General features: G+C 44.5%; 2 protein-coding genes across 3 annotated transcripts in view; both read left to right on the top strand.

Annotated features, from left to right (window-relative positions):
• Positions 1-6385: 6385 nt before the first annotated feature.
• Rcn2 (reticulocalbin 2) lies at positions 6386-21830 on the top strand. Its single transcript, XM_051197516.1, has 7 exons — positions 6386-6646; positions 6998-7103; positions 9383-9579; positions 16890-17003; positions 19294-19390; positions 20371-20513; positions 21002-21830. Exons 1-7 carry the CDS (start codon positions 6398-6400, stop codon positions 21152-21154), a joined length of 1059 nt encoding a protein of 352 aa, XP_051053473.1. The 5' UTR covers positions 6386-6397; the 3' UTR covers positions 21155-21830.
• A 21995-nt stretch (positions 21831-43825) lies between these two features.
• Pstpip1 (proline-serine-threonine phosphatase interacting protein 1) overlaps positions 43826-71500 on the top strand; it is a 38999-nt gene continuing 11324 nt past the window's right edge. Inside the window, exons 1-3 of one of the 2 annotated variants that reach the window (XM_051197517.1) lie at positions 43826-44318; positions 68405-68505; positions 69015-69089. In XM_051197517.1, coding sequence (XP_051053474.1) covers positions 44283-44318; positions 68405-68505; positions 69015-69089 — 212 coding nt within the window. In that variant the 5' untranslated portion in view covers positions 43826-44282. The remainder of the gene's footprint in view (positions 44319-68404; positions 68506-69014; positions 69090-71500) is intronic. The other variant, XM_051197518.1, reaches the window with a different exon arrangement.

Genomic DNA, 71500 nt, shown 5'->3' on the forward strand with positions numbered 1-71500 from the left:
TACACATTCACCTGCCACATTGCACATGTGGTAATCAGAGCACAACTTAGGGAAATCTGTTCTTTCCTTCCACCATGTAGAATTTGGGGATAAAGTGTCCATCCTTAGGTTTGGCAGCAAGTGCCTCTTTACCTATTGAATCATCTCACCAGCCTGCTTTGTCTTCTTTAACTGGTTAGTGCCTTTATCTAAAGCTGGATAGGAGTGAAAAGTGTGAGCATATTTGTCTATTCACTTGTTGGGGAGCATCTAATATTTTACATTTAGGTAGTATTACTGAGTTCATAAATACACTGTTTTTCGCATGTTTAGGGAGCATTGAAAGATAATTACCAGATGTAACACATACCTATAGTCACAATACTTGGGAGGCTGAGGCATGGGATATTGGAGGTTTGAGGCCAGTCTGAACACAGTGAAAACACCTTATCTCAAAATAAAAGCAAAAAAAAAAACAAAAAAAAAAAACCAAAAAAACAAAACAAAAACAAAAACAAAAAAACCCAAAAACCAAAAAACAAAACAAAACCAAAACCAAAAACAAACAAAAAAACAGAATAAAACAAAACTGGAATCAAGGAAGAAAATCACTAGCAAATTACAATTTTATACCCAATGAAAATACACTTCAAAATGAAGTTGATATAGATGCATTTCGGGTAGGCAAAACTGGGGGAAATTACTACAGTGTTTCTGTTCTACAGGAAATTCTAAAGAGAGATGTTTGAACAGAAGAAATGATTACAGATAGAAAAACAGAGATGCAGCTAAAACATGAAGAGCAATGGAAAGGGCAGGAAAAGGCACTTGATGCCAAATCTGACAACTGAGCTGGATCTCCTGGAGCCACATGGTGAAGGACAAACAGACTCCTGCAAGTGGTCTTCCACACACATGCTGTAGCACACTCAGCGTGGCATGTGTGTCTCCCACCCACAAAAATAAGTGTGCCAGGCTGTGGTGGTGCATGCTTTTAATCCCAGCACTTAGGAGATAGAGGCAGAAAGATCTCTTTGAGTTTGAGTCCCATCTAGTCTACAGAGTGAGTTCCATGATAGCCAAAGCTACACAGAAAAACTCTGTCTCAAGAAAAAAATACAAATAAATAAAAAGCTTTTTGCATAGCACAGTCTGAGTGAGTCTGGGGAGCGGTGCAGTTGGGAGCAGTCAGAGGTTTGGTGGACCGCCCCCTCTGCCTGATCTTTGGTAGAGTTAAGAAGTCTCTAGGGGCTGGTCGCTTTGCTTCTCTGATCTTCAGCTTTAGCCCCAGTATCTGTCTCTGGGTTTTTGTTATTTGTATGACAAGATAGAGCCAGTTGAGACAGTATTTGTGTTAACAGAAAAGTGGAAGATGAGGGAAAACACTTTAGGCAAATGTGACTTACAGAGAAACTCCTGGGATGAAATGTGGAAACTTTCCAGGGTGGATAGGGCAGAGGCACATGAGCCCAGACTGCTAGCTGAGGAGCTATGTTGGCAGTTAATGACTGTTGGGGGGATGGGAGTTGTCTTCAGAAGTGGAAGGTAAATTGTATGGGTAAATTGCTCATGATCCTCCACACACGTATATTCAGGCAGCCCTAATTCAGCTCAGTGGGTTTTTTTTTTAAAAGGGAAAAAGACATGAAAGTAGAAGAAATATGTTAAGAAAAAGAGAAGATCCAAGGAGAGTGGGAAGGATATCAAGGGGGGGATTGAATATGATCAAAATACATAATCTGCATGCATGAAAATCACATAGAATGAATAAGAATTATCATTAAAAGAAAGGTGGACGTTTACTGGGGATTTTGGGAGTATTTCTAGGTCTCTCCGGTCCTTCTGGCCTATGTCCCCCTGCTTTCTTCAATTACAGCATTGATACCAGCATCTTCCCTTGTAATCTGATTTTGTATGAGGCATATCTGTCTGAAATAGCTTAAATGTCCCTTCCCTTCTCACATTCATGTCGAAACCTGATTCCCAAAGCAAGAGAGGGTTTTAGACTGTGGGACTTTTAGGAGGTATTGAGTCATGAGGTTCTGCCCTTGTGAATGCTATTGTGTACTTGTGAGGACACAGGACACCTGGCTCTCAGGGATAGAACAGCAAAGTGCCATCCTGGAGGCAGAGAACAGTCTTCCCTGTATACTAATTCTGCTGACATCTTAATCTTAGACTGCTTTTCCTCCAGAACTACAAGAAATAAATTTCTGTCCTTTATAAACATAAAAATGACTCATGTCTCAGGTATTTTGCTACAGGATTACTAATGGCACACACACACACGCACGCATGCATGTGTACATCGAAAACTCTGGTCACTTATAGATCAAGTGTTAGTAGTAATTACTTAAGAGAACAAAATCTCTTACTTAAGCAGCATTGTACTCTTCTTATTTGTTCTCTTTAGCCAAGTTTCACCCTCTTATTCATGATCTTAATTTTTCCTGCTACAGCTGTGGGAAGGGATTCCGGGGCTTACTAAGGCACAAGTCTTAGGGAGGAGCCTAGGGAGGGAGCTGAACAGCTTGAGTGTGAGTCTCACAATTAAGACAACCATATACTTTATCTTCTTCCATATACTATACCGTATGAGCTAGTTTTTGAGTGTGTAAGGGCCTGATTAATAGTATCAGGTCTTCTGGGATGTGTAGACACCCTACAAATACAGGATACACGTAGGAGAACATCCTCTGTCTAACATCTGACTACTTGAACTGACTTTAGGGCAGAGATGGACCTGTGAAAGTGACGGAGGGCCATAAATGTGAAGTGCCGGAAATACGGAAAGCTATTATTCCATTTGATTATTGAGACAGATAAAGGTTTGGGAAAACCTTTAGTGCAAATCAACCACTCTGAATTTCTTTGAAGCACTTCTAATGGGTTATTGTGATTTTCTGAGTATTTATACCCTTTGGATACTCCTCAGACATGAAACTACTTTCTGAATATCACATACACTTACCACTTAGGCATCTTCTGTCATCCTGTGTGACTCCCCATAACCCTGGAATTCTCACATCTCCTCTCCAAAGACTGGCAAAAGACTAAACACCAACAAAATCCTCCTAATTGCATGATCATTCAATCTAAGTTGTTTGCCCATTCACTACCCTACCCCTGTTCCTTTGTTCTTTGTGTATTCCATCTGTATAGAGTTGTAAACCCATTGAGTTTGTTGGCTTTTCTACTTAGGTTGTTTATTGTGCCAAACCTCTTTCATTCTGGATGAAAAGGCCTGTAAACATAAGTGTATGTGCCACACATGTCAGGTACGAGGTGCTGCTTTGTTTTAAAACCGCAGTTTCTTATAAAACACAGCTTATCAAACTCAAAAATTAAGAAACCCACAATTCCTTTTCCAAATCGCTTAGCTAACTCTAGAACCTGTAGTATTTATTTCTAAAATGATCCCAATAGAGCTGAACTCACTCATTCACAAAATCTTATGGAATTTCTCTTATTAGCAAAGCTTTTAGGAGAAATCAGTTTCTGACCTCAGCTTCCCATAGCTTTATGTAGTCATGCTGACAATCACAACTAACTTCTAAATGCCACAGCAGATAAGCATATTACACACAAAATAGAAAAAGGACCTAAGAGATCAACAATTTTGCACTTCAGGAAGTTGAGGGTCTCTTTTAGGAAACACATATAGGATCTGGAAGATAGAAATTTTCTAGAAGAAAAACAAGAGAAAAGGTTGAACCTCCTGTGGAGCAGATACTTCAGGAAGACTGGTAAATGTATTCTTCACAATGCATGGCACATGTATCAGATGGATTTTTAAGTGAAGTCATTTACTCAAGGTTATATAGTGGGCAAGCTAGAGAGTAAATGTTTGGGTTTGATTCCAAAGCTGTCTATGATATTTATTTATTTTTATTTTTGAAATTGTAATGTAATTGCATTTCTCCTTTCTCTTTCCTCTATCCAAACCCACTCATAACCCCTCCAAGCTCTTCCAGATTCATTGGCCTCTTTTGTCTCTGATGTCTATGGCATCATACTGCTTGCTAGCAAGGCAAGATACTTCAAATGTTGTATTATGCCATCTGTATAAAGTTCAAGAACAGGGATCATGTATCTATGTACATACTCCATCCCTTTCTACTCTTCTACCAAATGAGACGTCTCTGTGTTGTCCAGGCTGGTTTTGAACTTGAGGGTTCCTCAAGTGAATCTCCTTCCCCAGCCTCCAGTTAGCTGATACTACAGGCAAATGCCAGAGTCTCTGGATGTAGATACTTTGGGAAGAGGGAAACTCAGAGTACTGGGCAGATTTCACAAGTGTACATACACCTCAAAAAGAAATTATTGAATTACCAGGCATGATGACTCATGCTGAAAATCTGAGCACTTGAGAGACATAGACAGGAGAATTACCATGAGTTCAAAGTGCAGCTTGGCTAACTATCTTTAAAAAATTCATTAAGTTGTATCCTTAATATTTATGTAGTTTATAGAATATAAATATGTCCTAATAAAAATGTAAATAAGAGGAAATTGAAAATTGACTTCTGTGTTTTCATGTTCTTCCACAGGCTAATTACTTGAAAGTTATTTTTCTCTAAAGAGAACTAATTATACGCAAATGACAAAAGATTAGTTTGACTTCTCTTGAATGTACATTTTTACTATAGTCTGTTTCCAAACACTCCTCAAAAACATGGATTTATGGATATAAGAGGTGAAGAGTTGTCTGGGACACCTTCAGGAGTCTTTAAATGTCTTGGCCATCTGGATCCTTTTGAAACTCCAAATGAAAGCCAAGCTTCAAAATTTCCATCCACAAATGCACACGACCATAGAACTCTGCTTAGGCTGTGGGAATAAACACCCTCCTGAATCCTGTGCAGGGCCATTTAGTGCCCAAAGATCTCAAAATATGGTCTCCTGAATTAAGTTAACCTCTTTCCTACATAAGAAAGAAAACAGCTAAAAGAGACAGATTCCAGCACTTCCAATGTTCATTTGTACAGCCACTTCCCAGCCATGAGTTTAAAAGAACTCTAATACTTTGTATCTAATCATAAACTTTCAGAATTTACCTTTTACTTGAAAATAATCCACCCAAACGGAGTTCCTTTCATTAAATGGAATTATTTGTTTTTCAAAGACTACCTCAAAACCCAGAACTGAAATAAAACATAATATGGCCCGTAATGAACTTTTTATTCCTTTAATGAAGTTGACTCTGAAGTGTTGACTGTCTTTGCACTCTGATATTTAAAATGCTGTTCTACACTGATATTTATCTTTGCTCTGAAACTGGTCTCTGACTAAACATAACATTCCAGTCCGACCCAAGAGGCTTTTGTAATTCATGCCCACTCTGTTTTCAGTTTGGACCAGGATTCCTGCTCCCAATCCAGAGCCTGTGAGAAGCTGAAAGACAACCTCCTTGTCTTTCCCCCTCCCCCCCCCCCCAAAAAAAACCCTTTAAAAGACCTGAATCTTGACAGAACAACCAGTAAACAAAACAGCTCAAGTTACAACATCTCTGGGTTTATCATGCAAAGGCTGAGAAACTACAGCAGGCCTGAAGCAGGCATGAAAACAAATACAAAACAAAAACCAAACAAACAAAAACGGTGTGTGCATGCATTTATCCATAAAACCACTCGCTGAGCTATTTTTCTGTACAACTCTCCTTTGTTTTTATTCTTCCACCGAATACTTCACAGTATGTACCCGTTACTACTGTTCTAAAGGCATTACATGTCTGAATTCGCTCTTCACAACTACTTAAAACTCTCTTGAAAAAAAAAAAAAACGGAAAAAAAAATGATGCCTGTTTTATACAAATACCAACAGGTTCTTAAAGACCCAAATAATTTAACCAGGTCATATGAATTGAACGTCAGATGCAAACATCTGGCTGCAATTCTTAGTACTGTACTTCCTGCTGTGGCTAAATTAAATAAGACACACTGAAGCCTGGGAAATGGATACTGCTGGTCTGTTCCTCGAGCAAAGATTTTTCGAGATAAAATGTTGTATTGTTTTTCACCAAAATCTACAGGCTCTCTCACAGAAGCCAGGAGGGACGCGTGGAGTGGCCAGGGAGTTTCCCGCCAGGAACAAGACCGAAAGGAAACGGCAAAGTGCTAGTGAGCTGGGGTTTCATTCGCAAGGGTATGGCGGAAAAGGAGAAGGGGCCCGCGAGGGTCTCTGGGCCGCCCTGGCAGCTAGCTTGCCTGCTGGCTCTAGTAGGAGGCTCTGACCAAGGACCCGCCTCCAGGCCAGCATGGCCCAATCAGCGACAGGCACGGCGCTCCGGGCACGCCCCCGCCCTTGCAGCCGTATAAGATTGGGCCTGGTGGGCCTCCGCAACGCAGTAGTCGCCAGTCTTCGGGCAGGGAGTGTGGGAGCCGGGCCTCCGCCGCTGCCACCCTCCCCCCGCCCCCGCATGCAGCGCCGCCCCTCCGTGGCCGCCCGGGAAGCAAGGCTGCCAAGCCCGGGCTCCGCCTGCCTTCTTCCTCGCGGTTTTCCGCGTCCTCCCCGGATCGGCGCGATGCGGCTGGGCCCAAGGCCCGCGGCGCTGGGGCTGCTGCTGCTGTACGCCGCGGTGGCCGGCGCCAGCAAGGCGGAGGAGCTGCATTACCCGCAGGGCGAGCACCGGGCGGACTACGACCGCGAGGCGCTGCTGGGCGTCCAGGTGAGGATGCCAGGCAAGGTTCCGCACCGCCACGGGCTTTGTCCTGTGTGACAAAGCGGAGCGACCAGGCGAGGCCTTGGCTGGGGCGGCCTGACAATGGGGGCCGGGCGGGGCTCCACTTGCACTCTAGGAGACCCTGAGGCCTGTAAATCTGGTAGAACTGTTGCAGCTCCAGGGATAGATCCTTTCTATTCCTGGAACTAAGGATAGGATCTCTTCAGGTGGTAGAAGGACGTGTTGCGAAAAGCGTGGGTCGTCCTGAAACCTCTGGGGCAAACGAGGCATGTGGTAGCCCTCATTCCCTCCACCATTATACCCCATTGATTGAAGTGCTTGATTCTCCCCCAAAAGGAAGACGTCGATGAATATGTTAAACTTGGTCACGAAGAGCAGCAAAGACGCCTGCAGTCGATCATAAAGAAAATTGACTCGGACTCGGATGGTTTTCTCACTGAAAGTAAGGACTGTCTAGCACCACCAACAATGGAGAATGCCCTTTGTAGGAGATTAATGTACATTTAAAAAAACAGTGTTGTCTGTTGAATGTAGATTGCTGGTGTTCCAACAAAGTACTGTGATATGGGAAAAAGGTCTTATATCTGGAAGTTAGGCTACCGGGTAGAATCAGTACTTTCTCCAATGGTGTGTAAACATCACTGATCATAATAGGATAAGTTTGCAAGTCATACCTTGACACCCTCATTCTTACATCCCTTTCTCATAGTATGATTCATTTTAGAGCCGTTTGCCCAAACCCCTTAAGGCATTACACGGTATGGTGCTCCTTTGATATGTAGGATTTTAAGAATCTGCTTTTATTAGTTTATTATAACTAAGCAAATAGAAAGCATCCTATTGCGTGTGAATTATATTTATTGCAACATAAAAAACAGTTGGTGCTGATGGGGTCTTAGAACCATCCACCTCGCTTCACAGAGATGAGGAAAACCTTATTTTCAATTTCAAGTAAGTGGCAAATCCAGGAGTAGAATTAAACTATTTTAGCCTTAATTCAGTTTTTAATGTCCTCAGTTCAAAACAAACAACAAAAGAGTGCTCTTAGGTAGATTGTTACACAGAAATGGAACATACAGACTTTTAAAAGAATGTTCTAAATAAATTTCTGACAATACCCACATCATTTGATTCAAGTGAGTCCTGTCAGTATTCCATATTGATCCTTTGAAGGTTCAGAAATTTGTTATTGTGTCAGCAAGCTGTCTGCGGTGTCTGTCATTTAAATGCTGTTCAGCGTCCAGATAATGACATTACTAGAGAGGGAATTAATAGTGTGTGTTGTCGGTAAAGTAGTCACATTGGTACCCTCAGGTTTGTCCCTATTAAACAATGATGAAACCTCAAAGCTAATAGAAGGATGGGTCTGTCTTTGATTACACTAGAGCAGACAAATGGAGTTGATCTGGAAGCACTGTAGTACCCACTGTGATCTAGACGTGATTAAACAGTCTGAGTCTTCATTCTACAGGTGAGAAAACAAGAACTTGAAAGTCAGCTCCTTCTTAGGTCCAAGCTGAAATGTGAGCCTGCAGTGCTGTCCCTGTTACATTCTATTTTCTACTGTGCTACACTAAATTCTTTAAAGCAGAAGAAAGACTATGGTGCTTAAGGAAGCACACAAGCCACTGGAGGACCTTAAGAGAAGAGCTTTGTTGGTTTGATGGCCAGGGTTGGGAGTCTCTGAAGCTGGGTCCAAAGGCTCAGGAGCAAGCTTGAACCAAGGACTTGAGTCTGGATTGGGCAACAGGGAGAGAGAGAGAGACCCATATCTTTAAAAACATAGGAGTTCTTAAGTGGTAACAAAACACCACAGTCAAAGCTCTGAAGCCAAAAGTGGGTTAGAGTCTAGACTCTTAGCTATGAAACCTTGGGCCTTTCTGAAACTCAGTTTCATTAACTGAAATAATGGTGATTATAAGTTTGTTTGTTTTGTTTGGGTGGTAGAAATCATTTTTGCATGTCTATGTACCTGAGACCTTACAGACCTTAGCAGAGAGGCACCAGTCTTTATACCTAGTGGTATCTACTCATGCTCCACTTGCAAATATTTGTCGTATTCACCTCACCTATCTCCTGTGAAGTGTAGTAATTGCCTCTGTGAAGAAATTTTTAAGAGTTTATCTGAAGATGGGCATTTGGAATTTAAGAACTTGTTCCCCATTCCTTCAGGTTCTAAGATAATTCAGGGAGTTATGCAAGAAAGGCAGGAAATATTATTGCTACTTTGTAAAATTTTCTTCTTCTACACGACTATGACATTTAAAGGAACCATAACCATAATAGCATTTCTCTGCCTTTATGCGGAACTTTAATACCCAACACTTTGAAAGCATAGACATTATCTCTGTGTAGTGCCTGGTCCATGTAGTGAGTTCTAGGCCAATCTGGCTACATAGCAAGACCTTGTCCTCAAAAAAGAAAGCATACAGTAAGTATATACATTCATACATAATTTTGGTTAAGCTTATAAGTTAAAGGAAAGCTTAAACCTTTCATAAATACTTTTTTTCTAATACATAATAGGTAAATAGCCATTCAAATACCTGTGCTTAAGAGACATGGAAACTCAGCATCCTGGGAATCTGCATGGCTCTCCCCACCTCCTTATTTTATCAGTACTATTAGGCCAGACACTGCAAGTTACTTCTTAAAGTTAAGAAACCTTCACTCAAATCGGAATTCTTGTGAACATTGTTGTGTTGTGGAAAATTCTCATAGGTGAACTCAGTCAATGGATTCAAATGTCTTTTAAGCATTACGCTATGCAAGAAGCCAAACAGCAGTTTGTGGAATATGATAAGAACAGTGACGGTACTGTGACCTGGGATGAATACAACATCCAGATGTATGACCGTGTGATTGACTTCGATGAGAACACTGCTCTGGATGATACTGAAGAGGAGTCTTTTAGACAGGTGGGTCTAAGCTGGCCCCTTTGGTCACAGCCTGTCTCTGTCCTCTTGTTTGAGTGAGTGGGACCTGGGGTCCCAAACTTTGCCTTGTTCTTTGGGCAGCCACCAGTTCCACTTAAGTGGTTACTTGGATGGTTTCCTTTTAGCCAGACCTATGACTCTTAACTCTGGGCCTAAATTATCCCTGCATCTGTTTCTCTCTTCACTAATTTGTCCTCATTTCCAGAGCTGTTCCTTGAGTGCATTTTGATGATTCTAAGATGTATCACAGTATTTTATTTTAAAATAATTTAACAATCAGCTTTATATCATATTTACATATTTTATAGCATATCCCCATCCTTTAAAATGTAACTGAAAGCATGGGAAAACTATGTAAACACATATGAGGTGAATGGCTGGCTCTGACAGATCAGTGGTAGAAAGCTGTTTAGATGCGATGGTGGGAAGTCCCAGCACTTCCAGGTGGCCCAACACTGAGTACAGTGACTTCTCCCTTGGAGTAGTAGGATCTCTGGGTGCAGTTGAGATGCTGCAGGAGTAGTCTGACCTAAGTTCCTACAACTGGCTACAGGCTGCTAGTGGAGCAACACATCCCCTGTCTTCCATTTTTACGAAATAAAAATGTAATTGTAGCAAAATACAACATTTTCCATTATCTTGTTTATTTTTGTTGTGTGTGTTCCTATTTGGGCACCTGTGGAGGTCAAAGGCTGACACTTTTGGGTGTCAGTCTTCACCTTGCACTTGTTCACGGCTACGAATTCCAGGATAGCTGGCTCTTGAGCTCCTTAAGTTGCAATGTCTCCGCCTCCATAGTGCTGTAGAAGTGCAGGGATTACACACCATTGTGTCTGCTTTACATGGGTTCTGGGCATCTGAACCCAGGTCCTCACACTTTGATGCCAAGCCCTTTACCCACTGAGCCACCTCCCCTTATATTTCCCATTTTTACATTTTTTGAAAAAATGTATTAATGATTGAACTCAGGGCTTTGTACATACTAGACAAGCACTCTACTATGAGCTATATCTCATGCCCATTTCAACATTTTAAAGAGTTTTCAGTAGTGTTGATTATATTCATCTTGTTGTTCAACCAGTTGGCAAATTCTTTTCATGTAACAAAACTGAATTCTGTACCAAGTGTACTCATTAAAAAGTAATCTCGTTTCTGCTCCCACCATCTACAATAAATTTGCCTATCCTGGGTACTTCATGCAAGAAGAGTCATGTTTATCTTTTAGGACCGCCTTATTTCACTTAGCATAATGTCCTCAAAGTGTATCCATGTTTTAGCATGGGCCAAAATTTTCTACCTAGAAAGGATATATTCTAAAAAGTCCAAGTATCTGTCAGGCAGTAGTAGCACACAACTTTAATTCCAGCACTCGAGAGACAGAGGCAGTCAGATCACTGGGTTTTAAAGCCAGAGCTACACAGGGAAACAGAAACAAAACAGAAAAGGCCAAATATTCTAGTGTGTGTGTGTGTGTGTGTGTGTGTGTGTGTGTGTGTGTGTGTGCGCGCGCCATATTTTGTCTTCTTGAATTTTATTTTTTTGATTCTTTAGAATTTTCGTTCGTTTTGATCACAGTCACCTGATTACGTCCACCTATCATTACCTCTCTCCAACTACCTCCAGTGCCCAGCTCATCTGATCTCTTCCCAACTTCATGTCCTCTTTTTTTTTTTTTTTTTTTTTTTTTTTCCACTTGAATCCTGTAATGAGTGTGGTGTACAAATCTCCCGCTTAGATCTTGCTTTTGATTATCTTGGGTATATTCCCAAAAATAAGATTGTTGGATACCTCTGCTTTTAGTTTTTTGAAGGTTCTGCACTGCACTGTAATTTTCCAAAGTGCTACATTATGTATAATAACTCAGTTCTAAAGATCCAGTATTCTTGCAGTCTATTGAGTGTTGAGTTTTAATTTTTTTGTTTTTGTTTTTTGAGCCAGGGTTTCTCTTTATATCTGGCTGTCCTAGAGCTCACTCTGTAGACCAGGCTGGCCTCCAACTCACAGAGATCCACCTGCCTCTGCCTCCCGAGTGCTGGGATTAAAGGTGTGTAGTGTGCCACCACAGCTGGCTGAGTTTTAGTTTTTTTTCGAAGCAAATAAACAGCTTAAGCAGAAATGAAAATAACTATTTTATTGAGATTTTTTCAAGACTTCAAAGAAGTCTGTTAAACCAAAATTGTATCAATACAAATGACTATATGCTTGAGAAATTAATATTCCAAAAGCATTTTTAAAAGATTTCTATTTATATAGAAAAGAATAAAAAATAAAAACAAATACTTTGTCATAAATGATATGTCCCAAAACAAGTTAGGGTGCTTAGAAATCACTTGTGCCTTTCTGCTTTATTTGCAAATGTACCCTAATGGTCATCAGTTATCATTACACATAGTTTTTATTTTAGAATTGCACTGGCCACATGAACTATCTAGGTTACCACTAACTCCAGCTGCTAATGATTATTCTCTGTTTGTTTGTTTTGTTTGTTTTTAAACAGTGTCTTACTGGCCCAGAACTCTCCATGTACACCACTCTTCCTCTAACTCACAGAGGTCCACCTGCCTCTGTCTCTGAGTGCCTAGACTAAAGGAGTACACTACCACTCCTGGCCTGATAATTACTCTTAAGCTGTCTATATGTCACCAGTGTGCAAGTTAAGGGTTCCAGCCTCCAAGTGTGCCTCACATCCAGCTCTACCACTTAACAGTTGCTAAACCGCCCTTACCTCAATTTCCTCATCTCTAAAAATGGGATAATCCCCATTGAGGATAATAACAAATGGGGAAATAATATATAGTAGCAGATCATTTCCAGTTGAAAGAATATTGTAAAAGAATCAGTACTTGGGAGTTGGAATCAAGATTTCAAGTTTGAGGCAGGATGTGTTTTGGGCCAGTGAGATGGCTCAGTGGGTAATGGTGCTTGCTACCAAGACTTAGGACCTGAGTTTCATCTCCAAGACCCACATGGTGGATGAAGAGAACTGACTGTTACAAATTGTTCTCTGGCCTCTACATATGTGCTGTAATACCACCACCACCTCCCAACAAAAATAAATAATGTTAAAAAGTGTAATGAAGAGTTAAGAGATGGCTTAGTTGTTAAGAAGTGTTGCTCTTCCAGAGTACCCAGGTTCAATTCCTAGCACCCACATGGTGATTCACAGCCCTCTGTAACTGCAGTCACAGGGATCTGATGCCCTCTTCTGGCCTCTGGTTATCAGGCATGCATGTGGTATACAGATATACATGCAAACAAAACACCCATACACATAATGGTTGTTTTTATGTTTTTTTTTTTTTTTATTTAATGTAAAAAAAAAAAAGACCTGTTTCATAAACAGAAGAAACATGAACAATTCACAGAGGTTTATATAATAAAAGTGTTTAGGCATTTGTTAACTACATCAGCTTTAATTAGTTAGAATTTAATTTGTAGGAGGAAGATACACTTTATTTCCCATTTCCTTGTTTGAATCTTTATTTCCAGCAGCTTAAAGGGAGTGTAGGTCAGTCTTTTTATCAGTGAATACAATATTTTAAAACCACTAGTTAGGTTGTAATTTCCTGTCTGTTTCCTATTTTCATTCCTTCCCAACTTTTTACCACTCCAAAGAATTGCTGTTCCACTAAAAACGTATGTATCCATGTGCATAAGTACCTACATACATGAACACATACAGAAAGTATATGTGTTTCTATATTCTTGGGAAGGAATTTTATATAAGACATGGTGATGTCTTCATTTTGAAGAGGTATATTGCTCATTTATAGAAAATACAAATAATCCTTTTAAAAGTGTCTTGTTCAGATGCTGCACTCCCATCAAGTACTCATTACATGTTACTATAAAACTATCTTTTCAGAATGAATTAAGGGGCTGGAGAGATGGCTCAGAAGTTAAGAGCATTTACTGTTTTTTCAGAGAACCTGAGTTGAGGGCCAGCATCTATATAGCTTTGTAACTCTACTTCCAGGTGATTGACTGAGTGAGTGACCTCTTCTGGCCTTTGAGGGCTCCAATACACATAAACTCACACACATAAAAATAAGTATGTGTTAATAAATACTGGTTTTAAAGAATGAGTTGGATGGATCCTTGTATCCTAATGGAAATGATATAACCTCAAAAATGATCACTTACCAATAGTAATCCTATTGGCTATTATTTCACCAAGAATATGATTTGATAATTATAACCTCCCAAAAATTGATGTGAAATATAAAGATAAAGCCAGAGAGAAGGGTGCATTATTCAAAATATAAAGAATCTGGGCATGATGGCTCATGACTTTAATTCCAGCACTCATGAGGTAGAGGCATTGTGAGTTCCAGGCCAGCCAAGGCAACACAAATGAGACCCTGCATCAAAAAATAAACTATAAAAGATGAAGCCTGAGTCAGTTTAAAAGTTACAAACTAAAAATTAGACAAGAGTAAAGTGGTCATAAAAAGCAAATATCTCAACAAAATAAAATGTCTATATTAAAATCTAGTAGAAAATTAAAATCAGTTTGTACTTGAATCTTATTTTTGGTAAGTTTCCATATAAATATAGATAACAAAGTAATTACTTTTTCACATTGTGAAATATCTGAAGTTTTTCTGAATAGGGTGAGGAATACAAGTTAAGCAGGGTAATTAAGTTTGGGGAGCTGCCTGGCAAAAGGTATTCTAGATTCTACAGACAACTGCTAAATACATCCTCCCACATTTATTTAAGATATGATCATTTTATATATATATAAGCTAATTGTGTAGACCTCAACCTTATTCTAGAATCATAGAGTATATGTTCCCTCGTGTGAAATATATTTGTTTACCAAAAGATTGCAGTTTTGTTCTTCACAAATTTCTGCATAAAATAAATTATCAATATGATTTTCTTTTTATCACTATATTTTGTCTTTTAGTATAGTGGTTCTCAACCTTTTTTTAAATGCTGCAACCCTTTAACTGTATTAGTTCCTCATGTTGTGGTGATTCCCCAATCATAAAATTATTTCATTGCTACTTCATAGCTGTAAATTTGCTACTGTTATGAATTGTGGTGTAAATATCTGATATGCAGTATATCTGATTTATGACTCCTGTGAAAGGGTCAGTTGTTTGACCAAAGGGGTCACAACCTACAGGTTGAGAACCACTTTTCTAGTAGACTCTAAGATATTTATAAAAAGAAAATAGGAATGTTTAATTTTATGAAGCTTTCATTATTTTTTTATTTACAATTCAAAAATATATATTGACTTCTTTAATATGAGGCCTTTTTAAGAGACTTAATTTTTAAAAAAAATATGCATGTGAGTATTTTGCTTACATGTATGTCTGTGTACATTGTACATGTTTGATGCCCTTAGAGGCCAGAAGAGGGCATTGAATCTTCTGGAACTGGAGTTACATAAGGTTGTTAGCTATTCTGTGATCTTCTTCTAGAAAAACAGAAGAGCAGCCAGTGCTTTTAATCACTGAGCCATCTCTCCAACCTCAGAAGACAATCTTGCTGTGTAGCCCAGGCTGTCCTCAATCTTGTGATCCTCCTGCTTCTACCTCTCAAATGCCGGGACTACAAGTATACCCAGCAGTCAGCACTGTTAATTGCAATCAAATGGCTGTGAAATATGACATACCCCCAAACGCTTTTCCTTTTCTGCTCCTTCCTTTTTCCTCTCTCCCTATCTCCTTCAGCTTGTTGAAAGAGAGCCTTTCTTTCCATAGGCAAATTTGGCCAGAGTTTGCTCACTGTGCTAAAACATGGACTTTTTTTTTTCTCCAGATCGAAGGGTTTTTTCATAAGGAAATCAAAACAGTTGGTATTTTGAACAGTGATTTATTTAAAAAGACTTAGTTGACTCTACACAGAACCTCAAATTCTTGTTTTTCTTCTTCTCCCCAAGTTAAAGCTGAATGTTAAATGTAAATTACTTGACCTAAAATATTTAGTTTGGAAACATAAATACAGCTATTTAGAGACCTTTTTGTTTTTTACTGTTTTAATTGAGAAAATGTGGCTGGCTTGTAGAGTCTAGATGTTTAAAAACCAAATTCTTTAGGGGAAATGTGAGCCATCTACTGGGTGTCAGTGAAACACCTACTATTTAAGGAAATAATTTCTGATTAAGCAATTCTGAAAAAAAAAAGTTAACAGTGGTAAAACATATAAATTAAAAATTGTTGAAAACATTTGTAATTATGTTTTAAAAGATAGAGTTGACTACATCCAAGTTTTTAGAATAGAAGGCTATTCCCAACAGTCTTAAAAATAGAAAGGTGTAATGTTAGGAATATCATACTGATGATTTCAAACCTGATGGTTACAGAATTATCCTAGAGCATTATATCAAAAACATTGTTGTTCCTAATTGCTGAATCATTTCTGTACTTGAACATACTTTAAAAAGGAAAGCAGAAAGTGTTTAACCTTCAGAATGAGGCTCTATTAAACCTTTGACGATTTATTTCTGGATATATATAAGTTACAGAATGTAAGGCCTACTAAGAACAGCTTCCACATGTGTTGAAGCAACAGAAGGGCTCTTTCAAAATAAGGGACCATGTTTCTGAAACACATTTTTGTTTGTTTGTTTGTTTGTTTGTTTGAGTGGTTTTGTTTCTTGGTTTTTTGAAATGGTCTTTTTATGTAGCCAAAGCTAGTCTGGATCTCATAGGCTGGCCTTGAATTTAGAGGTTGGCCTGCCTCAGTCTCTAAGGAAAACTCATTTAGCGGAACAGAAACAATTTTAAAAGGCTCTACCAAGATATAATTGTTTGTCTTATGTTTGTTGTTTTGGAAGTATTCCAAAATTACTGGGCTGAATTAATGAGATCTAAATACCTGTGGCTTTTATTAAATCATGTAATCTCAATTACTCTGTCAACAATCTAATAATTTACTGTTTGGGGTTTGTATTTTATTTGTTTGTTTTGAGATAGGGTCTGGCTGTTTAGCACAGGCCAGCTTCAGAGTCCTGATCCTCCTGCTTCAGTGTCTGAAGTGCTGAAATTCCAGATGCATGCCACCGCCCATGGCTAACTCTTACTTATTCAGTACACTTCAGGGTTACTATTTGAGTTAACACAATAGCAACTGTCATGGTGTGTCTGACTCTGTGTTGCCATATATGGATGTTTCCGACTAGCTCCACCTACTTTCAGAAGATTATTATGAGGATAAATGAGATAATGTATGAAAATATACTTTAAATCTCACATTGTGTGCATTTTTCAAGGTGACTTTCAAAGCTGATATGGTACGAGATCCTTAAATTTGTCCTTTAATGTTTTTCCTCAAAGCTTCATTTAAAGGATAAGAAGCGATTTGAAAAAGCTAACCAGGATTCTGGTCCTGGTCTGATTCTTGAAGAATTTATTGCATTTGAGCACCCTGAAGAAGTTGATTATATGACGGTAAGGAACAAGTCTAACAGCATCATTGAGTGACTAAAACCTATTTACTAGCTTATTAAAAATGAAACAAACAGAATTTAGAGATGAGCAGATTCGATTGTCCAGATGTTCTCCTCACAAATTTGAAGTAGTAAGAGGGGTGTCATAATAAGTCCTCTCCTTCCCTGAGTACCTAAAAGAAGCGCTGGTCTGGGGGTATTGTTCAGTAGCCCGCACAAGGCTGCAGTCCCCAACACCACAGACAAGTGATGGGTCAGCTCTTTAACACTGAATCATTGAATTCTGGTGTAATTGTTCTAACATTGGTTGAGCCCCTGTTCTTGAGAAGCCTTACTTCTATCATGCTAATAAGGAAAACTTTAATGACAATACATGGGTACTGAGGTCTGTTGTGTGGGATAAGCCTCCAGCTTTGTGGCTGTATTTCTTGGGTGTTTTATGGAGTGGGATGTAGCTTTTTGTTGTGTGGGTAATGACTAGAATCTGTAGTCTTGAATAACAAGCAGGCACATTTTTCTCCATAGCTCAGTGGCAAGGCTGTGCCATTAGTACCACTTGTCATTGTGAAGTTTCTCATTTCTTACTTGGCACAAAGGACATGACCTAGTTTAAGACCACTGCTAGGTGGGATTTAAATGCCAAAGCTAAGCTGGGCCAAGCTAATTGAGTTCTAGAAAAGCAGGCAGATGATACTGGACCTTGACTTTTTAGAGAGCAAGGAACAGTTGGCTGAAGATGGGGAGAGCTGGTGAAAGAAATTGAATAATAGGCATTATGTAATAGGAGCCTGGCAAGAGGACAGAATAAATTTCATCAACAGTTTGAAGACCTTGTAACAGCAATGTCAAGAATGTTGATTTACAGAGTAAATGTTAAGAGACAGGACGTTGAATTTTTTAGCTTATGTAAAAGTGACAAAAGGGATTACTTTGACACAGGGGTGTAGCAGGTAAAGGATCCAAGGTCAGAAAGAGGGGTTGGAATGCCAGAACTGAGAAGTGAGCTAAGGGGAAGAAACACCCCATATATGAAACAGAAGCTCATTTGTTTGCTAAGAGTTTGAAATGAGTGAGGAACATTTAGAATAGTGAATGAATGTAGGTTTAGAAGTAGTAAGGGAGTTTGGAAGTCAAGAGCTGTAGTTGGTCTTTTTTGTCAGACTTTGTTTGGATGGTCAGTCCCAAATAATGATGCAGAGACTTATTATTAATTATGAAAGCTTGGCCTTAGCTTAGACTTGTTTCCAATAGCTATTATAACTTAAATTAAACTGCTTATATTAATCTACATTCTACCACATGGCTTATTACCTCCCCTCCATATAGTAAATCCAACTCCCACCGAGTCTTTGTGGCTTAATCCGCCATGTCTCATATTTTTTGGAGTTCTTCTCTTTCTCTCTGGAAGTCCTGCCTATCTTTTCCTGCCTAGGTATTGGCCATTCAGCTCTTTATTAAGCTAAACAGAAGGCACCTTAGGCAGAGACACAGCACAGTGTAAAAAAGATTATTCCACAGCAGTTTCCATCCTAGAAAAAGAGCAACATCTATATGCTGAGGAGTATAAGGTCATGTTCTTTGAGAGCCCTTACTGGATTGCAAAACTAATGGAGGGAGAAAGGGAGTAGTCAGAGGTGGCATTCTTTTTCTTTCATACACTTTTAGTAAAAACATATTACTTTCCCCCTTCCCTGTTTTCCCAGCTCCCCTCCCTCTCACCCTTTCCATGCTCCCCAATGACACTCAGATTTATGGCTCCTTTTCCTTGATTGTTGTCAAACATATATGTGTATATATATATACACAAGTATATAAGTACGACCTGCAGAGTCCATTTTCACTATTTGTGTGTGTGTGGTTTCAGGGCTGACCACTTTTTATTGGAGAGCCATTTAAGGCATTCATCCCTGGAAAAGGCTACTTCTCCATCTCACAGCAGCCATTAGTGTCCTGTAATTCTTTGTCTAACAGCACACCCCATGAGACTTTCAGAGATGGCTTCTTGAGAGACAAGAGACAGAAGCAGGAGCCTGTGTTTGGTGCTGAGGTTGTCTATATGAAAGTGAAATAGAATTCTTCAGAACACAGGAGAATAAAGATGTAAAATTTAAAATCACTCAGTACTTGGGGGTTTATTCTTACTTCAAGTTCCAGAATTTATAAACATTTTCCTGTAAATATAAACAACCAGAATTATTGTTAATATAGGAGTTCTGCAACAGAATTGGTTAAGATGGTGGGATTGAAATGTGTGTGACAGTTACTCTTTTCTTTGAATGAACATGTAATAGGAGTTCGTCATTCAAGAGGCTTTAGAAGAACATGACAAGAATGGTGATGGGTTTGTTAGTTTGGAAGAATTTCTTGGCGATTACAGGCGAGATCCAAGTAAGTTGCCCGATGGTAAGGCAGAAAGTCTGGGGGTGGAATTAAGGGAAGAGCCAGGCTTTTTGAGGCTCTGTATGACAAGAGGAGTCACACAGGCACTCACAGTTTACCTGACATGCTACTTTGCTCATTTTTATTTTCATATGTTTTCAAACCTTTCCTTCCTTTTCTAGCAAATATAATGCCATTGTCAATTCAAAGGAGGCAGGAAGGTTCTTTTTTAAACAAATTCCTATGCCACTGCATGGAGATCTTGAGAAGGAACATAAAATACTGCAAATAGGGGAGGCTAGGTGAAGTATGTTTGACCTTAAAGGGAATTTCCTTTTTTTAAGTTGTTGTCCTTTACCAGAATTGTTACTTACAAGCTTTAACAAAAAAAGAGAGAGAGAGAGAGGTTTTAAAGTTATTTTCCTGGTTTGTTATTGCAAATGGAAATGGGGCATTCCTATATATGAACATGTAAAACAGTCAGTCAGTATATCAAAGCATTGCCCTGGGCTGGGCTGTTTTCAAGGTGCTGACTCGCATACAGGGGAACCCTGCCTTCTAGCCTTAGTATTACATAAGCCAGGTGTGGTGGCGCAAGTTCAAAGTCATCTTCAACTACATAGGGATTTGAGACTAGTTTGTCTAGATGCTGTCTCAAAACAATTTTTTAATTAAAAATAAATATTAACTACTTAAAAATTAGAAAAACTAGAAATCAGGGTAAGTAGCAACACAATAAAAGACCTAATTTATTAAATTTGCAACAATTTTAAGACTGAGTTCTTTCAGCTTATGTCTCACTTTTGGAAATCTTTACATATTTATCCTTATTTCAGAATTTTTCTGTTTAGTAGTTCTGTTTCATTGGGTTTCTTTTTGTAGTAAACTTTAAATCATTTCCTTTATTCTAGAGATGTACCATACTTCTTACTGATTTCATGTGATACTCTTATATATTTGTGTTTTTGTTTTTGCTTTTTTTTATTAAGCTGCAAATGAAGATCCAGAATGGATACTTGTTGAGAAGGACAGATTTGTGAATGATTATGACAAGGATAATGATGGCCGACTCGATCCCCAAGAACTGTTGTCATGGGTAGTGCCCAATAATCAGGGCATTGCACAAGAGGAAGTAAGTAGTATTACAAGATTTCTGTTTTCCCCTTCCCTAATACACATTTTACTGTATTTACTGATAGGAAAGGAAGTTGGAAATCTCTATCCAAAGAAAAAAGAATTGGAATTACTTAAGATGAATATATTGTTGTGTTTCTAATTAAATGATGAAACGCTTTCTACCATCAGGGAGATGAGGAAGTAAGATTGTATTGTGTGCTAATCTTAGGACACAGTCAGTAGGATGACAACTTGTGTCAGACCTGTGGAGGCTCAAGTGGATTATACCCTATACTAACCCCACACTGAGCCTGTGTGGTGGTGCAGAACCTAGGATAAATTAAATAATAGGATGATAAGAGAAGCAGTAGACAGGCTCAGTGGAGACTTTGACATTAACGAGTTCTTGCTGTACTTAAGTAGTACTGACAAATCATACTACAATGTGAACGTTTCATTTAAAAGACTTACTCTGGACACCTTTTGATTTGGTTTATTTTAAAGGCTCTTCATCTAATTGATGAGATGGATTTGAATGGTGACAAAAAGCTTTCTGAAGAAGAGATTCTGGAAAACCAAGACTTGTTTCTTACCAGTGAGGCCACAGATTACGGCAGACAGCTCCATGATGCCTATTTCTATCATGATGAGCTCTAACTCCTGCATGTGCCTGGGTGCAGGATGGGTCCTTTTGTAGTTTGCTACCAGCTTTACTTTTATGATAAAATATTGATGTTGTATTTTACACTCTTAAGTCTTACCATATCAAATCTTAATGCAGATGATAAATTTTGACCTAAAAGAAAAACAAAACAAAAATTTGATATTTATTTCAAGATTGATGGAAGGAGTCAAACATAACTATTGTGCCATATGACCACACAGTCTTTCCTGAGTGCTCCATCTGTGTAGTGCTGTGTTGTGGAATGATTGAGTTCTGTTTCCATACTTGAAAAAATGGAGGACTTTAGACATGTCTAAACAATAGTATTTAAGTAGCATGCGATGAAGTGATCAGTTTTTGTTCTGTACTAAGTAGATTTACTTTTGAAATTGACAAAGGACAGTGTTTTTAGGTTTAGTGTTATATTTTAAAACCTTTAAAGGAACCTTCGGAAGGACTTACCCTCACATAGATGTTGAGAAGTTCTACTTAATTTTAAAATGGTTTCTATAAAGGGTTTTGTTGTATGAAATAGAACTTTATATTTTTGCATATGTATAGATAGTAATTATATTTAATGTATAACTATAGCATTATGGTGAGTGGAAAATGACATTGTCCAGACTCTTCATCTTTGACTGATTAAAAATAAACTGTCCTATCTTTTTATACGTTTGGGGTTTTTTTTTTTGTTTTGTTTTTTTTGTTTTTTTAATTTTTCCAGATAAACCTTAAATTTAGCACAGGTTTCATTGTATTATACATTATTCATTCCTTTATTTAGGTAGTGAATGTCCTCAAAACTGTTAATTATTCTTGGTGCATATTCTTACTTTGCCTTTTTTAAAATAAATGAATTATGTTATAATTGAATGTGCACCTGAGACATTTTCAGTTGCTCTTATGTTGAGTGTGACTTTGCATTTTGGTTCTAAAACTAATGTTTTTGTTTTGTTAAAATGTTAGAAATCAAGTCCAGGGCCTATGGTATTCTAGACAGATGTTTTGCTACTGAGCTCAAAATTATGGAGGCTGAGAGCCATCCTTCCTGACTCCTTATCACACCCAGACTGGATTTTTGGTTTGTTTTGTTTTTTGTTTTTCGAGACATGGTTTCTTTTTGTAGCTTTGGAGCCTGTCCTAGAACTCACCCAGACAATTGTTTTAATCACATTCAGGAATTAACATATCTTTGTTAGAGTGGAGAAAGGTAGGTGAGGAATTAACTTTTGGACTTGTGACTTACAGAGCCTTTATTTTTGGGTGAAAAGTCAGTTGAGAAAATTAGTCATTTTCAGGCTACCATTGTCTCGTAGAACACCCAGTGTAGGTAACCAAGCTCCTCTGAGTATTTGAGAAGACCCCCCCAGCTCTCCTCTGACAGAGTTGACTACCTACTACTGCCCTGCCTTTGCTGACATTGGATGTAGATGCAAACTGGAAACTCTTAACCTTGTAGCTGAGGTGCATGCTTTTTATTTTACCTTACAACATGGCTAGCTATGGCCATTTAAGAATTGAATTATTGTCATCATTGACCTGCCACTTCTCAGCCTCACTGATGTTTAAAATAGCTGCTTTGATTTTTCAGCATGTAAACTCTATTTCCTAGTAGATCTCCTAAATCCCCTGTCATAAAGATACAAATTTCATTTCAGTCCTTAGCAGAAATGCTTTCACTGAGTCAGGAAGTTAATATTGTCCATTCAGTATGGATAGAAGTAGCCTCTTACTAAGTGGGCGGGGACTGGCTCCAACCAGTTGGATGTAATGGTAGTTGCCACTCCCTGGCTAGGTTAGATGCGCATGTTTGCCCAGTAGCCATACAGAGATCAAGTGGATCCACGGAAGAAATAAAGGGTTATTATGAAAGATTGGAGAACTACAGAAAGATTCAGCCCATCCTAAGTGGAGATTTAGCATTGAGGAAGTGACTTCTGTAGGCATTTATGCAAAAAGCATCTTCCACTAAAACAAAATAGATTTTTTTTTTTTTCATTTTACTTTTCTGTTTTTAAAGTTCAACCAGGCTGGCCTCAAACTTGTGATCCCCATGCACTTGCTCTCACTGTCTGCGTCCTGTCCTACAGTGGAGTAGTCGTGACAATCCACACTAACATACTATCACCCAAACTCCCTGCTGTACAGTCTGATTCGTTCTTAGTGTTGTATTAAGTATGTCGTGTAACACAATTGTATAGTATCTCAGGAATGTTTTCATTGTCCTTAAAGTTGGCGCTGAGGTGGGGTGTCCCTTCACTAAGGAGGCTGGGGATGTAGTTCAGTTAGTAGAGTGCTTGCCTAGTATACGTAAAACACAGGATGCAGTCTCTAGCACTACATAAAGTTGGGGAGGTAGAGGATCAGAAATTCATTGTTTTGTTTGTTTTTGTTTATTGAGGAGGTGCATTCCTTTAATCCCAGCATTCCAGTGACAGAGGCAGTTGAATCTTTGAGTTCAAGGCTAGCCTGGTCTGCAGAGAAAATGCCAGGGCTACACAGAGAAAAATGAAAGTAGAGTGGAAAAATGTCATATGGCAAAAAGAAATAGCATAAAAACTGAATTAGACGTCATTGCAGCTGTCCATGATGAAGTGGAACACAGTGGAACTGGAGGTTCTGCTGTCTTCACTGTTGCATCTTCAGGTCCCAGTGATGAGCACATAATAAATAGACAATTATTGGTGTACTAAGGAATGTTACAAAGTGATTTTTGCCCTGGAACTCACAGAGCTCATTCTGCCTCTGCCTCCCAAGTGCTGGGATTAAAGGCATGAGCCACCACCATCTAGCTTCACAGTGACTGTTTTTAAAGGCTTGGTCTCTTGATTCCATGTGGTTTCTGGTTCCATGTATGTGAAATGTGTAGAAGCAGAAAGTAGATTGGTATTTGCCAAGGGATAGGAAAAGTGTGAGAAAGGTTGATGAATATCTGCTTTTCTGTTGGGGTTGATGAAAATAAAATTATATGGTGGTCATGGTACATGACTCTGAATATACCAGCATTTAAAGAATAGGGTTAAGAATCCAGGTCAAACTACTTCACGGATAGCCTTGCATAGAAAGTAATTATTCTTTGTCCTACATGATGTCACAGCACCCCAGTGGACATTCATATAAATAAAAGACCTACCTATGAACACCCAAGCCTAGAGTCAGATTCTTTAAATGAATTCTTTTTATATAGCTCTGCTGTATGCCCCATTTTCAGAATTTGCCTGCTTTGTAAATCAAAGGAAAGTGATATTTTTATTCAGCCTTTCCCAGTATTCTTCAGAAAACCAGGCCACAGGGAGCAGTGCTGCCATCTTCTGGTATAATATTGTAAGTTATACTGAAAGAATGACCCTCCAGTCCTCATGGACTTCTGGGTAACAAATGCTACACCATTCACAGAGGCAGGCAGGTTTAAAGACACCAATAGGGATTGGTGATGCTTCCTGCAACAAGCATTGCTACACCTTCATCTGTGTTTGATGATGAAGTCCTGTCACATGAGCTGTTACCAAGCGGGTAGATCAATTCTATAGGTGTCTCAGCAAAGCAGGCCAACAATGCCCTGATCACTTTACTCCTGCATCTCCTCATGGACTGCCCTGGAACAACTGGAAACTAAGAACTTGGGACGCTGGTTGGCATCACTGTAAACCTCTGAGTTAAGAGTACATGGGACAGAAGAGTGTGTACTAGGTTTTTTGTTTGTTTTCTTTTGTTGGTTGTTTGGCTTTTGTTTGTTTTGAGACAGGGTTTCTCTGTGTAACACCTCTGGCTTTCCTGGAACTTGCTTTAGGCCAGGCTGGCTTCGAACCACAGAGATCACCCACCTCTGCCTTCCAAGTGCTGAGGTCAAAAGCATGTACCACCACCTGTCCAGAGTATATATTAGTCTTTTTAAACTGTATATTTAATCATAATTTTCTCCTTCCCTCTCTCTAAACCCTCCCTCCCACTGGCTTGTCCTTTTTCAAATTCATGGCCTCTTTTTCTTTAATTGCTCTGTGTGTGTGTGTGTGTGTGTGTGTGTGTGTGTGTGTGTGTGTTCTGAAATACAATATTACTTATGTACATGTTTTTTGGCTGACTGTTTGAAATTAGATAACCAGTTAGTGAGCTCTTCCCTGGGGAAAACTTTCAGTTATCTGCCCTGCTTTTCACATCCCGTACTTGTCTATAGGTCTTTGTCTAGTGTTGAGCTTTATTCCTCCCCCATTAGCATGTCTACTAATGGTGTCCTTGTTCATCATGTTTAGACAGTCATGTTGTTAAGGCTTCATGGTCATAGCTTCTGACATTTCTAGAACACACAATCTCACAGCAAACTTCCAGAGAAGTGATGTAATTACAATTTCAAAAATAAAAAACAAAAAACCTATGTCCTAAATAATGATCTAAAGTTGTATCCAAAAAAAGTGGTGCTGAATGTGGGGACACATACCTGTAGTCCCAGAACTCAGAGGCTGAGGTAGGAGGACTGCCTGGTCTAGGTCCTGGGTCCAGGTCCAGGTGCTTGGGACCCACATAATAGGAGAGAACCAGCTCCCAAAAGTTTCCCTCTGACCTCACACAGGATATGATTTGAGTGTATCACATGTACACACACACATACAGTATAAACATTTTAAATTCTAAATGTCATGCATGTTAAGGAATCTGGACATATTACTTCAAGGAACCTAGTGGGGAAACATCACTATTGGGGATACTGATCATTTCATAAATGTTCCAGCTATACAAAGTTGCCTGTAGAATGTTAACACAAGAATGCAATCCCTCTAATGGTGACTATATATATATATATTAAATTTTATGTTTAATATTAATGCTTATATTAAATGTAATGAAAGCTTCAGGAGAATGAGATTGCATCATAAAAGGTGAGTCCAGCCATAACAGACTGGATGAGTAATTCTATAGATGTGAAATAATTGGCTGTGCTAGCGTCTCCATCTAACCCTGGCTCCTGGCAGGCTGAGGTGTGTGTGTTCCCACGATTGTTAGGGTCAGAGGCTAAGCCTGTCAGTTTTACCTGAGCCACCATCCTCCGTAGGGCAGTTAGACAAGTAAGAGTGAAAGGGGGAAGAAAAAAAAGACTCAGTGTGGCCAAGTGGGAAGAGAAACAAAGAGGTCCGGGGACTCCCAAGTCCACCTTGAGGATCTGCAGTGAGGTTGGATTTAAGCAGAAGGCAGGAGGTGTATGTAAGTAAGCATCCCTGGGCAAGGTGTGGATCACTAACCCCAGGTCCTGTCATATCTGCTTATCTCCTTCGAGGGTTGGAATCTCTTTCTAAGAGACAAGTTCCTCTCACTAGCACCAGGCTTCAGCCTTTTCCTTTTCTCAGCATCAGATTCCTAGGAAATTCCTATTTCTTGGGGCCAATTATCTCAACAGTCTGATAACCAAAGGAAAGGTCACAAGCATCTCTTCAGAATGTCTTCATTCCTGCCAGGATCACTACAAAACAGCAAGTTTTTGGTTATTTATCAACTCCACGCTGGGCTACAGAGGGTGGTCCTATTTTCAAATGGGAAAAAGCAACTTTTTAGGAGCTGGAGAGGTGGCTTGGTGGATAAAGTGCTTGTCACAGCTTAAAGACTTGAGTTCAGATCCCCAGCACCTGTATAAACGCGGGCTGTGGTGGATGTAAACCCAGCACTAGGGAACAGATGGGTAGATCCTGGGCACTTGCTGGGCAATGAATCCCAGTCACTGGATATGCCCCAGCAATGCATCCAACTGGAACAGCAAACTCCAGGTTGAATGAGAGACCTCAAAAAATAAGGTGAGCAATAACTTTTGGCTTTGATATAGACATACCTGCATGCACATGTACACACACACACACACACACACACACACACCATGTAAAATGAAGAAGAGTTGTGAACAAGCTTAGTTTTGCTCTGACTCAAGGAGCCTCTCCCATGGCCCTCTTTGCTATACTACGTCATCCCTTTGCTCTTTTCTTACACAAAGGTCCCTATGGGATAGGGTTGATTGGGGACTCAGTGTCTCTCAGATGTGCGGTAGAAGCTGAACCTTGTGTTCAGTTGCTTGTTGGCTTCTTTCCAGTTTGGGGGGTTTAATGAGTGATTCTCAAACTTGGGGCATATAAAAGCAATGGAAAATTTGCAAACCGCTGGTCCATCCATCACCATTCCTACAGATTCTAATTCAATTGATCTCTAACGGCCTACCCGGACCTAACATGCAGCCAGGGTGGGAAAGCCTTGCTAAAGATTTCTCAGCCCTGTCACTGTTGACATTTTGAACTTTATAAATTTTTGTTGGGAGCAAGGGGGATGTGCTATCATGTGCACTGTTAGACTGCCTAGCCACATAACTGTCCATGGGTGTCAGTAGTCTTCAGCTGTGTGTCAGACAAAAAAGTCACTAGATGTTCAAATGGAGCAAACAGCACACTGTTTTTGTTGAGGACTGAGCCCAGGGTCTTGAGCATGCTAAGCCTTCGTGGTGGTTACTAGATATGCCCCAGCCCTGTGCCTTGTTTAAAACTCTTCTGAGTTCTATTGCTCTGGAAAGCCAACGATTTTGTTTTCCACATTTGCTCTCAGAGGAAGCTCTTGGACTGCCTGAAGAAAGCACTAAGGTCCTGTCAACCCCTGCCCCCTTCCCTCCCTCTCCTGAGCCTGTTTTCTTAGCAGAGGCTGTGGAAGGAATCTTTAAATTTCCAGCTCTGACATTTTGTCTTTACCTGCTGTTGTCAGCCACTGGCTGGAATAGGACTGATTTTTTTTGTTGTTGTTGGGTTTTTTTTTTTTTTTTTTTTTTTTTTTTTTGTCTTGATACATTTATTGAAAAAATCTATTTCCAAGTTAATTAAGAAAAAGTTCATTAAAGCGCTTTATGGCTGTAACTAATCTCTCTCCACCCCAGTGAGTTTCCTGGGCACTCTTCCCCATGCCCTAGCCTCCCAGAGGACAGACTAAAAGGAAGGTATGACATTGTTTTCATTCTAAGTTACATAACCACTCTCAGTGTAGAATATGATTTAAACAGACAGGAAGAAACAGCTTTTTTTTTTTTTTTTTTTTTTATGAAAGGACTAAAAAATGATGGATTTAGCTGTTTAACTGAAAAAGAGAAAGAGCAGGAGGAGTTCTAAAATGTAGCTTTTAAAAAGTATAATTCTAGCACTAAATGAACTTAAATGAATTGTTTTATCTCTGGGGTATGATTTTAGTGAGTCTGGTAATCAAAAAATTAAAAAAATAAAAACCTTTCCCCTCCCTGCCTTTGTTTCCTCCTTTGCTTCCTGCCCTTGCTTTATTGGACTCTTAGGAATGAAGCATCGGCACAGGCCATGGCCTGCTCTGTGAATTGAGTGTCCTGGAGAGGGCATCAGAGGAAGCTTTGCATCACTCCCTGTAATGGACTCAAGAGAGTCACTGAGGCAGCCTCAGTGAACCAAACGTGCAGTCCTTGTGCTATGGTCTAGATACACATTCCAGAGAGGCTCCTGTTGAAGGACTGGTTCCTCAACTCCCCGGTGTAATGCAAGCTGCCAGGGCCTTTTTAGGGAAGGCCTAGTGAATATTTTCTAGTCCTGTGGGCTTGTTTTTGAAGGGCATGTTGGGAGCTGGGTATCTTCTTTCACTGTTTCCAGGCTCAGTGATCGAGTGATGTCCTCTATCACATGCTCCTGCTGTGATGTACTGTGCCACCAGACCCAAAGCAACTGAGCCAATGGATCCAAAATAATGTTTCTTCTTTTTTTCAGTGGATTGTCTCCAATATTTGTTGAAGTAGTGGAAATCTGTTTAATACCCCTTGCTACACTCTCGATAGATAGATAGATAGATAGATAGATAGATAGATAGATAGATAGATGGTTCCATTGACAGATCCCTTTTTCCCCTTCTCCATATTCACTCCAACCACTGTTCACAATGTCCATAGGTACTAGCTACCGCCTGGAACATCTCTTGACTGCATTCATGCAGTTGCCTCCGCTCCCTCCTCTACTGACTATTTCTAAAGTGCACCCTTTTAATCATTTGATTCAACATCAGGGCCAAATTCTTTGCATTAGCTATAAAACTATGCCCAGCTAATGTCCTCTTTCTTTCCCTCCACACAAAACATCATTTTGCAGTTCCTTCTAACATGGCAGGACAATTATTTGACTCCAGAAGACACTGTTCCCCAGGGATCCATAGGGAAAATTCTTCCTTCCTTCCTTCCTTCCTTCCTTCCTTCCTTACTTACTTACTTACTTACTTACTTACTTTTAGGTAGCACTTCACCCTCACACATTTGTGCACAGAGTCCCAGACCCCTAAGACCTGCTTATTTTTTTTTCTGGTACTTATCGCCTCCAAATATGCTACATACTTATATTAGGATGTAAGATGAAGACCCTGGAGGGGTCTTCCCTTTTCTTTCATGTTTCTGAAGCACCTATGACTGAAACATAATAAATGTTCCCAAAGCAATTTGGGAGGAATGAAGGAAGGAAGGGTTCGCTGAATCCTTTTGCCCTCACACTCTATTACTACATTAAACTATTTGTCTTCTTTCTTCCAGAAGCTGAGGTCTGCCTTGGACAAGCAGCTGAGCTTCTGGCAGTCTTTATTTTTAACTGTTAGATAGGGTTAATCAGTTATTTACCCCAGGTATAGATTAAACAAGTTTCTATGTTGAGAACAGTGCCTGGCACACAAAGTCTTTGATACGTGGGCTGTTGTATTGTTGTATTGAACAAAAACAGCAGACACTGAATGGAAATGTGGAAATGAATGAATGGTTCGTGTTCTGTTTAGGTTTCTACTGCTGTGATGAAACACCTTAACCAAAAGCAAGTGGGGAGGAAAGGCTTTATTTGGCTCACTCTACCGCATCATAGTCGATCACTGAAGGAAGCCAGACCAGGAACTCAAACAGGGCCAGTACCAGGAGGCAGGAGCTGAAGCAGAAGCCAGAGAGGGGTGCTGCTTACTGGCTTGCTCCTCATGGCTTGCTCAGCCTGCTTTCTTATAAAACCCAGGACCACCAACCCAGGAATGGCACCACCCACAATAGGCAGGGCCCTCTCCCATCAATCACTAATTAAGAAAATGCCTTACAGGCTTGCCTACAGCCAGGTCTTATGGAGGCATTTTCTTAGTTGAGGTTCCCTCCTTTCAGATGACGCTAGTCTGTTTTCAAATTGATGTGAGCATGAACTCCTGTATGGATAACAAGAAAACGCTGGGAGGCAGGAGGAAACATGGAAGAACCATGGGTCAGAGAAGAAATGTGAGTGGGAAGTCAGTCAGGATAGATCCTGGACTATGAAAGCCTGCCTAGGGCTCGGGCCTATTTGGGGTTAGAGTATAGAGAATGAATTGTTCACAAGGCCTGATGGGAGATGTCATTCTGTAAATATGTTTCTCTTATTGGTTAATGAATAAAGCACTGTTGGCCAATAGGAAAGCAAGAGAGGCAGGACTAAGAGACTAGGTGGAGAAAGGAAGTAGTGGGGAAGAGATTCAAGATGTAGGACGAGGATAAGACCACGTGAAAATACTTAGATTAATAGAAACGGCTTACTATTTAAGACAGAGCTAGCCAATAAGAAACATTAGAAACAGGCCAACAGCTTTATATCTAATACAGCATCTCTGTGTGTTATTTGGGGCTAGTGCTGCTATGGGACCAGGCCAGCAGGAAAACATACTCATAACAAAGGGCCATGTGGGAAGAGGATGCCAGAGATCAGGTAGGTGCATGTACACTCACCTGGAAAGAAATGACTCTGTCCTCTGAGCCCACAACCACCACCACCACCACCATCATCAGAATAGCCATGACTACTGGCAAGGAGCCCTCAGAACCAGGCTGTTTATATTCTCTCATGGAAGAGGATAAGCGGGTCATTAGACTCTTCTCAGATTCTAGCTCTTCCTTTATTCACCTTCCTAGCTATGAGTAACTCTGCTCAAATTACACATGGTCCTGGGGCTCAGGAAGTGACAGAATACACAGTGTGAACTCTACCTAAACTCTTTCTGAGGAAGTGTGTGCTCTACCCAAGAAGCCGTCCATTCTGAAGTGAGACTTTCCAGTGGTCCCTTGAGGGTGGTTGGGGTGGAGGGAGGGAATTCCAACTTCCTGTATATAACCTTTCACCCCTGCTCTGTAAGGAAGCTCAATAAACTCATTAGTTCACCAAACTAATTGAACTCTGGGCTGCCATTGGGAACCTATCTGAGGTGAGTAGATATTTGCTGACATCTCCCCAGGGGAAGTTCAGGAAACACTTGAGAAGAACAACTGTAGCAGCAACAGAGGGGGAGGGCATTGAGTGGTAGAACTATCAGTAAGACTAATAAGACTTTCATCATTAAGTAAATCTGCAGGCTGGAGAGATGGCTCAGAGGTTAAGAGCACTGGTTGCTCTTTCAGAGGTCCCTGAATTCAGTTTCCAGTAACCACACAGTGACTCACAGCCATCTATAATGAGACCTGGTGCCCTCTTCTGGTTTTTAGGGATACATGCAGGCAGAACACTAAACATAATAAAAAGCAATGTCTTCAAAGCAAGAGTAGGAAGGCCCTCCATGCTCCACCAGCAGCAAAACTCTAAGCCATTCGAATGGGACTGAATCTTACCTACCATTATTTTTTAAATACACTTTATTTTTTATTATTAACATTCTCTTTGGGTTTATTGCTCAATAGGGGAGCAAACTATTTTTCTTGTGAGAGAATATTTAGACTAGAAATTACCTTGCTGGCTGATTTAAAAAAAAAAAAAAAAAAAAAAAAAGGAAGCAACATGGTCAAAATACAACATGAGAGCAAGCAACACTAGTTACACCTATTCTCATCAAACCTCAGTAGGCATTATAGTGGTTTCTCTTAAAGGTTATAACAGAAAACACCCAGTTCTTATTAAAGTCCTTCTAAGTTCTGAGAGGCACAGATGATGGTTTGGAAACATTGGTGTTTCCAGATGCAGCAAAACCGCTTTCCACAACAAAAGGGCAAGCCTTTGTTAGGGTAAAGGGTGAAATGAACACAGAAAGGATGGCAAAAAGGACACCTCCTTTTCTACATACAGAGGCTACCAGTGAACAACTCCTGTTCTTTATGCTATATAGCTTTTCCCCTGGGCCCAGGAAATTTCACAGCTACTTGTTAGTCTTTGATCCTTGGTGGTGTTAAATATTTTAAAGCCAACAATACCTTCTAAATTCTGACACCTCTTTGTCCTGAGAACAGCCCAGCTCCCCTCTCTGGTTCCCAACTGGCTTCTCCTTCTCATTAGCCTACTTCAGGATTGCCAAATCAGGTAAGCAATCCAAATCCCACATCTTCAGGGAATTATATTCCTTAGAATTTTGCAGAGCTAGAGACAAGGGTTGATCACCTAGCATGCCAGGCTCTGAGTGCAATCTCAAGCACTAGAGAGAGATATAATTTACATTTTTCAGAACTAAAGTCAGGAGGTTAGTGAAACACATATGGATATTTTATTTTACTTTTATTATTTTGGGGTGTTTCATTCTTATTTTTTGGGATAAGGTCTCACAAGTAGACTGGGCTAGCCTCAAATTCTCAGAGATCTACCTGCCTCCACCTCTGCCTTCCGAGTGCTGGGGTTATGTATCATCATGTCCTTTGGTGATGATGCTGTTATTGTTGATTGAATAATTTGCATGTATGCAAATGCATGATTGTTCTATTCTCTGATTATTGTCACTTCTAAATGAAATGGTTGTTTTTCTATCCATTTCTTTAGTGGCCAAAAACAGATCCAGAGGAAAGGTCTCCTTGCTCTTTAAAATGAAATAGCATATCTAATTCTCCACTTCCACCCTGGAGAACACCTTTGGGGTAAGCTGTTGCAGGTCAGTGGGCACCTGCAGCCTGAGTAGGCTCAGGTAGCTGTAGCCATGCTGCACACTACTGTGCTAGAACTGGAAACCCTTGTGTTCTTTGACACCTTGTTTGCTTTGAGACTATGGTCATTCAATCCAGTGCTTCTCAGAGTTTAATCAGTCCTAAAATCATTAGCATCAGCAACTCCAGGGAAGGGATGGATCTACAGATTCTTGGGCTGCCCCTACACCTCCTGAATTCTTACTCCTCCTGAATCCCAATCCCGTGGGTGATCTAGGTGATTGCCATGGATGGTTAGAAAACAGGTGTTGTTCATTCCATGGCTTCACACAGAGTTCTATCTTTAGCCTTTCTTTGTCAATGTTTTACCTGTGAAGTCTTCCTGTAAGGGTACTGTGACTCTGCCTGTGACAGCTCTGACAGGCATACAGAAGGTGCAGACACAGGGGAAGAAACCTCAAACCTCCTGGGGCCTCTTTGAATCTTCACACCTTTAAGGAGGGTGAGAACTCACAAATGGAGGGGGGGACCCCTGCAAATCTAACACCCTTAAAAGAGAACACAACTGATATTTTGAAGGGCATTGCAGCAAACTGAAGTGATTATCATAAAACATTTTTACTTCTGACAAAGGGACTCTCTTTAGGGCAGGTGATGTTGTGTTAAACATCAGAGCAGAACAGGGCCCTGGGATATTAATATGGAGACAGATGAGGAGCACAACTCAGGATCTGGCGCTGAGAGCTGAAAGGGGGCAGGGAAAAGACAAAACATACTAACATCACATCGTACCACCACCACAGTCGCCTGTTCCTACCATTGAAGTGTCTCTATGGGAGCTGAAGCCACCACCAGGGAGCTAGCTCTATGTCCTACACCAAACAAAGAAGTACCGAGGTTGGTTCTGGCTGGGGCTTGAGTGGCTTGAGCCCTCAGATCTTCCGAGGTGCTAATGCTGATTTCCACTGCTGCACCCTATTGACCTCCAGGGGTTCTTCTAACAACTCAAGGCATCTCTCAGAACAAAAGTGGAGGAAGAACGCCAGGAGGTTGGCCCTAGCTGACTCTACTCCTCTGCAGCCCTTCTGGTGTTGTATCTTGGCTGATTCCAGCCTTACTCAGTAACCCATCTTTGTCCCTGGACTCAGGAATCTGTTCTTCCTAATGCAACCCATAAGAGATTAAATGCTCTCACACCCTGACTGGCGTTGAGGGTCCATCTCCTTACCTGTTCCTCTGTCTAGCAGGGGAACAGAATGGCCACAGGTAGACACAACCACGCAGCCAGCGGTGGAAGGGTGATGAGGGAGGATTTTCTTTCTTCTGGACCCCTTTCCTCTCCTAGTTCCTGAACAGCTTCCTCATTCTGCTGGTCAGCCAGCCTTTCATTCAACAGATGTTGCAGCTTCTTTCTGACATTACAATTCCTGTATTGACGTCTTTTTAGCCCTCTATTATTAAACCCTGCCTGGGACTTCATTCTTCCTCCTCTGCTCTATTGAACTATAAACTCTCCAAGAGCACAGGCCCCTTCTGCTGCTCCACAGTGCCCTACCTCTAGGAGCATAGTTAATGAATGTGCCACATGAAGTGGACAATAGTCTGTGGAAGTGAGGCACGAAGTATAGGCCTGGGAAGGAAGTCTCGGCCATACAACTTAATTCTTGGGTAGTTGTGGAGGAACTCTCTTTGTGAGTCCCAGGGCCCCAGACTACCTTACTGGGATTAGACAGGAGGTTGTGCTGGTGAAGACTATTATTAAAATGGATTCTTGTAGGCAGGGTGTGTGTACTGAGACTGGGGTGGGCATAGCCATTGTGTTTCTTAGATCTTCTTGGTTATAAGAACTGATCAAAGCCAGTGTGCGGCCTGTGTGTAATTCTCAGATTCCATGCCAGTGGTTAAGGCATCAGATGGTGTGGCCATGTGTGTTGGCTACCCCATGCAATTGTGTCTCTGTGGAGATAGGGTGAGAAAGTCCAGGCTCTCTGCCAGTGTTGGGGATGACAGCTTTTCTCTAGCCCATGGCCACCATGAAGAGTTCACTGGGCATGACCTTACGTGGGTGACTTACGGCCCTCTATGCCCAAGATGCCATGCTGCCTTCAGAGAGGGCAGGGGGATATGGATAGGGACAGTGGAATGTTGTTATTGTCATGAACTCTCTGAGGAAGGTGACTTGCTGTCTGCACTGAGAACCAGAAGCCCCCCTTCCCAGAGGAAAACAGCCTCACTGGAAGAGACTTGCCCAGTGTCATTTCTGCAGTCCTTCTCAAAGACAAACATATGCATTTTAGAGACAGGTTTGGTTTGTAGCCCTGCAACTCAACTGGCTATAAGAGCTTGAAAAAATCCCAAGCCCAGAGCCTAATTTTGTGCAACTGTTGGTGGAAGGATTAGAGTTGACTCTTTGCTGTAAGGGTCAGAAGAAGGAACGGACACCAAGTGTCTGTCACTGAGTGGCAGTTCAGGCATCCAGCACCATGTCCCTTCACAGTGATGGTGCGGCCTCTCCCAGACAGCCTGATTGCTTAGAGGAAGTGCACAGCCATGACCTGGGCAGCAAGGCCAGTAAAGGCTTTAGGAGAGAAAAGAGAGTGGGTTGTGAGGAGAAGTGGTTAAAATAATGTAGATGTCAAGTTCAAAAGATCTTGTCGGTCAAGGAAGTTCTGGGCCCAGGATGCAGCTCAGTTGTTAGAGTCTTGCCTTGTGTGCACAAAGCCATGGGTTCGATCCTTGGCACTGTATAAATCAGGAGTGGTAGTACATGCCTGTGTTCTCAAAACTTGGGAGGCTAAGGCAGGAGGATTGCTGATTCTAGTGTAAGCCTGGATTACAGAGTAAGACCCCCACCTTTAAAAAAAATCACATAGTGAGTTCCAGAACAGCCAGGGCTATGTAAAGGGATCCTGTCTCAAAAAGTCAACCAACCAATAAATAAATGAAATAATTAAAAAAAAATAAATTAAAATATCAAACTACCAAATAATAGTAAAATTTTTAAAAGGAGGCTCTGAATCCAAGAAAAGTAATGACTAAGGGCCTGGACTACATTCTCTGGCTCTTCTCATTCATTTTCTCATTTATTCCACAGAGATGGACTGAGCATCCCACACAGGGTCACATCCCGTCTGGGAGCCCCTTGGAGAGGACTCAGTCACAGTTGTTCAGTAATCAGGGAAACACAGAAGATACCAGCAGAGTGCAAGTGGCTTTGAGTGTTTGGCTGCCCTGGTCATGCTGGGGAACCCTGAGCAAGTAGGTATATCGAAGACATTTTTTAACTGCAGACTGTGTTTTTATGGCTGAGATCAACATATGTATATACACATACATATATGTATATATGTGTATTCACACACACATATATATGTATCATTATAAGCTAATGTCTTTATTTAGTGGAGTCATGAACATCTGCACTGTCATCTTCTCACCGGCTACGATGTTTTTTCAGTCTTATCAAATTGAGTTTGTACATTTAGGTTATTTCCACCTTTCCCCCTTGTGATGAGTAACACTGTTATGAATGTAGTTGCACTACATTGTTTCTGATTTTCCTTGTTATTTCCTTCATATAGATCGCTTGTCCTAAAGTTCTAGGACATAGTATACTGACGTTTAAAACTATCTCAACAATTTGGCTATACTAGCTGCCCCAGGTGGCTTCCTGAGATAATTTTGGGGTGCCTACTATAGCTGTGGCATTGTGAGTCCTTATGTCTGTGTGGAGGTCTAGGGAAGCAAGACCAGGGTAGAATGCTTCAAATCATAAGCCTTGGGTCACCAGTCTTAGCCCTGCCACTCGTTAATCATAGCTGTGGCCATATGAGCTTGGAGTCGGTATTTTTCTTTGGACTGCCAGTTCGCAAGTAATAACCTGAAGACTTCTTATTAATTATGAAAGCTCAGCCTTAGCATAGGCTTGTTCCTAACTAGCTCTTATAACGTAAATTAATCCATTTTCTTGCCTCCTCCTTCATTTTCTTTTTTATTTAAATTACAATCTTATTTTACATACCAGTCCTAGTTCCCTCTCCCTTCTGTCCTCCCATGCCCCCCACCACCTCCCCATCCCACCCCCTACCCACTCTTCAGAAAGGGTGAGGCCTCCCATAAGGAAACATCAAAGTCTGTCACATCATTTGGAGCAGGACCAAGGCTGAGAAAGTATCCCTCCATAGGGAATGGGCTCCGAAAAGTCAGTTCATATACTAGGGTTAAATACTGGTTCTACTGCCAGTGGCCCCATAGACTGCCCAGGCCTCCCAACTGTCACCCACATTCTGAAAGCTTGGGTCCGCCTTATGCTGGTTCCCCAGTTGTCAGACTGGGACCCATAGCTTCCACTTGCTCAGGTCAGCTGTTTCTGTGGGTTTCTCCACACTGGTCTTGACCCCTTTGCTCATCACTCTTCCCTCTCTACAGCTGGATTCCAGGAGTTCAGCTCAGTGTTTAGCTGTGGGTGCCTGCTTCTGCTTCCATCAACTACTGGATGAAGGCTCTAGGATGACATGTAAGGTAGTCATCAATCTCACTGTAGGGGAAGGGTATTTAAAGTACCCCCTCCTTAACTAATATCTTTTTATTTAAGTTTTGTCTCATAGCTCATTACCTCATCTCTCCATACTGCCCATGCTGCTTCCTCTGCATCTGGCTGGCGATTCCACCTCTCTTCTTCCCAGAATCCGCTCTGCGCCTGGAAGTCCTACCTATATCTCCTGCATAGCTATTGGCCATTCAGCTTTTTTTTTTTTTTTTTTTTTTTTTTTTTGAGACAGGATTTCTCTGTACTGCTTTGAAGCCTGTCCTGAAACTTGCTCTGTAGACCAGGTTGGCCTCAAACTCACAGAGATCCTCCTGCCTCTGCCTCCCAAGCACTGGGATTAAAGGCGGGCACCATCAGCACCCAGCAGCCATTCAGCTTTTTACTACACCAATCATAGCAATACATTTTCACACAGTGTGCAATTATCCTACAATATCGGCTCTCATCTTTGAAACCCAGCCCTTCCCCTGTGATGGTTCCTCCTTGATCCCTGTTGTGAAGACCCAAGGCAGCAAATGGAAAGCACACACCCCACCTAGAACACGGTAGAAGCTCAATGATTGTGTACTGTCACAGGTACTGTCACAGGTGATAGCTCCTTGGTCAGCACTGGCTTAGATCCCTGCCCTCTAGAAGCTGGTGCTTTAAGGTGAAGCCTTAGTATGTCTGACCCAACACTGGAACAGCCCAGACCCTGAGGAGCTCTGTAGATGATTGGGCAAAGGGCTGAGGACATGTCCCAAAGGCAGAGAAGACAGCAGATGGTTCTGGGTGCAGGGAAATGGAGAAGTGATTGCCAAGCTGTATGGGACATAAAGGAAGAGGGAGAGTGTGGAGGGAAGGGAAGAGGGGTCAGAGCTGAGGATGAGAGCTAGAAGAACGTGCTGTTTCTCTAAGAATCAGAAGAGAAGGTGGGGCAGTCAGCACAGACTAGCTGGGGAGTCTTCTGGTAATCATCCCAGCTAACTCACTGTCTGGTCCTGGACAAGAACTTCACCCTTGCTGGACACTAGTATACCCATCTGCAGAAGAGCCTGCTATCTGTCCATCGTAGGTGCCGTCTGGCCTGGCAGTGCTCTGAAGAAACTGAATGGCTTCCGGGGCTGTTCCCCCAGGGAAGTGTGAATACCTACCCAAATGGTTTCTCTTCTGGAGGCAGAAGACAAGATCTGCCCAGAGGTGCTTCAAATAATGGGAAACCATTTCTAGGGCTTAGTGGAACAATAAATTCAGAGGGAAGCATCTTGCTTAAAGAGAGTGACCATGGGCAATGCAGGGGACAGGGCAACATAGAGGTGGCAGAAGTGACTTGTTTAAAGAGAATGACCATGGACCATGGCCTTGGGGACATGGGAGCACAGAGGTGGCAAATCAGGCTGGGACTCCTCACACCGGGCCTCATCAAAGACCAGAAAGTGACACTTGCTCTAGCAGTTGAAATTCTCTCAGGTGACTTAAGGAGTAGGATCTGATTTCCAGACCTTGTTCATCCGCGTGGCTAGATACCCTGATGTCACAGACTGGGTTCTGTAGGAGCAGCACTGGCAGTATTGGGAGCAGGTGATGTCTGGGCAAGGCATGATGTTTGTGAAGGGTGGGCAGTGTTGGGAGTACCCATGCCTTGTAGCAAAGAAGTTCCCCATCAGGTGCTTCCTGGTTTTCTAGCCTGGTGGTTTTGAAATGCCTGTGCTCACCACTTCCCTCCCCTACTCCTGCTCAAGCTCTTCTCGTAAAATACTCTCTGCTGGGTCACAGTGGCATCATGATTTAGTTCTATTTAAGGAAAGGAACATAATTTCCCTTCTTCCACTATTTCTGTGTGATTTAGCCATAAGGCTTTGCAGTCAGGGCATAGGGAGGGAACCCTAAAAAAAGAGACATGGGCTGAATCCTTGTAAGAAGGACCCTCTGGCCTCAGGGACGCCAGTGCCTTGCAGATGCACAGATGCCCATCCTTCCCTTGAAGTCTGGGTTCAGCTGGCATGGTGCCCACATGACCTGTCCTTCTTCCATGTCAGCAAACAGATGTAAATGTATTATTATCAATAATGAAATGCAATAGGCATCATTCCTTTCTGAATTCTGCAAACCATGGACCTCACAGGGGCTTGGTGTGAGGAATAGTTTAAAGATTCTCCGGTCATCTTCTCACACAAACCCTTGGCTCTGTCCTCAGAGTATACTCCGAACAGCTGTGGAGACAAAAAGCAACAGTTGGTGGCTTAGGAGCAGAAGTTCTAGACTTAGCCAGGAAAGAAACAAGGCTTGGTCCTCAGTGAAGGGCATAGCCACTTTACAAGATAGACCAGAAACATCTTGATACAGAAAATAAACAATGGGACCAGATCAGAGAGAAATAGAAGTCACACTGTAGGCCTCATGATGGCCAAATCTGGAAAAAAAAAAAATGTGCACCACAACAAACAGTAGTAGCAGTGGCACTCACTGAGTGGGGAATGGGAGGAGCCTCGGCTGGCAACAGCACCTGTCATGCAAGCATGGGAATGTGAGTTTAGATTCTCAGCTCCTATACATGTCTGTAGTCCTGTGTGGGGCAGCAGGGAGTACAGAGACAGGCAGATACCTGGGCTCATTGGCCAGCTAGTCCAGCTAGTTAATGAGCTTCAAGTTCAGTGAGACCCTGTCTCAAAATATATGATGGGGAGTTATTGAGGAAAATGCCTAATGTCGACCTCTGACCTCCATACACATGCACACACTCATGAACCTCCATACCCGCACAGAACACACACATACACACACACACGAAAACCCACCAAAGGAAACAGAAATTCCTGAGTCTACACTAATATAGGTAAATGAATAAGTAGAATGAAAAGGATAGTTTTCCTTGCCCAATCACAAATGCAGATGGAATGATGGAATTAGAAAAATTACCATCTTGTGCAGAAGAAACTGTCCTGAGGAATAATATCTGCATATTAGCTTCAAATACTCTTTCTCCAAGATACTTTTTAACCAAAAAGGATAGAGTAAAACTTTGTGGTTAAAAAAAAAAAAAAAAAAAAAAAAAACTGATAGACATCACCTTCATCAGCTTGATCAAAGTTTACACCCGCCCCCTCCCCCCAAGTTGAGATGAGTTGACACCATGTGCCCTCTGATCTAATGCACAGAGAAGAGTGGCTTCCTGGATATGGTATGCCTCCCCAAACCCACCAGCAGAAATTTAATCACAAGGAAAAGACTAGACATCAGCTCCGCCAATGGGTGTTGTCTCCATGACAGTATCCCCTCCTCCAGCCTCTGAACTCCTTCACACTGATATATGTCTTGACTGCATTTTGTCTATCCAGTCCATCTCTTGGCTTTCCCGAAGAGGTGACAAGAGTAACATCTGAAGAGAAATAGTTAGCTGGACCAAGGCAGAGGCCAGGGTGGAGAGGAAGAACCTGTCAAGAAAAGGGGCCTGGGATAGAAGAGAATGAAGCAAGGTAACCAACTAAAAGAAAGTGCAGGAGAGGCATAGTGTGAGCAAGGTTTGGAAGAGTAGGTTGAGGTTAGGTCATGCAGAGTCTGTAGGCTATGTAATGACAATGACCACTGACCTGAGAACAACATCCTTCATCATAGAGAAGTAAAGCCGGAGGAGGTCAGATTTGAATGTGAAGGCATTACTCTGCTATGTGGAGAGCAGACAGCAGTGAGCAGGGATAGCCTGATGAATACATAAACACAGCTGCACAGAGAGCTGATGCTCTGAAATGAGCATGTCCAGTCTGGTGCTCTGACTCTGCAGTCTTGAAATTCCAAATAATATCATACTATCTTTGTATGTATGTTTTCAGGTAAATTAATTAATCATGTATCACGTGCGTGAGTGTGTGTGTGTGTGTGTGTGTGTGTGTGTGTGTGTGTGTGTGCCGTGTATGAAGAGTGTGGGCACATGCCACAGAACACATGTGGAAGTCAGGACGGTTCGTGACAGAGGGGTTTCTCCTTTTACCACATAGGTCCTAGGACTTGAACTCAGGTTCTCAGGCTCGGTGGCACACATCTTTACCCGCTGAGCCATCTTGCTGGTCTTTGTGTGATTTTTCAAGAGCAGTCTGGTGTGACAGTGATGAATGCTTCAAGGGCTAGCTCCATGTGTGGTAGCCTCCCACTGCTTCACTTGTGCCCATCCTCTGCCCTCCTCTCCCCAATCCTCCTAGATTCCTTCTGCCTACAGCAGGGATCCAGCTGCGGGTTTCTAGAGTCGGGGTTAGGAGTACGCACAGTAGCATCTCAGGGTGAGGCATGGTGGCTGTCCCTGGCCCAGACAGACAACACATGACATATTCAACAGAAATACTTTTGTTCCATGTACCTAGTGCATCATTGCCCATTTGAAACACCCTTGGGAATTGCCTGTCCACCATAAATTGAGGAGTTAGGTCATGATCAAAGGAGATGCCTGGCTCAACTTCCTCATCCTCAGCAGAACACAGGCCACTCTGCTACCTGGCAGAAAACTCCTGAACTTGATAGATTTCAGCATGCCTTCTACAAATGTTCATACCCAAGCGAGTACAACTTCAAATAGTAAATTAAAGCAGCACAGGTTTGAGACTCCCCAAATGTCTACTGGTTGCATTGTTTTTGTTTTTTTTACATGGCTCAAAAAATAGACAAAGTGACTTTAGGAGCTGAATCCTGCTAGTCAGTTGACTGTGGCAATCAATGCTGTAACAACTGACTTTGTGATTTATTTTTAGTCTTTGGACCTATGACTTCTTGAAGTCTTCAAGCATACATGTTCAAAATGCTATGTCTAACAGTCTGGGTTGGCCTGGGGCACAGCTGCATAGTCTTCAAGGCCAATTATGTTTTGAAGCAGTGATTAAAGAGCTGTGATTTTTCAAGCTCAGAATCCCCCCTAAGGCCTGGGTTTGCTGTGGGTAATGACTGGGTGAGGGAGGGAACCATGTTTACATACAGCTCCTTTTTTCTGAAGGCTTCTTGCATGTCTTTCCTGTTCTTACATTCTTCCTGAATCCTCTATATTTCTCCTCTATATTTCACCGGCTCACTCATCCTCCATGGTGGCCCCATCCAGCTAATTATTGTCCTGGCAAACCCCCTTCCTCCTTGTCACCCACCTCCCCATCACAATACTGTCTTCTAATTCCACCCATAAGGAGAGATCTTTCTGGAACCTGTCTTTTACTCTGTAATTCCTTTAGGGGAGAAACCAGGTTGCTTCCCCTTCTCACAGACATGTCCCAGCATGTAAGCCCAGCGCCAGAAGATCTGATGCCCTCTTCCGGCCTCTACAGGCATCTGTCTGTACACACATAGGACACACACACATATACATACAAATGAAAACAAAAAATAAATCTTTTTTAAAAGATGCTTATTAGCTCAAGTCTCAGGAGTCTAGCATGAAAGGCTTCCAGCACCAGGCCCACTGTGTTTCTTCCTGGGTGTTCCTTTCTCTGGCATGTGTAACCTGCACTTGAGATCAATCCAGTCGGTTCTAAGGTAGGCCTCAGTGAGGGTGGTGATTTGTGGATAATCCCTGACTCACTATTTTCACCAGCCTACCCTGAGCTCAAGACTCCCAGAAACCTCTTCTGCTGAGTGGGCAAACCCTGTCTGGGAATTGTGTTCTCCGGGACCTGCCCTACAAAGAGGAATTACAGAAGTATTCTTATTACTAGATACTCTTCTACAGACTGGAGGTGGCAGATGGGGAGGCTGAGCCTCTGAAGATCAGTCAGCGTCCTTCAACTACTGAAGAGCAGGGCTCAAAGGAAACAAAAGCTGAGCCAGAGCCTGGGGCTCCAGACTCCCGCCTCTCTCTGTCTCCCACAGCCATGGACTAAAGACAGAATGGGTGAAGATTTGCACAAGTACCACGACCCATGCCACATCAGGCTGAGCTCCCTTAGCTGGTTACCTGCTCATTGCAGGGTTGTGTTTTCATAGCCTCTGGACCACAGGTGACTGTGCCCTATACTGTGAGCCACTTAAAGGTGGGGTCTAGTCTAAGGCATGAACAGCTAAGGTTGGAATGAATTGGGGGTCGCCTAGACCTGGGTGGGACCTCAAGAATCTATGCTCCTGTGGCTTGAGCAGATGGGCAACAGCCTCAGGATTCCTAACTTGATGGTTCTAAGGCTAAACTGGGCCAGGACCTGGGCAGGCAGCAGGCAGCAGGGTGGCAGGTGGCAGGCGGGGCTATACAGGAGGACGCAGCAGCTCTGCTTCCTGTGGGTTAGAGCCTCTCACCAGCCCTGGGGGAGGTTGCACAAATCTTCCTGTGCAGGCCTCAGGCTGCCTACCTCCCTTCCTGGCCTGTGCATATCCTGCCTGTTTCCCACTCTGCCTGCCACCTGGGCTGCCTGCCCTGGGCCTCAGTCTGTGTCCTCCATCACCCGGGCTGGCCAGGGCCTGAACTGGACATTGTGAGCCACCCTCCCATCGCTGGGCAGGGCTCCTTCCTCATTTCGCTGCTGATTCTAGCCCCAAACAAAACAGGTTGAGCCTTTTTCCCTCCCTCCAGCAGTTGTCTCTGGCTTGTGGCTGCCTTCTGAGCTTGCAGACGGCGCCGGCTGGAAACGGGAGGGAGCGCCTGGGCCAGTCGTGCTAGGACTGGGACAGGCTCCTGGCTCCTGGCTCCTGGCTCCTGGCTCCTGGCTCCTGGCTCCTGGCTCCTGGCCCACATTCAAGCCCTGCTTGAGGCAGGAGTGCTAGCGTTTGACACGACAGACTTCTGAGGATGATGGCTCAGCTGCAGTTCCAAGATGCCTTCTGGGTGAGTAGAGTCGTCGTCGGGGACGGTGAGCTTGTGGAACAGGTCCAGTCAGGCAGAATAGGAAGGTGACATAGAGGGTGCAGCCTGTATCACAAAAAAATGTGCCTTGAGTTTGGTCTTAATTATCATAGAGATGGCCTGAACCACAGACTTGACTTGGAAGGCAAAAGAGGGGCCCTGGCTGAGATAATGATTTCTCTACAGACATCATCCCAACAGCCTCTGTGCTTGCAGGCTGGTTCTCCTCTGGGACATGCAGCCCCAACAGCAGAGCTTAATGGAGGATTTGAGGAGGACACGATGATGGGGGGAGGGGCACAGGGAGCCGTCAGCAGTCCGGGCACTAGGCCACCGTTTTGTTCAGTTTGGTTCCTGGCTTTGTATGGGCTCTGTAGGTCACATTTTCTCTCTGGACCTCAGTTTCCACATCTATATGATGGACAAATAAACATTCGACAACTGAAGGTGACCCCATACAGTAAAGCCCTGAGACATTTCTCCTTTTCCCACCTCCGATCCCCTGCACACGTGAAGGTGGCTGCTGTGCTAGGCAGCTCCCTGCTAGCCTTTTCAGACTCAGCACAGGTGTAAATCAAATCTTTTCAGCCATGAAATAAGAAAACCCGGCCAGTGGTGGCAGTAAAGGGGCTGGGCCCAGGCCGCGGAGCTTGCCCACTCCTCCTGTTTTTCCACCTTCAGCTTTTTCTCTACCCCCTCCCCCCCCCATCCTCCACGTTTCTTGGAGAGAAGTTGAGGCCTTTTGGTTAGAGCTAGGGTTGGGTTTCTCCTGAGGGTGACACAGCCAACCCCACAGGGGACTCTCTGGGTTTCTCACTCGTGTGTTTCCACGAAGCCTCAGCCGAGGCCCTTTCCTGGGTCTGCACGCAGCCAGGAGGATGGGAGTTAATAAGCTGCCGCTTCCTTCCTTTCTGGCCAGCTTTGCTTGGGGCCCACGCTAGAGTGTGAGTGGCCTTCCTCCCTTGAAACTGACTGCGCAGAGGAGAGGGTACCTGGTGCCCATCTGGGCTTCAGTTCCTGTGTCTTCACAAAGAGAGTGGAGGACCAGTTCAGAGCCACGGATGAAGGCAGCTACCTTGGCCATCTCATTCACCAGGATATTCAGTGCTTGAGCTAACAGCTCGGATCCAATTACTGCTCTAACTGGGAGCTCTGCAGCCAGGGAAGAGCAGGGACCCTCACCATTTCACCCCTGCTATCCCAACCCTGGATCAAAGCTGAGGAGAGCAACCCCAGGGCAGGGTCCAGACACATGGATAGTATATATATGGCATCAGGGTGTGGCTCAGTGGTAGTGGCAGCACCCAGCTCAGCCAGGGCTGTTTCCTGGGTGGTGCCACACCCACACCCTGTTCTTGCCACACCTCGGGGACTTCGGGTACCTTCTCATCTCCATGGCTGACTTCCTGGGCCTGGGTCAGGAGAAGCCTTCCAGGGAAGGCAGAGCTGGGACAAGGAAGAAAGTGGACAGTGGGAGCCTTTCCCACTGCCCTTGAACCCTGCAGCCTGGCAGCACACTCCTTGAAAATAGCCTTAGGTCTGGAGCAGTGGCATATGTCTGAACTCTCAGCTCAGGGAGACAGAGACAAGAGGGTCAAAACAAGTTCAAAGCAAGCCTAATCTGCATAGTAAGAGCATGTCTCAAATAAGATGGAGAGACCAAGGCAGAGTGTGTAGTGAGGGATAAAGAAAGGAAAGAAAAAGACATTTTTTAAGATGAAATTTCATTTTTATTTTATGCATATGGGTATTTTGCCTGCTTGCATGTCTGTGCACCATGTGCATGCAGTGCTCGTGGAGGCCAGAAGAGGGCGTCAGACCCCCTGGAACTATAGTTTAAGATGGTTAGTGGGAATTAAACTCAGGTCCTCTGGAAGAGCTGCTAATGCTCTTAGCTGTTGAGCTATCTTTCTAGCCCCAACATCTAGTTTTAAAGTAGTGGAAGGAAACCTCTGAGCTGGATGGAACATATGTAATCTCAGAACACATCATTTATCTGGCAACTTTGTCTATCCTGACCACAGGTGGGAACCAGCCATATTTTTTTAACTTTCTTTTTATTTATTATTTGTGTCTTTTATACCATGTCTCCACATCATGTCTCTCTCAATCTTGCTCATCTCCCTGTCCCACATAAAACAAATTAAAAATTAAGAGAAGAAGGTGGGGGGGAGGGGAGAATCTTGTCGTGGAAGCTGCAGTGTGACACAGTGAGTCACAAAGTGAACCCCTTCATCCACACATTTTCAGATGCAGGCATTCATCCCAAAGAATCATTGGTCTGGTTCAATGCCCCTGGTCTCTGCCATACCTTTGATGTGGACCCTCACTGGGACTTTTCATGGACACCCACTTGTTGCCCTGAGTCTGATGGATGGACCCCCCCACACACACCATGCTCCAGGAGATCACAGATGGTGTAGATGTAGGGGTGGGCCAGCACATAACCCTGGAACTGGGTAGTTGCAGGGTTGGTCAGCCCACCAGCTCTCCCCAGTCTTCTCCACCAGGGGGAGCTCTCCAGCATTTCCCTGGCTATGTCATATCTTGCAGAGATGAGCAAGGGGTGGGGTCACTGTTTTCCACTTTACATCCTCAGGGTCAGCTGTCCCACACCCACACCCACACCTTCTGGGCCAGCTCTACTGTGCTGCCCAGGCCAGGTGCAGGGAGCCCTCTGCTGAGTGCTGCAGCTGATGAGGGGCGAGGCCAGCTTTCCTGCTCTCCTGACCTCACGACCAGCTTTCCCACCTGCCTCAGGCATCGATGGGGGCATCTCTTCCCTCATCCATCCACCTTATGGCAGATGAAGGGTGGGGTTAGGGTTCCCACTCACATTCTTGGAGTTGGTTCACCTATACCTTCCTCAACAGGGTCAGGTCCACTGTGCTACCTAGATGAAGTGTAGGGCCTACTTTCCCGAGTGTCCATCTAGTAGAAGGGTCAGTTCCTTCGCCAGCTGGAGGTGGTAGAGGCAAGAGGGAGGTCATCTTTCCCTCATTCCCACCACCACACTGCAGATGAGGGAGGTGGTGTTGACCAGCTGTATTTCTAACATCTGTTGGTAATGTTTCCTAGGAATTAAAGATGTTCCTAAGAGCTATCACCAGAACTCATACACTTTACTCATAGAAGATGCCCCAAAGCTCTCCCTCCCTCCCTCCCTCCCTCCCTCTCTCTCTCTCTCTGTGTGTGTGTGTGTGTAAGCATTTGCATATATAAGTATGGATGCATGTGTGCCATGGTGTGTGTGTGTATCAGATGATGGTCTCTGGCATTTGTGTCCTCCCTCACCTGTTGAGGACAGGGTCTCCTTGTTTGTTGCTATGTGCACCTGGCTACCCATCAGGCCCTTGAACTTCCAGGAATTCTCCTGTCTCTCATTCCATTTTACCTTACGCACGCTGGGATTACAGACACGAGCTGCACCTGATTTTATGTGGGTTCTGGGTTTCAAACTCCTACATGCAAAGCACTTGACCCCTGCCCCACCCTGAAGATTTTAACAAGCCCCACAAAGTCTATTTACCCACAATTTGAACAAGTGGTGTAGAGAACTATCCTCCCAGTCAAACTGCAGCAATCCTTACAAGTTCAGCTGGGGCTGTTTGCCAAAGATCATCTCTGCTGGGCTTGTTGCTATTGGTTCTCTTGGAAGATAGGGCCGGGAGAATCATGACACCTTCACCTAAATTTCCAGCTGCCCCTCCTACCCAGTTGTCTGCAGTTTTGTCCTAATTGCACGCGGGCTTGCCTCTGGTTCTGGGGAAAGGGCTAGAGCATATACACAGGGAAGGGCGAGGGGAGGAGTTCTCTCTGTGAGGCTGTAGGGAAGTCGTCATCCCTGCTGGGTGCAAATCTTCTATGGGCTGCTTTACCTGTCATCCATGTTCCTGCCTGTAAACTCTCACCCATTGCTCTGTAAGTAAACTCAATCGTTCCCCACTGTGGACATCAGTGGAGTAACGCCGTCACTGGGACCATGGGAGGAGGGGGATAGATGCTGTTTATGCCTCTATCTAGGGAAGGAATTTTAGTAACAAGTGTGTCCATGGAGTCCTGTAGATACAGTCATTAGTAGAGGTCTGTCTGGGGCCTGATTCATAGTTGGTGGTAGATTAATGTTTGTGGACCTGAGCCTGGAGAGGCGTTCTCATCTGGTAGCAATAGAGACAGAAACATTCTAGAAAACATATGATAGGTTGAGCATGATGGCACATACCTGTAATGCAGCATTTGGGAGGCGGAGGTAGGAGGAGAGCAAGTTTAAGGACAGCCTGGCTACAAAGGAAGCTGCAGGCTAGCTAGGGGGCATGTCTGAGCTTTTCCCTTTAGTACACAGTCATATCAAGGCTGGGCCTGTCCCTTCCCTGTTTTCTGGAGCCTCTTCCCCTTCCCAGTCCCAAGACTCTGAGTTTCCCCATTTAGGCTGAGAAAAAAACCTAGAGGCTCCACATCAGCATGTCTAAAGACATCTGTCCTCTCTAACCTGTCTACTGTGGTGCCAAGATAGCTTGCCACTTGCCATGCTGTTGACAGCCTGTCCCGGACTGTTAAAGAGATGAATATGCCCTCTTTAAAAAACAAAACAAAATAAAAGATCAATCAATATCGGAACCAAAAAGGAAATCAGGAATTGAAAAAAAAAAAAAAAAAAAAAAAAAAAAAAAAAAGGGAAGAGTACCTTTACACCATACCACACAACTAGTACTATTTTGCTATATATGATTACTTTACATAGGCACAGGCATACTATGTGCATAATTTTGTATTCTCTTTTTATGTTTCTGCTATTTCAATTTTTATTTTAAATCGTGGTAAAATACACATGAAATATATCAATTGGAGACTCTGTTCTCAGATGTAGTCAGCTGAAGAATTTGTCCTTGGATGTTGGTATAAAACCTCTGAAACAAAAACTCAAAATGTTGTTGCTTAACAGGAAATTGTTCTGATATTCACGATAAAGGGAACTGAAAAGCATTATTTCCCAATCTACTGTGCCCATAGTTGTCCAAATATGAATGAAGTATATCACAATCTGCTCATTAGGAGGCTGGCATGCTCTTACAATGATGTGTGTACTTGGGAACTGGAGGCAGGAGGATTGTGAGTTTGACTACTGTGGGCTACAAAGTCTGAGTCTAGCCTGGACTACATAGTAAGTACAAAAACTACAAACTTCAAAAATAAGAGGACATGAAGCCAAGGTTGAGATTACTATGACTAATCTGAGCACATTGGAGCCAGTGGAAGGCTGAATGCTGTTACACACAGCCCAGGAACTGCAGGGAATGGTAGGACCAGGCTGAACTACCTGGGCCTGATGGTTGTTAACAAACTCCCAGCAGCTGGCTGGAAGGTGGTGGCTGTGATAGCAAAAGGCTGCATTTCCCTCTAGGGATTTGACTGGCAGGGCAGGGGAAAAAGCTCATCTGAGCCCATGTGTTTGTCAAATTAACTCTCCTTCCCCCAGTTCTGTAGTCCTGGCTATCCTAGAAGTTGCTCTGTAGACCAGGCTAGCCTCAAACTCAGAGATTAGCCTGCCTCTGCCTCCCCAGTGCCGGGATTAAAGGCATGCACCACCATTTTAGCCATTTTTAAATTGTATGGTTCAGTTGTGTTAGGAATATCCACACTGTGATGTGAGCCTCAACTTTTTAGCATGAACCTGTGGACACAGCTGAGCCTTCTTCATATTCAGTATTACCATGATGAATGGCAACACAGTTCTTCAGCTTTTGGATTTGGTAGACATGCTATAATTTACTTATCCAATTTGCTAGTGTTGAACTCTTATGGTTGCTGCAAGTTGTTGTTCTGACCACTGATATGAGGGATTACTCTTTGAATATAAAGATTTTTCACTTCGGGGCGATTTCCTGGGGATAAATGTCTGAGAGAAACCTCTGCTGTAAAGTGTGGGACCCTACTCCTCATACTGGGTTGTCTCGTCCAGACTTAATACATGGAGAGGTGTATAGTCTTACTGCAACTTGATAAGCCATGTTGTGTTGATTCCCATGGGAGACCTGCCCTTTCCTGAACAAGAAATGGAGGGGAGTAGATTAGGAGTGGGAACAAAGAGGAGTGGATGGAGGGACTGGGAAGGGAGGAGGGCAGGGAAACTGCAGCCCATGATGTGAAATAAATAAATATATTTCAAATAAAATAATGAGTGGGTTACCCCTTGCTTTGGAGTCAGCAGCTACTCTTGGGCCTCATAAGCTAAGGAGCCTTTTTTTTTTTTTTTTTTTTTTTTTTTTTTTACAGTGGCAGGGGGATCCGATCGACTTGGAAGGGTGTGGGCCTGTGGGGGACAAACCAGAGCCAACAAAGCTTTGAGGAAGACGTGGAGCAGGGCAGGACTTCATTAACTTAGGACCAATGAGCCAGTGGCTCCATGAGAGCCCGGGGCTGGGAAGCCACAGGAACATGTCTAGAATGCAGGAGGCTCTGGGTGTGTTAGCCTTGGCTGCCACACCTGCTTGCAGTGGCTATAGGGAAAAATGAGGTGAACACTCTGAACAGGCTTGTAAGATGTGATACATACACATGCACACATACACAACTGCATATATAAAACCATGTGACATATATGTGTGTGTATGAAGTGCAGGATGCTGAGGGCCTCATAGGCAACCTGTTGTGAAAAGCTGGGCATAAGCTTGTGTTTACAGCAAGGCTCTCTGGAGGGCTACACAGGTGACGAATGGATGTGGTTAGCTGCTGGGAGCATAAAAGAAACTGATGAGGGACAAGGCGAAGTGGCTGTGAGCATTTTTGGAATATAAATGTATCTACTACTGAGTTTTGGACCATGCCAATTTAACACTCAATGAGTTAAATAAATCAAGATGAAAGAGAGGCCATTTGTTTCTTGTTCCATGAAGATTTTTCTTAGTCTTGGCTGCTGAAGTCATCCCCAGAGGAGCACAGTAGCACCTCTTTGTGCCATTTCAACAGCACCAAGATGGCTGCTCCCCATGTATTTTCCCCCTCCCGCCATGGCCTGCAAGGAGATAATCAGTGAGAGCTGGGCACAGGCAGCCCAGCGCCCTCTGCTCTTCCATTCTAAGCTGGTTGGTCTTGGTTCAGTTATTATCTGAGTGGGATGGCCTGCTGGCTCCCACCGTGTTAATACTGGTTTCTGTGGATTTGGTAGAGGTTGATTTTCTATGCTTTTTCTCACTCCAATGAAGTACGGGGATGTATTAACTTTTTGCAAGTAAATATAGATTACATATGTTACACACGCACAAAGGACATTTTAAAATGAAACTAAGTAATTCCTGCTTTCAGGTCCAGAAGGTATTTAAGGCCAAGTTTGTGGTCTAACATTACCTCTTGCAAAGGCTGTGCATGAGGGCAGCAAGAGACCCAAGAGCTTGGCACAGCTGTGCTCGTTCTAGTATCCAGGCTGTCCGAAGGGTTAGGAGACAGAGCTTTGTGGCTATGCTGGCTCTGCTCTTTGTTGTTATTTTGTTTGGTTGGTTTGGGGACTTTTGTTTGTGGTTTTGTTGTTTTTTTGTTTGTTTGTTATTTGAGACAGGATTTCTCTGTTTAGCTCTGGCTGTCCTGGAACTTGCTTTGTAGACCAATCTGGCCTCCAACTTACAGAGATCCACCTGCCTCCTCTTCCCAAATGCTGAGCTAAAGGTGTGTGCCACCACCGCTCAGTTTGACTCTGTTTTTGCAATGCCTGTGCATTCCAGGGTGCACTGGCTGCAGGGTCTACTCTCTGTAGAAAATGTGAAGGCAATTCTTGATGATCTGGTTAGTACTTTTGGCTCCAGAAACTTAACCATTTCTCTGCCTCTTCTGGCATCTGCATAGAGCTAGAGCAGCTCCTGGGAGCCTTGGTGGGGCCAGCACAGTGCTTGTTTGGATGTTAGAGGGTAGGGAAAATTTGGGAGCTAGGAGGGGCTGACCAGCCGTGGGTGGTATGTGAAGAGGAGAGGGCACAGAGAATATTGTGCAAAGCAGCTGGTAGGAAGGGAAGCCCCAGCTGGATTGTGAAAGGCTTCCATCCCTAAGGGGTGGCAGAAACACTTCCTTCTGCCTTCTCTGCCCCTTTTTTGTGGCGCCTGCTTCTTCTGCTGCCAAATGGTTTGTGGCTGCAGGCTACAGCTGGACTGCCCTCCTATCCTACCTCACCCAAGCCGGCTGGGACCGCAAAGTGCTCCAGGGAAGGAACTTAGTGGAGAAGGTGAAAGTGCCCTAACTTTGAGCTACCTACACCAGGGCTACTCTGTGAAGGCCACTCCCTCACAGGCTCTGCTCTTCCTGATAGATTCTTGATGCCTTGCCTGATATCACCCTCACTTGTTGGGTGGCCTTGGAGACAGTCATTTCCCTTTCTGAGTTCCACTCTGCTAGTCTGTTTTGGAGCTGAGTCACTATCACCTACAAACTGCCTTGGAGGAAGAGGAGGCTCCAAGCAGTGAGTGGTAGGAGACCGTTGATGGCTCACCATAGTGAGCTGGGCCAGGAAGATGTATAACTGGATGCATGCCTCTTGAATATAGATCTTTTCTAAAACACCTCTTTAACCATGTTCAACATTACATACCACTGCCAGAGAGTTGTCTCTTTAGTTTTAAATCACAAGCTGACCCATGTCCTCTCACTCAATTACACTAATGGTTCCATGAGATTGTTATGCTCTTTTTTTTTTTTAAATAATTTTTTTTCAGTTGGGCCTGCGCCAGCAAGTGCATGCATAACTGTAATCCAAGCACTGGGGAGACTGAGATAGGAGAATCATTAATTCAAGACTAGCCTGGACAAGATGGCATGATTCTGTCTCAAAAAAAAAAAAAAAAAAAAAAAACCACCTGGGCATGGTTTAATGCCTTAATCCCAACACTTGAGAGGCAGAAGCAGACAGATCTCTGTGAGTTTGAGGCCAGCCTGGTCAACAAAGCCAGCAGAGCCAGAGCTGTTACACAGAGAAACTATCTTGAAAAAAAGAACACAACAACAACAAATCAAAACAAAATACATTAACTGATATGTAACAATTGAGTTGGGGAGATGGTTCCATTGGACAGGTACCTGTTGCTCAAGCATCAGAACCTGTGTTCAGATCCTTAGCACCTGTGTAAAAGCCAGACAGCATGCACACATGACCCCCGCACCAGGAGAGTGCAGGCAGGTGGATCTCTGAAACTTACTGGCCAGCCAGTCCAGGTGAATTGATAAGCTCCAGGTTCAGTGAGAGACCCGAACAACAACAACAACAAAGATGAAAAACAGCTTGAGAGAACCCTAAAGTTGACCACAGGCCTTCATGTACAGGAAAATACGCACACAGTGTGGATATACACATACAACCCCCCTACACACAAGAACTGCTCATTAATGGGGCATCATGAAATGGTTTGATAACATGTATAATCATTTCTGCTTCCTTAAACACACGCTATCTTTGAATGCTATCTTTTCCTCACTATGAAAACTTCCAGAGATCCTCATTTTCAGCTTTTTGGAATGAGCATACAGTGTTGTGAAAGTCTGATGTTCCTAATCTAGCTTCTCAAGGAGGAAACAGGCTGGTAAGATGGGGTGTGGGAGTAGGAACTTGGACCAGGTGGGGCTTGGCTGCTACTAGGGTTAGAGAACCCTTTGGAATTCTGGAAGGGGTGGCCTTGTGCCCTGAGCAATGGGTGATAGAGCAGACAGGCAGGGCAGCCACCATTAGGTGATGGGAAGTAGCCCCAGAGATTTTCCACCAGCATGAGGATGGGGTGTCAAGAGGGACTCAGGCTTCTCGGCTGCAAGGAGAGGCAAGGGAAAGGAGCCACAAGGGTAGAGGAGAGGGGACTCTGTGTGGCCACAAGGAAGGGCTGGGGCAGACAGAGGGGATAAGGGCAGAGTTAGAGCAGGACCAGAGCTCTCAAAAACCTGTGCCTACTCCAGACAGAGTAGGTCATATTTTCTGGGGGTGGAGCCATCCTTAAATGTGTGGCCAAGCCAAAATGCCACTGGAACATGTTATCTGTGGTGATGAGTCCTGTTGCCTTTACCACTTGCATGGCTTCCTTGACTCACCTGAGAAGCAGGCGAGTTTGAAGGGTTGGTGTATGTGTGTTGAGTTTCTGTGACAAATACATGTAGCATAGAATTGATTTTATCAGTGTTAAGTGTGTCAGTCCATGGTATGAAGCATGTTTATCATCTGAACAGAAACTGCTCCCCTTAAATGATATAATTCCCTCCCACCCTGCTCTGTTTGCTTTCCAGGCTGTGACATGGTACCTGGGGAGTTGGCTTATAAAGAGGGAAGGTTTCTGTGGGCTCATGGTTTCCAACAGTTACTTAGTCCCATTGCATTAGTCGGTAGTGGGGCAGAACATCATGGGAACCAGGAAGGAAGGTGGGGAAGAGAGGGGTGGGGTGGAGACAGGGAAGAAGTGGGAGGGAAGAAGGAGAGGAAAGCTGGCCCCTGGTGACATACTTCCTTCCATTAGGACTCACCTTCTAAGGGCTCTGACACTCTCTGGCGGTGCCACAGGCTGGCCCAGCCTTTGGCATGTAGGCCTTTGAAGGATATTTATCTTCTAAACCCATACATTCTCTCCTCATCCCATTTCACATCTATTCTCTCTCTCTCTCTCTCTCTCTCTCTCTCTCTCTCTCTCTCTCTCTCTCTCTCTCTCTGTCTCTCTGGCTGTGTGTGTGTGTGTGTGTGTGTGTGTGTGTTGGGGTGGAGGTGAGGGCCCCAGGGGTTAAGCCTCAGCCTTGCATGCACAAAGCAAGTACTGTCTCACATATCTCTATCATCACCTCTTGCTCTGTTCATTTCAGTCGTGTCTGTTTGGTTTGAGACAGGGTCTTTCTGTACAGCCCAGGCAGCCTTTGAACTCTGCTGTACCTCTGCCTCTACCTCTAGAGTGATGCAATTGTAGCTGTGTGCACCACACCCAGCTCCGCTGTCTGCCTCCTTGAATTTGACTGGTCTAGGCACCTGTATTTATATAAGCAGAGACCCATCATATTTATTCTCCTGTCTGGTTTAATAGACTTTGGCATAATGTCTTTGAGGCTCATTCACACGGCAGTGTCTGTCAGGAGTATTCTCTTGTATAGCACAATCACATTCCATCATAGTGAAAGAAATGTGTCTGGGGTGTTAGGAAAATCACCACACAACCCAAAGTATTTTGGTAAAGCAAAAAGTTTTAATTCTGCAGAAGGGCTGTGCCCAGTTGATCAGGCAAGCATGGCCACAGTGGGTCCTGTTGGGTGTTTACTCCTAATGCAAAGGGGTCCTGTGCCTCACTCTGAGTGGTCCAAGCTTGAACTCACATTCTTATAGGATTGGCTGATTTAAAACAATGCAGCTGTAAGCAAAATGCAATTTTTGGCAAAAAAAAAAAAAAAAAAAAAAAAAAAAAAAAAAGTAATTTGACTTCAAGAAGTGCTGGTCCTGGAGGGATTTGAAATTCTGCCAAGTGACTTCTTTTTGAAAATCTTTTTAATGGCATTTTGTTTTATTTGACCATTTGACAGAAAAGACAGCACACTTTGTTTGTAATCTGGACACAGCAAGCATGTGCCTGGTCTGTGTATGCATCTATCCATGAACACTTGGCTGTGTCTTCCTTTTGGCTGTCATGATTAATGCTGCTTTTCATTCAGTGTGGATCTAAAATTGGGGTTTCTGGACCTCATGGTAATGACATGCTTAATTTTTCTTTCCTGATATTGAGATCAAACTCAGGGCCTTGCGTGTGTTAGGCAAGTGCTTTACCCATGACCTGGATCCCCAGCCACTTCATAAACATTCTAAGAAACTGATTTTCATGCGGGCTGACCCACTTTATATTCCCTGAGCTATGGGGAAAGTGCAGATCGTTCCACCTCTTTGCTGAGGCGCTGATTTCCTTTTCTTTCTTTTTGAATCATGGCAATCTTCGTAGGCATGAAGTGGTGTCTTATTGTGGTTTGATTTGCATTTCCCTGATGTATAATGATGTAGAACATCTTTTTCTGTGCTTGTTGGTCACTGGTACATCTTCAGAGAAATGTCTGCTCAAGACCTCTGCCCAGTTTTGAATTGTGTCTTCATCTTCTTGTTGCATTCTTCATGTATTCTAGATGCTGCTCCTTTACTGGGTATGTGATTGTCAAGTCTATCTTCTACTAATACATCATTGCATTCACTGTCAGATATACACACACACACACCTTTAAAATTCAATTGATCTAGATGTGAACCATTAAATTTTTAATGTGTATGGGTGGTGTCCTGCCTACATGTATGTCTGTGCATCACTTGTGTGCCTACTTCCTGCCTTTGCAGGAAGATGCCATTGGCTCCCCTACAACTTGAGTTACAGATGGTTGTGAGCTACCATGTGGGTCTTCTAAAAGAGGAACCAGTGCTCTTAACCACTGAACAATCCTTCCAGCCACTATTTCTGAGCTCTTTATTTAATTCCATTGTTCTATGAGTCTGCCTTTGGGCCAGTACCATAGTTTTAATTATTGTAGCTCTCTAGTAGAGTTTGGAGTCAAGAAATGTGAATCTTCAAACTTTGTTCTTTTTCAAGATGGTTTTATCTGGTTGGGATATTTGGTAGGGTGCTTTGTTCTCATTCAATATAAGGAGACTGAGGTCTAGGCCTTCCTTTGGTTGCCATGTCTGGCCTGGCTACCTACTCAGCAAGTCCTGTTGCAATCCCACTCTGAGTGGACTAGAAAGACCCCCATAGTGGTTGGCTCTTCTTGGTGGTGACCTGTCCCTGTCTCTTTGGCGGGCTCTTGATTTCAAGATCTCCTTTATGGTCCATATACTCTCAACACTCTTCATGGGGAGTCTGGGGGAAGCTTGACATCCCAGGTCACTGCCCTGCTCCATAGGCCATGGTAGACCCTACTGGGAATTGATGCTATGTGACCTGTCTGCCTGAATATGAGGGGACTGTGAAAATTTCAACTTTGCTTCAAGGACCACATCCTTGGAAGCAAATGGTGTTCCTTTCTTGGTATCTTCTCAAGACCTGTCCTTGGACCAGCTCAGGGCCTATTCTACAGGTACAGCATCTTCAGACCACAGAGAATAGGAAGGGCAGTTGAGGGTAGTTCAAGCAAGCAAGGCCAGGAATGGTGAGCATGGGTGAGGTGAGCAGGGGGATCCTCCCAAAGTGTAGACCTTGTTCCTGGAGCTGAACCAACAGGGATGGGGGATGGGGCATCTGCATGGTCCAGTGTGGCACAAAGGGAGGATTGTGTCAGGAGCACCTGTGATGGCTCTCACTTTGATGCAGAAACAAGTGGAAACTGATGAGGGAGACAAAGAACTGAGTGTGACTCAAGTCAGGAGCTGAGTGTGAGGCAGATCTTCCTCCACCAGCCTGTGGGACATTCATCCCAGCCTTCAGAGAATTCCCAGCTCTGGAGGAAGGAATTCCTACACAGAGACTGAGATGAAATTGTGTGTGTGTGTGTGTGTGTGTGTGTGTGTGTGTGTGTGTGTCTCAGGAGTTCCAAAGGAGTTCCTCAGGAACTGTTTACCTTGTTTTTGCTTGTTTGTTTTTTCAGGTAGGGATCTTATAGCTCACTAATTAGACTAAACTGGCTGGCTAGCAGATTGGGATTCACCCATCTCCAGTTCTCCAGTGCTTAGATTACGAGTGCACTTTACTGAGCTATCTCCCTAGCATCAGAAGGTTCTGTTCAACAACTAATGCACAGGAACCCTAGGCCTGCCCAGCTTCCTAGGAACCAAGAGGAAGGAAACTCTTGCTGGTTAGAGACAACTTTTCCCAAGATGTGGCTCTATGCAAATGCTCACTGTTTGTCAGGGCAAAGCAAAGTCCTAGTTCTCAGAAGGAGTCCTTTTCTTAGAGAGGGCTGTCTTCTTCCTCACTCTGACCTTAGAACCCAATAACTGCCCTGCTTCACATCCGTGTTCATGGGTGGCCCTGGGAGCCCTTCAACTTCCTGCATCTCTGGATATGGATATAAATCAACTTCCTGCAGACTGAGACTGGAGACATGCAAACCTTAACGAGGGAAGGAGTCTCACACACATTCATGGGTGGTGCAGAGCCTGGCTAGCTCTGAGCCTTAGGAATGGCTCAGCCAGAGCAGGGATCTACTTGGAGTTCAGACCCTACTCAGACCATTGGAGAGCCTGAAAGGCTTTTCTCCAGAGGGTGTAGGACAGGCATGGTCTCCCCTATGGGTCCAGTAGCTTATTTCTGTCCTTGGAGAAAACTCACTTGTAATTCACAGCCACAGAGCAGGATATCCCACACCAGCCTTGCAGAGCCCGAGGTATACAAGTTCACCCCAGTTTCCAGATGGAAATATTGAGACCCAGAGAAATGTTTCAGTGAGGCTCCAACCATAGTTCTCTTTTTCAGTTTCCTTTTTTGTTGTCTTTTTGTCAGTATGTGCTAACCACAATAGGCACCATTTTCCAGAAGTCACTGAGTGTCCATGTTCCTTCATGAGTCATTCCACTGAGTTCTCAGAGCCCCTGGAAGGTATGATGATGGTTGCCCTTCTTTACCCAGGCAGTGGTTTCAGCACTAGGATTAAGTGACTAGCCCAAGGTTCTGTCTAAGTGAGTGGGACAGATCAGGACCAAGGCCCAGTGCTCAGCTCTGCTGTGTCCATTGCAGGAACTCCCCCAGAACAGTGCACTCCTGAGACATCCCCTGGCGGTAAAGGGAAGGGTCTATGATCGCCAGGGATGGCATTTGCAGGGACAATGCCTGAGCCTTTGGTGCCTGTGTGGACCAGCTAAGGGCATGCTGTGAGCTGTGTCTGTCCTTTGGAGACAGCCTAGGACCCTTCAGGTTTCCTGCATCTCCTCCTGGTCTCAGGGTCAAGAGAGGCTTCATTCTGTCCTGCACATTCACCACCCCAGCTCCCACCTCTTCCTTTAGTCACTTATACTCACCCAAGGCATTTGCCTCCTACCGTATTCTCTGCCAGACCCTGGTGAGTCCTGGACTGACTGCTGTATCAACATGGCAGGAGCTCCATGAATGGTATGTCATTAGGCTTGTTGACCCTCAGATCTACTATAATGGGAATAGCCACAGCATAGCAGTCACCTTGTAGATTCTATGAGGAAGGAGGGATCCTGTAGCAAGAGCACCCAGCTCGTGCTGGTCTGCACCCCACCAGATCCCCCATATTATGCCTTCCTCCTCCTGAATTTGGAATCTGCCTCTTTATGTTCCTTGGGATGCTTTGGTCCCTCATTTTGCCTGACATGATTCTGCCCTGGCCAGCTGCATACCTCTTCTTCAGACTCTTGTCTGTCTGTCCCACCCTCCATTCTCCCCCTCCTTCCTGGCTCTGTAGGTTGCTAACTTGAAAGTGGACATAAAGAACTACAAACTTCACCACCCAAGGGATTCATTTCCATCTTGGGCTCTGCCTGCAAGATGTTCTCTCCCTGGCTCCCACACTCTTCCCCATTTCTAACATTTTGGTTTCATAAATCAGGAGACAGAAATAGAGGTTGAGTAGAGCCTTTAGACAAGGCAGAGTAGGTGGGAGACAGCAGGACCTCATAGAACAGGGTCTCTTAAGGACCATGGTAGGGTACCTTCCCTTCCTCACAACAGAGACCCATTTGTTTTTGTTTTTTTGAGATGGGGTCTCACTATGTTCTGGCTGTCCTGGAACTTGCTAGGTAAACCAGGTTGACCTTGACCACAAGAGATCTGTCTGTATCTGCCTCTTAAATGTTGACATTAAAGGTGTGTGCCACCATGCCTGGCCACTGAGGCCCATTTAAGAGCATAAAGTTTGCCAACCAGCTAGACCTTATTCAAAATCAGGTGTGCTCACCCAACAGAGTGTAACTTCTATCATCTTCCCACAGCCTCAGGACCACTGCCACACCCTGTGTTCAGTGTGACCAGTTAGTGTGCAGAAGGCCCCACTTACACACTCACGGTGGTCTCCTCAGGTGCTTCCTGGAAAGACCTGAAAACTCACAGCCTTCTCTTTGGGCTCCTAAAGGCTACAAAGTTGCCATCAGCCACAGCCCTATGGCTCCCCTGTACTTTGGAGCCCAGTGTGGACCCACACATCCTAGGATCCTGGCAGATTAGCAATGCAAGGGAAAGGCCCTGCAAGGCCAAAGGAGGCCACCAGACTGCAACTTGGTGGGAGGTTTTGGAAACTTCTTTCCAAATTTAAGCTCTAGTTGGCCCAGCTGGACACAGGCAGTTCTCCCTTGGAGGAAGTAAAAGTTTATGCTTAAGGCAAATATGAATGAAAATGGCCCCAGGACAAGTTGCCCCAAAAGATATGGTCCATGTGGATGTGTTTTATCCTCAAACAGCGCTGGGTAGACACACACACACACACACACACACACACACACACACACACACACACACACGTATTAGTTATAGAACAAAGGGTCTCATAAATCAAGGCATTTGCCAAACACATTGGTGGTGACCACAGGTAGGTGAGTCCAAGCAAAGAAGGGAAGTTGACATAGGTTTTAGGTGCTATCTGATGGCATTCTTAGCTTTGGAATTGGTGGAAACTGGAAACTTGTGGTCTGCCAGGAGTACACTTAAAGGCTCTCCTAATCACAAGGGCAGATACAGGGGTGGGTAATGAATGGCTTTCAGAGAGACTAAAAGTACCCAGGATGATTTGATGTTGGTCTGTAACATTCTACTCTCCATCATCATGAAGTTTGGTCAGTTGGCCTTGTAGATGTTTTAAGGCATGGGCAGACTTTCCTTTTGTCTGACAACTCCGGTGAATACTCCTCCACCTCCACCGGGGTGCCATGTCCTATAAAAAGTAAGTCTGCTTTTGCTTTATTGACCCTTTCCCCAACTCCTAGCCTGAGCCATCTCAGAAAAGCCACAAAGCACTGCTCTCCATACATGTACGTGTTTGCACAGGGCCCTTCCTACTCCTGGGCCAGAGGCACCTTGTCACAAAACATCTAGATGAACAGGTGATCTGAGGCTTGAGTCCTCTCTGGGCAATCACCAGCAATGGGTGCTCTCCGCCTCTGCTTGCCCTGCTCTGCATTTCCAAGACTATTCTCTCCTGGAAATTCTTCCATGAACTAACCTGGAACTGGCTCTCCTGTCTCTGCTTCAGTGATCAAGGCTTGGGCATCTGGAAACACCAACTAGTGATATTCCTTTTGCCCCTGATGGCCCCACAAAGCTGTAGTTAGGACAGCATTCCTATGGACCTTGAATTTATGAACTTCTCTCTACATGTCCTTCCCTAGGCTCTCCAGGCTAGTGATTGGCACACTCCCTGAAGCCTTCGGCCAACCATTGTCCATCAATCCATTTGTTTGTCCATCCAAGTCAGACCTGAGTATTTAAGCCTTTGCCTTCCTTAATTAACTAATAAGGGTGGGGATGAGCCCAATCTCAGAGTAATTCTTGGGGCAATGGGACAGCTTGCTTACTGCCCATTGACTTGTCCTTCCTATGTATACAGTGGATGTCACAATACCAGCTTCAGAACACTGTTGCAGAAAGAGAGGGGACTAGTCTGGCTAACTGTTTATGGGTAGTGAATAATGACTCATTGAATCCACAAGAAAGTGGGCTGGTCCCCTCCTGGGGCCCCAGGGCTAGCAGCAATCATAAAGCTACATCCTCTGGAAGAGTCTCTAGGTGCTTCTCTGGTCATTTATAAGTGCATGGTCGAGCACTGCCAGCACAGGCTCTGAGTACCAGGTCCTGTAAGGAGCCAAGCAGCATGCCCACCACCTTCCTGGAGTTCACAGTCTCTAGGGCAGTGTATTTACTATGTCAGGTTTCCCAATAGCCTTTGTGGTTGCGTTTCTTAGACCACAGGAGACAAGCAACAGGAAAGCAGTTGCTAGTTGGTGGAGCAATGGCAGGCACAGTGGGTGCAGGGCCCCTGCCGTCCAGTGGCCGAGGGAGGGAGGTGGGAGCAGCCAGCCACACTGTTGCTTGCTGGTGAATGTGCAGCATGCTGGCCAGAGCTTTGACGTTAGAGGCAGAGGACTAATTGCTCAGCTTTAACTCCACTCCCGTCAATAAATGCTGATTTTTTTTTTTTTTAAGTATTAAAAAGGGAAGAGCCCATGAGAAACCAGAAAGAGTTTCACTTGTAGGTGAGGCACAATGGGAACCCTGTCCTTTTTCCAACTCACAGATCTCTTTGCCCCACACTCAGGCCCCTGCCGGAACTTTTCTAGCCATTTTCAAAGAGAACCCACGTGGGTCCAACCTAGTATCAAAATAATGCAGTCTGAAGCTCCTCCTCTCCCAGCTTTACACAAGGATTCTCTGGTGGAAGAGGAGTCAGATCCCATGTGGTTTCTGGGAACTGAACCTGGGTCCCATGGAGGAGCAGCCAGTGCTCTTAACAGCTGACCCATCTGTCCGCCCCCCCCAATAAAATTCCAATGCAGTTCTTAGACATGCTCGACACTCCCACCCCAGACTCCACTCCGTAAGCAGCCGAAGCCATACCCTGTCCTGAATTGCTGGAGAAGATGAAAGCACTGGTCTACAGAACGCCAAAGCTCAGACTCATATCGGCACAGTCTATGGGCTGCATAGACTGTGTGCCCTTCACAGTCTGGAAGGTGAGAGATAGGTGACTTCAGCTCCACTCCAAGCTTCATTTGTGGCACATGAAAACTGAGACCAAAATCCGGGCCTTCCCCAAAGGCTAGAAATGTATCTGTCCTCCATATTCATGGGAACCTTTGAAAATGGCTCTCCCCTGCTTCAAGTGGGTCTGGGATGGGGGAGGGGAAGAATGATTCATTCTCCCCAGCCAGGCCACATGGCTATGGTAGATCTCTAGCGGAGGGGGACAGGGTGTTGGCTAGCCAGTAGGGGCAGGCATAGGAGGCTAGCATTGTGTGGCAGGTCCTGAGAATGGGATCTGGTAAAGGGATGACAGAGTTAAGAAGGCTTAGGATCAGGGCTCCTCATCTGAGTCATCTGAGCTCAAGTTCTGGCTGAGTCCTGTGGGTCATGTAGCCTGTCTTGTTCCCATTTTCCTTATCTGTGAATGGGGGAGGAGTCATTATCTGGGCCCCAGGGCCTGCCTCAGCATTAGCTCCGATCTGTGTTTGCTGTCCTCTTAGGAGCACCCTAACTCATGTACTCCTTAGATTGACTCTATGTAGTGAGAACTGTGAGGTCATTTCCACAGGGAAGGGAGTGGAGTTTGGGAACAGCCAGGGCCATGGCGTGCATGTGTGTGGGGTGAGCCGCATCTGGTCTGGAATTCCTTCCATCTTTTTTGAGCAGGATTGGGTACCTGGTACTGACCTCCAGCACCCTGAGTGGGTCTAACCTACAGAAAGCCTCCTGCCCACACATCCTAGGCAAAGAAAGCAGGCCCAAGGAGGAGGAACTTTCTTGCTCAGGAGCCAACCCTCACAGCCACTAAACGTGGTCTGAACAGGGGAAGGAGGAAGTGGTGGGGCCGGAGCCCCCTTCTTCTCCAAGCCAGTGGGGCATGCGTGGCAGGGTCTGATGGCTCGAAGTCCCGAAATGGAGCCCTTGGAGCCCCCAGAGGGGGCAGACCGCCCTTGCGTGAGAAGGCGCCCAGTTCTGCTCCATTCCCTCAAGGCTGCTTCCCGCCCATCCTCCTGGAGGCCTGGGTTGGTCCACAGGTGCTCAGTGTGGTCAGATGCTACATGGCAAAGCTGATCCCACTTCTGCTCATGTGGGCCTCGCAGGTGAAAGGACTGTCTATCAACACCCAGGACCCTGGCCTGACATGAATTTTCCCCAGGCCACCAGGCTGGGTGTGACTTCTAGCTGCTTCTCTGCTGTTTTGTTCTCTAGACAGTGATGCTCTGACCACCCTGGCACACCTGTAAGTCCAGGGCGCCTGGATTAAATCCTAAAACATAGCCCTGTTTTAAGGTGGAGATAATTTGAGTAATCATTTTCCAAAGATATCTTTTGTTTTGACTTGGGTTCTGGGGGGGGGTTGGTTTGCTAATATTTTGCTATAGTTCATTTCATTTTTAGAGACAGGATCTCACTCCAGACCAGGTCAGACTTGACCTCATTTCTCTCTTACCCCAGTCTCCCAAGTACTGGGGTTACAGGCAATGTGTCACCATGTGCAGCCTCAAAAGCTATCCCATGTGGGAGAGGGACAGGGACAGGGACAGGGAGAGTATATAGGCCAGAGCACTACTTCAGGTGTCCCTCCTCAGGAATCATTCACCTTGTTTGTTGAGACAGTCTCTTTCTGGAACTTGGAGCTCACTAATTCCTCTAGGCTATGGCCAGCAAGCCCCAGGGATTTGCCTGTCTGCCTCCTGTAAACCAGGGTTACAAATGCATGCCACTATACTCAGCTTCCTTTATGTGGTTGCTAGAGCTCAAACTCAGGCCCTCATATTTGCAAAGTAAGTACTTTACCAGGTGAACTAACTCTCTAACCCCAAAAGCTATCTCCTCCTCATACCTTCTGCACAGAGTTTTGATTTGAGCATCACAAAAAGCTCTTTTGTTTGTTTGTTTTCCAAGACAGGGTTTCTCTGTATTGCTATGGAGCCTGTCCTGGAACTCACCCTGTAGACCAGAGCTTGCTTAGAACTCACAGAGATCCGCCTGCCTCTGCCTCCTGAGTGCTGGGATTAAAGGTGTGCACCACCAATTCTTAACAAAAGCTATCTTTTTTAAATTAATTTTTGAATGCTTCAAAGTGAAATCATTTTTGGGGACTGAATGGCTCAGTGGCTTTGTTCTACTGAATGTCTGTGGGGCTGTGGCTTTGGGACTGAGCCAACCTAGGATACTCCAAGTTCTGTTGTGTGGCCTTGGGCAGTCCCTACCTTCTGTATGTGTCCTAATTTCCATTGGTCCCTTGCTAGGCCTTGGGATTATCAGCAATGCAAAGGCTGGGATGGATGTTCTGGAACAGAGAGCTTGTTCCTGCCAGGCTGTTTCCCCCACTGCCCAGCATCCCAGCCACTGAAACCTTTGTAAGAGTAAATCCACAGAGAGACTGAGCTCCATGGCAAAGATCCACTTGCCTGCAAGATAGGGCTGGGGGCTATTTATGGGGCCAAGAAATAGGATGGTCCAACATATGGGTAGCATGAGTGGAAGCTAAGTAATCTGTGGCCTGCATGTGTACAAACTTTACAACTCTTCTTGGTTAAGAAGTTGGGAGGATTTTAACTTCTTCAGGTAAAAGAAGTCATCCAAATAACATCTATGAAGACTCAGGTGAACAGTGGGTTTTTTGTTTGTTTGTTTTTTAGGTTCTTTTTTTTGAACAGTGGGTTTTTTGTTTTTTTTGGATTTTTTTTTTTTTTTTTGCAGTGAAGGCCTTCAGGTTTATGAATGAGTGGCCTAAACAAATATAATTTTCATGATTCCCCCTCATCTGTGGTCTCAGCATATTGAAGCTTGTGGGGAACTGATAATACACAGTTCAGTATTGCGGCCTGCAAATCGGTGACTTCTAAGGAAAACTAAAAGTGACTAGGAAGGACATGGGGCTCAGCCAGAGCAGGGTATGGTACAAAGGGCTGGTGAGGGTAAATGAGGCTAGGCCTCCGTGTTGGCTGGCTGCTGACAACTGAAGCCAGCAGGCTGTCCTCCATGGTGTCCCTAGATGGCTGTATCCTGGGAATGGCTCAGCTCCTGGAGTGCTGCCTAGACTGCAGAAAAGCCCTATTCACAGAGGCAAAGCCCTTCTTATGGCAAACGCCTAGCAGGTTGTAGTGGATCGAGTAAGGGCCTCATTGTCTTAAAAGATTTGTCTGGTTATTTATGTGTATGTGTGCATGTGCATGGGTGCTCACAGAGGCCTAAAGAGGGAGCTGGATCCCCTGGAGCTGAAGTTGCAGGTGTCTGTGAGCCACCTGACCTCTGCAAGGGGAGTAAGTGCTCCTAACTTCTGAGCCTCTCTCAAGCCCCAGGCAGGGCCCTATTTTCATGCTATAAAGTAAGATCACAGGCAGGATTTGATTGACAGGCTAAGGGTGGACAGGAGGAGGTGAGTGAGGTGGTGGGGAAGGAGAGGAAGCTGAGGTATCCCTGGGTGAGTCGCCATGGGTAAATGGTGGACTTCTGACTGCGAGTCTTTCCTGCAGTCCCCTCCCTTCTTCCCTTTGCAGTACTCTGAGAAGTGAATCAAGAGTCTGTCCGCTGAGAAGGTGGCGGTGTGGGGTGGAGGAGGAGGGGGATGAGGGGGCAGGGATGGGAGGCCAGGCGGGCAGCCCTGAGGGGCTGGGCACTTCCTTGGAACAGCTGGGTCACTTGTGACCGTGGCTCATTGTGCCTGGTGCCACCGCAGCACACTGGGCTGGAGGGGAATCTCCAGCTTGCTGTAGGTGTCGTGGACACTGGCTCCTGAAGACCTGTGCTGCAGGGACCCTTGCTGCCTTTCACATCCTCCAGCATGGCCAGTGTGAGTCTGGTTGGTTTTCCTTTTCTACTCTGGGACTCAGAGGACCGAAAGAGCCCCCTAGAGAGTCAGGACTGGGCATGGGGGAGGAAACATAGACCGCTAGCCCTCCCAGCATCTTCTGAGAGGCTAGGTTCTAGCTTGTAATATGGCTCCAGGCAGGCCCTTCCCTTCTCTGGGGCTCAGGTTCTTAAGGGCTGAGGGGTACTGGACAGATTCTTCATAGCTCTGGGTTCTGTGGTTTTGTGGCCTGAATGCTAACACCAGCTCAGTGACCCCCCCACAGGGCGGGGTATCTGTGGCTTCTGACTCACTTTTTCCCATACTGCTACAGACTTTGACTTGGGAGTCCCCAGGGAGGGCAGAGGCCAAGAGTGGGAAACAGGGCCCTCAGCTCATAAAGAAAAAAGTGGCTAACCTTTAAAGACAAAAACCGAGAGCCTGGCTCAGGGAACAGCCTAGACTTGAGGGGAGCATGCCTGCCCCTAATGGGCCTGCAGCAGGGTGCAGGGGTAAGTTTCTCAGGCTGGGGTGTCCCATAGCCACCTAAGGCCTAGTAGATCCATAGCTTAGTGGCCAGTTGACCCTAGGCCCAGACCTGCAAGGCTGCTCAGAGAAAGGAATATGAGCTTAGGGGCTGAAATCCTACAGAGAGGTGCAATACTTCCAAGACTGGGGTGAGGGGATATTTATGCCCCCGGTATTCTTTCCAAAATCTGATTCTCTGTAGATCTTGAAGTCCACCAATGCCTATACAAGAAGCATACTGGAGGTGTAACCCAGGGCTTCTAGGCCATCACCCTAACCCTCAGTCCTTTTCCTGAGTTTTAACTCCATCCATGCTCCCTACACACTTATAATTTGAGGGGAGGCCTAGCACATGGGAAGGGTCAGGTTAAGTTTGGGTGACCCCTAGAGAGATTCCTCTGACAGGCTCTGTGGTTGGGTTTGGGATATGTATTCAGGGAAGCTGGGATTCTTTTCAGTCAGTGGGGCTTTGAGAGGGTCTGAGGGAACAATGAAGACAGACAAGGTAGGCCAAATCTCCCATCCTAACACCCAAGGGTGGAGGGTTGACGAGTACAAGACTCCAGTGAGGGAGACAGATGCCTCTCTGCTCTCTTCCAGGACCCATGGCCTGTAGTCAACCACATAGGAGCCAGGAGAGTTGCGGGTGGGATGCCTAGGTTTGGGACGTTCTAGGAACTTCTTTGTGGTCCTTGAACTCTATCTCTGCCTTCCAGCTGCCTACACTGGTGCCTCAGACATGTTTAGAACCCACGGGAAATGTGGCAGACAAGTGGTCAGGGGTCACCTGGACTGGCTTGACACACAAAGTAATCTGCTTCCCAGAAGAGATGACCCTAGCAGGGGATGCCACCACTTTTACCTCCTGAACATGCTTCCTTACTTAGCTCAAGTCATGAGGTCATAGGGCATAAGCCACACCAGGCATTTAATTAGAAAGAATCTGGGGCCTGGCTGTCATCATGGAGCCTCAGTAGGACCCTCTCAGCCATCCAGCGTCTTCTGGGACCTCCATCTGAGTGCCAGCATGAGGCCAGGCCTAACCTGTAAGTGCTTGACCAGGGACCTGGAGGTCAGAGAGAGGCTGTTCTTGAGAGGTTGTCAGCAAGGTCCCTGCTGTTCTTGGTTCTCATGAGTGTCCGATGTTGCAGTGCAGGGACTTCACGGCCCACACGGGGTATGAGGTTCTGCTGCAGCGGCTGCTGGATGGCAGGAAGATGTGCAAGGATGTGGAGGAGCTGCTCAGGCAGAGGTAAGCAGGGCTGGACTGGTGGTCAGGGCAGATGGGGAGGGAAATGCTTATGCCCCCTAGAACCCAGCATGGGGACATGAGTTCAAATCCCCTCCTCTAGCAAGAGGGGATGCAGTGACAGAATCTCCAGATGCTGTCCTGGTGTCGCTGTAGAATATAAGTGTGCACATGTATGAAATCCTAAAGGGAGTGGAAAGAGGAGGGGAAAGTTGTCCTTCAACAACCACAAATGCATTGTGGTACCTATACACCTACACACACACACTCCAGAGCTCTCTGTTGTCTCCCCCTGGGACTGGGCCTCCTCCAAGGGGCAGCTCATGCACAAGCTATTCTTAGGACAGGCCTGTTTTTAACTGACATTTATCTTCAGGAGGAGACAGCTCAACTATTTCAGTAGCCATTTTGCCGGCCAAATGTGATGGGAGAACATGGGTCCTGCACATATTTCGGGGCCATAGCCAGCCGACAGTGGCGGAAGCGACACAGTGCTTTCTCTGTCCTTGCAGGGCACAGGCAGAAGAGAGGTACGGGAAGGAGCTGCTGCAGATTGCACGCAAGGCTGGTGGCCAGACAGAGATCAAGTAAGAGTGCTGGGGGCTTCCCCTGCTGCTCTGAGGAACCTTCTGGCTTGGGGGCTTTCTGAGTGGGGTAAACTGGACAACAGCATCTGGACCCTGAGGTCAGCATCTTGTACTCCTTTATGCTCTGGGGAGAGCGGGGTACACGGCACCACCGGTCTCACCTTCACCCAAGTCAGGAGGGCAGGTGACAGGCCTATTCCGGTCTGTATGTAGCATGCTTGGTGGGCTCTGAGTCACCCATGGCTGTCAGCAGGGTGGGAGATGCCACCAACTGACAGTATGATGGGGTTTGAGCTAGGTATCCTGTGAAGGGGGTGGCACCAATCTCCTGCCCACTGCAGATGTGTGGTTGTGGGAGTTGAGGGTCTGGGTGAGTCTTGCTTCTTACTCATAGAAGGCTACAGGGACAGTGTCTGCCTTTTGTGTACGACCCCAGGAACCCCAACTCCCTGTCTGTGAAAGTGGATAGCTTGCAGTGACGAGCAGGATGAGCTCACTGAGCAGTGGGGTCTCTGTAGACTTGCCCCCCCTTCCCGCAGCTGCCCCTCCATACTGCAGGTGAACTTAATGCTGCTTACTTGAGCAGAAGTGCTGGTTGGGCTTTCTAAGCCGTTGGCTCAGTTTGGCCCCAGTTCTGTGACTGTGGGGGATGCTGCACAGTGATCTGGGAGCCAGGCTTCTAGAGGGTAGCCTTCATGCAAAGGTGTACCCCAGGGGCAAGTAAACCCACAGGGGCTCCAGCAAGATAAGTGACCAGAGCAGGCTAAAGTTGGGGTGGGAGAGGGGAGGGCATTTCCATCGTGACTACTTGTGGATAAAGACTCAAAAGATGTGACAATACCTGCATACACAGCACCTTTGCACAATGGGGTGGAGCTTACATTCTTTCTCGGAGCTGTGCCGCCTGCAGGCCCTGCTGAAACCCCACACATGGGAGCATTCAGGAAGTGATGTTGCTGTCCCGTGTGGCACTGTTTCTCTAACTGTGGACCAAGTGTCTGTTGTCTGTGTCCTCCGTGAGCATTTATGGAGTATCTATCTGCTATATGTCCTGACCCAGATGCCAAGGAAGTTCAAGAACACAAACCCTGATATCTGATCACCTCCTTTTCTTTAGTGCTTTGCAGCATCTCCTCCAAGAGGACCTCCAGATTGCCTCACTGTCAAGAGCTTGGCCAGACAGGGTCATCCCCTCCATTCCAACCTGGAGGGCTCTTGGTAGTGTTGCTAGTCTTAGGGATCTAGGTCAGGTTCATTTCTCTGGCAGTTAAGGACTTAAAGAACAGGAAGAATCTGGAACATGACAGGTAGCAGCAGGGAAGATTTCTGACCTGGCAGACAGAATCAACTGCTACAGGAAGGCTTTTGTTAAGTGCATACAGCTAGCCAGGAGACAGTGGCACACACCTTTAATCAAGACCAGCCTGGTCTACAGAGCGAGGTCCAGGACAGCCAAGGTTGCACAGAGAAGCCTTGTCTTGAAAAACAAACGAACGTGCACACAGCAAGGCAAACAGAGAAAGAGCCCTGCAATGCAGAGAGGGTACTCAAAACCCCTAAACCTAGTCTCTTGCCAGGCTAGGGGCCTTGGGTGCCTTTGTGGGGGTCAGTTTGAACAAAGGGATGATTGATTGAACCACAAAATGTCCTGATCCAGCCCTGAACTTGTTGACTGGTCTGCTAGCAGGGGTTGGGGGGCACACAGGGGAAGACAAAGCCCCATGTTGTCCTTATTACCCTATTACCAACATTGCCCCCCCAGGCTAGTCCTTCAGCAGGGAATGTGAGTGGGTCCCCAGCTCTTGTCACAGACACTTGTGGGTGGAAAGTGTTGGTCTGTAAAAGGGCCGGGCTGGTGGCCACCCTCCAACACCCAGTCCCCTCTGCCTGTAAGACAGGAGAGCAGAGTTGAGTAGATGGAAAGGCTTGGGGTGAAGGGGCTTCATCAATAACCCACACTAAGAATTCTACTGGCTGCCTCCCCTTCTGAGGCCCTAAAACCAGCATTATTGCCTGGAGTCCTGGCTTCACACTAGCTTGCATCTCACAGAACCAGGGGCTCAGGCCCCTGGTAATAATAAATGAAATAACAATAAATGAAAGGCAGTTTTAGTCACATCTTAAAATGAGTTTTCTCACACCTCATTCACATGCTACACCAGTGAACCCGACAAGCTCCTACGTGTTTAAGGACAGCCTAGCTATTGCAGGAGCTTGTCACTGTCCTCACCCCATGACCAGCCTTGCAGAGGGTTCTTTGGCCACTGTCACCCTTTCTCTCTACCAATCCCTATTAGGTTCTCTGGATTTGCCCAAACCCCTACCTTGCCCAGGAAGTGGTCACTTCCTCCCCTCTCCTCTTGTTGCCCCAGGAAGGGCACCTCAGAGGATGGAGTAGAGCTAGGCTAGTT

Source organism: Phodopus roborovskii, unplaced genomic scaffold (genome assembly GCF_943737965.1).
Source record: "Phodopus roborovskii unplaced genomic scaffold, PHOROB, whole genome shotgun sequence".
Lineage (NCBI taxonomy): Eukaryota > Metazoa > Chordata > Mammalia > Rodentia > Cricetidae > Phodopus > Phodopus roborovskii.

Coding starts and splice junctions, on each gene's coding strand:
- Rcn2 (XM_051197516.1), top strand. CDS start 6,398: ATGCAGCGCCGCCCCTCCGTGGCCGCCCGGGAAGCAAGGCTGCCAAGC. Junction 6,647..6,997: donor AGGCGCTGCTGGGCGTCCAG/GTGAGGATGCCA, acceptor CTCCCCCAAAAG/GAAGACGTCGATGAATATGT. Junction 9,580..16,889: donor AAGAGGAGTCTTTTAGACAG/GTGGGTCTAAGC, acceptor TTTTCCTCAAAG/CTTCATTTAAAGGATAAGAA.